The sequence below is a fragment of the Ailuropoda melanoleuca genome, chromosome 1, assembly GCF_002007445.2.
Source record: "Ailuropoda melanoleuca isolate Jingjing chromosome 1, ASM200744v2, whole genome shotgun sequence".
Classification (NCBI taxonomy): Eukaryota; Metazoa; Chordata; class Mammalia; order Carnivora; family Ursidae; genus Ailuropoda; species Ailuropoda melanoleuca.
The window spans coordinates 158,203,317-158,268,422 of NC_048218.1; the positions used below are offsets into that span (position 1 = coordinate 158,203,317).

At 36.6% G+C, this 65,106-nt stretch overlaps 1 protein-coding gene across 4 annotated transcripts; it reads right to left on the reverse strand.

Moving 5' to 3' along the window:
• Positions 1-5,171: 5,171 nt before the first annotated feature.
• Positions 5,172-55,651, reverse strand: TMEM196 (transmembrane protein 196). Of its 4 annotated transcripts, none has more exons than XM_019795450.2 (5): positions 54,967-55,651; positions 16,286-16,342; positions 12,130-12,384; positions 10,899-10,972; positions 5,172-8,126 (listed from the first exon to the last, which is right to left on the reverse strand). In XM_019795450.2, exons 1-5 carry the CDS (start codon positions 55,129-55,131, stop codon positions 8,120-8,122), a joined length of 558 nt encoding a protein of 185 aa, XP_019651009.1. In that variant the 5' UTR covers positions 55,132-55,651; the 3' UTR covers positions 5,172-8,119. The 4 variants fall into 4 exon arrangements, with proteins under 4 accessions (XP_019651009.1, XP_002915411.1, XP_019651011.1 ...); XM_019795451.2 differs by lacking the exon at positions 10,899-10,972 and adding an exon at positions 10,497-10,555 and having other exon boundaries at positions 8,067-8,126; XM_002915365.4 differs by lacking the exon at positions 10,899-10,972 and having other exon boundaries at positions 54,985-55,651.
• Positions 55,652-65,106: the final 9,455 nt, after the last annotated feature.

Here is a 65,106-nt window from a genome sequence, read left to right on the forward strand (position 1 = left end):
CCCCATTCTTCAATCCATGTCTATAATTTTTAAATACAATATTAGTAAAAAAAACTATTAAGTAAAAAAACTAGTTATATATAACATATATATGCGTTTATATATATATATATATATATATATATATATATATACACACACACACACACACACACACATGCATGCCCCATCTTCTTTATCTATTCATCTATTGATGGGACACTTGGGTTACTTCCATAATTTGAATATTGTAAGTAATACTGCTATAAACATAGGAGAGCATGTATCCCTTTGAATTAGTGTTTTTGTATTTTGGGGGTAAATATCCAGTAGCATAATTAGTGAAATAAGTCAGTCAGAGAAAGACAAATGCCATATGATTTCCCTCATATGTGGAATTTAAGAAACAAACAAATGAGCAAGGGAGAGAGAGAGAGAGAGAGGGAGAGAGAGAAAACAAGAAACAGACTCTTAACTATAGAGAACAGCCTGATGGTTACCAGGTGGGAGGTGGGTGGGGGATGGGGGAAATAGGTGATGGAGGTTAAGGAGTGCACTTGTGATAGTGAGCACTGGGTGATGTCTGTGATGTATGGAATTGTTGAATCACTATGTTGTATACCTGAAAATAATAATAACACTATGTTAACTGTACTGGAATTAAAATTTTTTAAAAGAAAGAAAAAATAGTAAAATTGTGTGTGTGTGTACATAGTCTTGAGAACTACTGTTGATTGGGAAGGAGTAAAGGAGGTATAAGATGGGGGTGGGGCTACTTTCTGAAGCTATGATGTCATCCTTATATAACTTACTGTCCTTTTATGAAAACTAGGGTTGGTATTTCTTCTAGACTCTTTTTTTTTTTTTTTTAAGATTTTACTTATTTGACACCTAGAGAGAGAGAGAGTGAGAGAGCACAAGCAAGAGGAGTTGCAGGCAGAGGGAGAAGCAGGCTCTCAGCTGAGCAAGGAGCCCAACATAGGGCTTGATCCCAGGACCCTGAGATCATGACCTGAGCCTAAGGCAGACGCTTAACCCCCTGAGCCACCCAGGCACTCCCCAACTAGACCTTACTGCAGCAAAGTTTCGACATCTTTTGAAAGGGTTTCAAATTCAAGGAATCGAGCCAGTAAAATTAACCATGGTGTTTGCAAGAATACCTATGGACATTCTCATTTACTTCCATCTGCCTTTAGTTCACTGCATAACAGAAATAGAAAACCATTTCCTTTTTTTTTTTCTTTGACTATTACCTTAAAGCTGTAATTAATAAACCATTTCCTTTTTTTTTCTTTGACTATTACCTTAAAGCTGTAATTAATAAACCATCTGTTGCAGAGTCCGTGTGGGTGTGAATTCACAGATCCTTGACACTAAATACATTCCAAATAATATGATATGGAAAGTTTGAGGGTGGAAAGTAGATAAAAATGAAATTTAGATACGATGCATTTTGATACACAATTTACTCTTAAGTCATTAATCAAAATGCATATTGATGCATCATATTCTAGACACCCTCTCATGGCCACAGGGGGCTCTTAATACCTCTGTGTTTTAGCAATTATTACAATAATGAATTCATCTTTATCCAGCGGCGAAGGGGACTTTCCCAGTTGTGAAAGAATGCAACCGCGAGCACAACTTTATAAGGGAAGATACTACATAAAAGCCACAATTTGTCAATAAAATAAAAATCTAGACCTCCCAAGATTCACACTTAAAGGAGTATTCCTAGTTGGGAAGGACTGATGACTAATGAAAGCATCCCTTGTGTCTCACTTTCCTTTGACGTTTCTTGTGATCCCTGCTGTCCTGCACATATCGGCTTTCGAGTGACGCGCCGTGTCAGCTCCCTTGAATAAAACCTCTTCCTCTGATGTTCTTGGCACAGATGAGTACGCAAAGCTAGAGATTTAAAAGGAATGAATAAGAAATGAACTTCTCTGATAAATAAAGGCAAAATTTTGTTCATGGCAAAATTAGTTTTCTCTATAGCTTACTGATCCAATCCCCTGATGAAACCCAGGGGATAAAATACTCTTGCCTCAATTTCTCACTTATAGCTCCCTGCCTGTCTCCAATAACCTCATAGATTTTCCAACCTCTTTACATCCAGGGTACGGAGAGCTCCAGTTATCTCTTTAGTTGTCTGGGATCCTTCTGCATTCCCGTCTCCAGGGCAAGCACATGCCTTTGCTGGTGACCAACATTTTTGTTGAAGCTGCTTTCGTCGCTCACTGCTGCCATCTTGGTGAGCAAGGCTGGATTTCACCAGCTGGTTCAGGGGCAGGCAGCCCTGCTAAACAAATTCAAGGGCCTAGAATGCGGTGACTAGCTGTAATGGTCAAAACTTGACAACTGCGGAGATAAAGTCTCAGGTTCAAATGCAGGAACCAGAAACCGAAAACAAAGCACTGCCACAGAACCAGAAATTTGGATCTGAAATCAAAAGAAGCATAACAAATAAAGGGTAGTGGTTCCTATAGGATGGAGTTGTGGTTTTATGGGCTTGAGGGTGTATCAGTTGCATGATTTGGTTGAATGGCTCTAAGACTCATGGGTACAGCAAGAAATGACCTTACCTTTCAGGTGAAATATTAATAATGTCTGACCTGTTATCCACATTTCATATTAAATAAGTTATATTAATATGATAGAGGAATACTCACATTTATAGACGATCACATTATAATAACACTTGATAAATGGTTGTCACCTGCTGCACTGCCATCCTTTTTGCTGATAGATAGCAACAGCTAATATTACCACTACTTACTCTATTGTGACTTGGAAACAAAATCCTTTCCAGCAATTTATTTTAGAAGACCTAGAGACTTTTTAAAGTTTTTTGTCAGAGGTTGATGTAAAAGTATTGATATAATTAGAAGATAGACAAGACACAGAAGTCCAGATCTCAAAAGGCCTTTTAGATATTAATGAGGGGAGTGCACATCTAGACAGCATAGGGCCCTTAGGAGTACATTTGTATGAGTAAGACTGAGTGTTACCCCTTTCCTTGGCTGATTTACTGTGAGGGACAGAGTGAGGGATGGTTGGGTCCCCCCTGAAAGGAATTCTGTAGCTTTTCTTTCCTGAGCAATGATCTTGGAGAGCACGAGGGATATCTTCTAGCACTCCATTAGGATGTTGTAAAATGACAGTGGAGGACCTCGGTCTTAGTGAGTAGGTGAGGACTAATATCCTAATTGATTAATAAGAAGAAGCAGTCTTGAGTTCTGATTCGTTAAGTTTAGTCAAACACTTGATGCAAATGTGACAAGATTTTAGGATTTTCTGTGAAGCTTCAGCCAAATTCTTGAGTCTCTCTGGCAATTTTCAGTAACACAATACATTTTGGCTTTTGGGGTGGGGCTTGCAATGCATTATGTGGCTAAGGGAGGGGAGCCTCTGGGTGTTAATGAGGAAAAAAACTTCAAAATCAGCAGTCCCTAGTTGATGTGAAGGAAAGTTTAAAGACGGAACCTAGTTCTTAAGGATTTCTAGTTAGATAAAGGCTATGTGCCTATAACTAGTTAATGTAGACAATACTGAACTATTAAAATATAGAAATCAATTTGTTTAGATTGAAAGTTTGACTTTTTACAATATATTTCTTGGGAAATACATTCCTAGTAAAAGATTCTTGTATTTAGTAAATATTTCTCCTGGCAAAAAGTATAAAAAAAAAAAAACTTTTGTATAATTTTACTAGGCATCCACATTTCAAGCAATTTCTGAATTGGTTTCCTCTGCTCTGAGGAACTCGCGACCTGTGATTTATGGTTTTGGAATAATTGAATTTCTTGGCTGTCACATACTTTGAGTAAGAAATATTACATATGTTTCCAGAAAAATGATTTAAGGAAGACAAGAATGAAGTGATGCCAAGTTCGGAAACTTTATTTGGAAACTGTGTTCTAACCAAATGGTACTTATGATGCTCTTATCTAACTTTCTGAAATGTATTTGCTAAATAATCTTTGGAAATGTAGCCTTGGACATACGGTTTCTAAACATGCCTCTTTGGAGCCTAAGTCCGTGAACAAAGTGGAGGGCCATGGATTGTTGTTCTCACCTTTCCAAACATAAGAAATGCAGAATTTTTCATTGACGCATGGTAATAGGCTGAATAAATTTCTTCAAAAATAGAAGTTACACAACATCTCATTTTACCTGTCAAACATAAAATATTTAGTTATTTAGTGGAATATTTCCATGCACAGAATTTTATTTTTAAAACATGAAAACTCTGGCAACTTTTAGACTTTACTATGGATTTGACCATAGTAAAAAACACAAAAAAACTGCATTTTTGCTAGTTTTTCTCAGTCCATGGATTTAACTGTTCCATCAACTTCAAATTCCCTGGAGAGTTTACCTATTTTTTTCACATTTATTATAACAATAACTGGTTGAGTGAGGGCTAAGGACAGTTGCCCTCTCTGTGGTTTTGACTAGCATTGTCCATTAAGACTTTCCGAGGTGCTGCTGTCCCTATGTGGCTCTTCAGCACTTGGATGTGGCTAGCTCAGTTCAACTGAGAAACTGAATATTTAATTTTGTTTTAATTTATATGTACATTTAATCACACGTGGTTAGGTTAGTGGCTACTGTATCAGATAATACAAGTCGTTTATGACCCCGAGCAATTCAAGTCTACACTTGCAAGTAGCATTAACATTGGCTGCTCTGGATTGTGGTCTAGGGTTTTCCTCAGTGGTTCTCAATTAGGAGGCAATACTTACCTGCCAAAGAGGTGAAATTTTGTTAGGACATTTTTGTTTGTAACACCTGGGGTATTCTCCTGACATTTAGTAGATGGGGGATCAGAGATGCTTAATGGCCAAAAATGCATAGGGCAGTCTGCACAAGGAATTACCATCCACCCCGAATGCCAGTAGCAGCAATTTGACAAGCACAACGTCAGCAGAGTGCTCTGAATATTGTGGTTCCATCTGTGAGATCCCCTGCAACCTCAGTCCTATCTATAGCTAAATCTGTCTCCTACAATGTGTATCTTGTCAACGTCCGCCTCCCCAGGACCTCACTTTCTCATGTTCATTTTGTCCTGCATCTTCAACCATTCCCTCTCTACATTTGAACACACTTTCATCTTTCCCATCTCAGAAAATACCCTGTCTGAATTCCATATCCACTAGCTGGGACTCTCTCTGCCTCGTCATTCACAGCACCCTGTCCCCTGCTAATGTCAGAACCTAGTGGGGGAAACTACTTTTTTCTATCATGATGAAAAGAGAGTTCACACCATATGCAGTTTTAAAGCACACCATTTTATTACATAGACATATCAATAGAGTCATCATACCATGTTCCACTTCTAAACAATTGTATATGTGTGTGTGTATAAACACACACACATGTTTAAAAATTTCTAAGCAGAGTCCACTTTTATTCTTTTATGCTTATAATAACTTCACCTTTTTGTAGCTAGTTTCTACAGCACACTACCACACTAGCGCCACATATTTGTTTCCTAATTTACTTTCCCCCAGGATAGGCTCACACACTAAAACTGTACTGTAGTCACTTAAAGTATTCTAGTTCATAGGTCAATTTATTGTGAAAATTAAATTTTCAAGTACTTGAACAATGTCTTCCTAACATCCCCTACTTATCTCAGAAAGAATCACTCTATATCCCAAATAAATCCCTCTACATAACTGAGCCCTGAAAATATTGGGTTAAAAGAACTACATTTAAAGGTATATCTCTATCTGGTTATATACACAGTAGACTATTTGGATAATTGTCATGATTGCATCTCTTCTTAATTCTATATCGAAGCAGTGATATGCCTACTTTTGTCCTTTGATGGGTGATTTCATAAATTATTTCAAAAGGCATTAAAACATCTTACTGATGTATTAGAACTCTGTATTATACAAATGTGTCTACAAAGAAATGCCACCTAAAATTAGAGTCAGTGGTTATCCCTTCAGTACAAAACTACATCCTTATGTAAATTCAGTAGAGCCATATATATATACAAAATATCTGCATCGTGGAGTTTAGATTTTCAGCGATAAAGACTGTGCCTGTTTGTGGCATCAAAAGAACAGTGATAATGGTGATGTGAGGCTGCATTTATGGGCAACTTCTGTAATCTATCAGATAATGAAGTTATTCATATGAGTTAGGAGGCTTCAAACACTGCACCAAACAACCATAGCCCAGCTATTTCTTTTGACTATATACAGCCAGAATTTTTTTATGAGTCGACTTAAATAGGGTAGGTGATGACCATGTTGCTCTTAAACTAGAAGACCCTCAGATTTCCATTAACTGGAGTTATTATTTTGTTATCAAAATTAAAACCCATATTTTGTTTCTAAATTATAACATGTTCTCATCCTGAATATTAAAGGTTGAATTTACCTGTGGTTCAATAAGTAACTCATAAAAATGGCCTGAAAATTGATTAGCTTTGGGGAAAAATAAAAGTATACAATACAGTGAGAACCACATATTTTAAGATATTAGATTTCTTTATCTGTTGCCAGAAGTTGTGTTCTCATAAATATTTTCAAAGACCATGCTATTTTCTTGCCTATTCATATTGTCATAGATGGCTATTTTAACATTTCATTATGGACGAGAAGGACTTACTCTAACTATATAAATGCAAGCCTATCTTTTTATTTCCTTCTACAAAGAACTCTTTCAGGTTCTTTGGATATATGTATTCTTAAAAATGATCTGTCTATATTATTTCACATAACTTATAAAATTTTAAAAGACCTAAGTTAAATTCTACCAAAGCAAATTGTAACTTTACCTTTTGGGCATACATCATCTGTCCTTTTATATAATTTAACTGGGCTGTAAATTGTTTGAAATGTAAGTATCGTTTATGGCCATACCACCCTGAATGCGCCCGATCTCATCTGAAATGTAAGTATCATGAATAATCACAAGTCATTATGTATATATTTATAAATGTGGAAGTATGTGATTTAAAGTTGTGTTTATAAATCAGTATTAATCATTGTTATTACATAAATACCATAATAATAAAATAGCCAAATAAGTAATCTATCTTTATATTACACTATTCAGATCACTCAACTCCATAAATATCAGTCACAATGATATTTACCCACAGCAGACATAATAAAAAGAAAAAAATGAACAAATTTAGTAGAAATCAAACGTGTGATTTTGTGGGCATAGAAAAGCCTTGAAAAATTGCTTTCCCATCTCTTTGGGAATAGAATCTTGATAATACCCCAACAGCATTACAATTTCGTTCTGATTACCTATTTACATTCATGAATGCTATAAATATATGCTGTATATATTTTCTATATTTACAGTATATATACACACACATACACACGCATACTTTATTTTATTCTTAGGCTCATTCATGAACATGCAGATCAATCTGCACGGTATAATCAAAACATATTTATTTTCCTTAAATGATATTCATTTATAACTTTTCACCCTTGTGTAAAAATGCAAAAATATCATACAGATTAGTATGGTCTCTCTCTAAAAAAAATTTCTTTTTTATGCTTTAGGGTTGGGGTTTTTTTGTCATTTACAAATAAATTATGAAATATAGTTCATTCACAAATTGGAAATAATTATAATGTTTTTATAACAAGGCATTACTGAGGTTTTGAATTGTGGTATTCTTGAAGCCATTGTCTTTCAAAACAAAGACATCAATAAGTTATTGTTATTTCTTGATATTTGCACTTTTGATTATTTATATGAAATATGTCATTATAAATCTAATACTCATGCTAGTCAAACAGTGTTTTTGTAGAATATGAATCTTTCTGTTTATTTCTCCTTTTTTTTTTTTTTTCCTGAAAAGTCTTTCGAACAATCTGGAAAGTCTGTTCAAATTACTGCCAGAATATTTCTGGAAAGTTCTCACCCAATTAAAAAAGCTGAAGAAATAAGTGAGGCAAAACCAAGGGAGAATGATTATACTGGGTGCTCATGGAAGATAACAGCAAATGCAAGAACTATTTTAATGTTATCGCCTAGTCCTTTGGTATTTTCTTTCCTCATGAAAATCCTAAAAAATGTTCAGTTCTTTAAAACATTGATTATACTCTTCCATTAAATATCAGTTGTGGTCCTCCATTGCTCATGTTGTCTGTCATTTCCTGTTAGGAAAATAAGATGAGTTAGTTAAAATTTACTTCCACAGTAAGATATTGATTTGGTTAATGGGTTTGCAAAACATAAATTTCAAGCCACTGAAAAACTTGCTGAGTTTGGGGGAAGGACAAGGATTGCTATTGTTGTTGCATTCGAGAAAATGAAATTTCATGGCTTCTTGGAGCACATGAAAATGCTGAAATGATAGTCTGTTAGACCAAAGTCGTCTACACACAAAAACAGTTCAATCTGTCCCCAGTCCCCTGAGTCTCTCCTTTTGTTTCTCAACTTTATTTTGGAAAGACCTCACCTAGAAAGAAGAAAATGGTTAAATGCCTACAATTTTCCCCCTTGCATTGGCTTCTCTGTCGAGCATGTCAACAAAGTGCCAACATATTCTAGGGGTTACCTCATTCTATAGAAAAGTGTGTGGCCTTTTTGCAAAGAACTGAAATAGGCCCACAAGGGGATCATTGCGTATATGTAATGGTGGATCACAAATAAATCACAGTGGGGAAGATTGGTTTCCATGACACTATCACTCATACAGGAAAAAAAAAAAAAAAAGCCCAACCAACAAATAGTAAAATCTCTTAATATGTTTCTTAAGGGATCAATTACGAGGATGTTAATAAGGAAAACTACATGGAAGGCAAATGAAAATTTAGATAGAAAGGATGAACTAACATAAGTTCCATTTGCAATTTGAGAAAATGTTAATTTAAGAAAAACTTAGATGTTTTGAATTCATATGTTTTATTGAACGTTAAACTCCTCCCTAAACATTAAAAGGTAATGAGATGTGAAACCCATTCACATTTATAATGGTTAGTCCGCCATATTATAAATAATATTTAGGCAAAAATATCTAAAAATCCTTTCATACCCGAACAAGCCTATTTGCAAAAGTGTAGTAAAGAAAGTTCAAATCCAAATTATTGCTCATTTATCTCAAGCCTATCAGTTTATATTTGATTTCTGTTTGGGAGAATTAGAAATGTTTGCTTTTGTAAGCTTTAGAAATTCTTGCCAAATATTTATTTGAAAAGTGAAAAGGTATACATGCCCTATTTTGAATCTCTTCTCTTAGAAAATTCAATAGAGGAGATGGAATAGAATAAAGATGCTTGCTTCTCGTTTTGGCTGGGTTGGAAAGATACTTAGGAAGAGGATCCATGGGGGACTAGAAGGTAGAAATTGGCCTGGTTTTTGAATTTTGCTTTTGAAAACTTTGTTGTCTTTTGAAAGATGTGGTAGAACTTCTTCCAAGAAAATTCGGAGAAAGGAGACAATAGGCACTGGAGATGTGTCCTGTTCTCACATCAAGATGTGTCTCTCCAGGCAAAGTTCCTGGTCCCTTCCAGGTCCTAAGGAGTTTTCTCATGCCTGGGTATCCATTATATCTCCCCAGTAAGGTGCCAAGGAAATACAAGAAAAAAGCCTAGAAACTCAAACTCCTTTAGGGTAAAGACTCTGACATAAAGTGGAAAAGGTCCTTTGGCACCAGCAGCCTGCTTCTGTGGCCTGGTGATGATTCAGTGACTGGCTCACTGCGTATGCACATGGTAAGAGCAGGTATGGAAACACAGTGGGGTTGTGGGGCTGAGGTTAAGTTCATAGGCAGGCAACATGACTTGAGGCTTCATTCAAGAACTCACTGTGGGTGGCAAGTTAAATAGAAACAATTCTTCAAAACGATCTTTAACAAAATTTACTCATACACCCTTTTCTATTTCTCATACTACTACAAAAACAATTTCCCAGTGAATTTATAGAAGTAAGATTCTTAGGTGCTTGTTCTCCTAAAATGAATTTGCATTCAAAATAGTAGCTTAAAAACCATAAAAACTAATCTAATGTACAATATTTTATTGCAGGATTAAGAAAAAAATCCAGTTTTTAAAAAAATCTTACAAAAAAAAGTGCTTTCCTCGCTAAATTCCCACTAATATGGACACAGTAAAATCAAGGGTAGAAAAAAAGAGCAGGGGNAATAAATAAAAAAAAAATCTAAAAAAAAAAAAAAAAAGAAAAAGAAAAAAAAAGAAAAAAGAGCAAAAATTAAGGTTTTAAATGCATTAGGATTTTTAGTTTATTTGCAAATAGGCATGTCCAATTTGGCAAGAAGAATATACTCTAAATTTGGGCAGGACGAAATATGACTATTTGCAAGTGGATACACTTTCTGCCATTGGCCATAGTATCAATGTGACTTTCTGCGTTTCCAATTATATTGCTTAACCAAAGCAAGAATGGCGACTGTATATTTTTAGCAACCCAAAGTATAGGAAATAAATGTGAAATGTAGCACATCAGAAAATTTTGTAAAAAGAAAGCCTCATACAGCATGTTTACTGTATTAGTGTCAAACTTACGTTATCCGCTCATGCAATTTTGGCATGAGGGAGATACAGTTTGTCTTCATCAGACGCACCTATTATTAAAAACAAAACTCTGGTCTGTGAATGATGGTTTTGAGTCAGAATCATGATGTAGCAGATAATAAAGGAGTCATGAATCATCCAAGCAGAAATGTGTTTGGATGCTTACGGGAGGCTGAATATTTTAAATACTCAACCAACTTTCAAGCTGCAAGACTCTGCCATGTAGGTTTTATGTTGGGTCCTCAAAGTAGTTCTCATGAAAGTGATACTTTGAGGAACAACAAACATCACAGCATCAGTCCAGACTGATCTGCTGACATCATGGCTTCCTAGGAGAGGCATTGCTTCCTGCGGTGACATTACGACATGGTAACTCCCTAGAAATCAGCGTACCTTGTAGGTAACTCTGGTGTCGGGGGCACCACCGGGCAGCTGGGCAAGTCGGTTATTTCAATAGCCCTCAATCTCTAATATAAATATAACAATCATATAATAAATATTGCACAAACATATACACAAGAAAATCTAAGTCACAGTAGAATAAAAACAGAGCACAAAGGAGCCACTATCCAAATACATAATGGTAATCTATTTTTAACAACCCATTTCTTTAAATTATCAGTCCTGCTAATTGTATCATAAATTTTTTTCAAAGAACATGTGTACATCTGTTTCAAATTGCTTTTTTCATGGAGCAATTTAAGAATATCTACTTTCTTTATTTGAATGTATTGATTGCATACAAAATGGAATCACTTAAACCTATAGAATATTTTTTCTTCAAAATTACAAGAAGAAAATGCAGTAGTAACTCTTGCTAATCTGTCTTCTAATCTGTGGTTGTGCTCTTTTATTTCCATGATATCAAGTGAAATATGAGTGGTCATTATCTTAGTCAGTTTATGTTACAGATGTTTTATCTTTTCCTTCATAGATCCAGTAACAGGAACTGAAATTAAGAAATATGTGCAAAATGTCATAGAAAGACAGCTCACTACATCATTTGTCCTTCAAGCAATAAATGTTACTTCCTGTTTGAATGAGTTTCATGAACCAATTATGCAAGAATATTATTTAAAATATAGGCAAAGCTATGCAAATATGCATAAAGTTTAGATGAGAATTTAATGAAGCTTTAGGCGGATTGTAATATCTGCACTGGTAGGCAGGGCTTTTTGTTGCCTTATTAAAAGGTCCTTTTATGCCTCAAAATCTAATTTACATAATCAAATGCATCTCCTTAGAAGCCCAAGAGGTGAGCTAGAAAGGGGAATTCATCAGATTTCTAAAACTGGCATTACTGAGTTGAGAGGGTATTTAGTTTATGTGTTTCTCCTCAGTACAATACATAAAAATCCATATTTATAAGGCATTCAATATTTTATGAAATGCTATTTTAGGAACTGTGTTTTGGTATAGAGAGCTATGAAATTGTAGAAAACAGGTGTACCCAAAATAGCAGAGAAAAAAGTAATAAAAAATTCCCATTCTTAGCCCAATGGGGCCAAAGTTTTAGAAAATCCAATTCCTCCAATTCTCATCTAAAGCTGCCAGTTGATTGGCCAAGATTCGGCTGCAGTCTCCGTCACATGCTAGCAGCGAGCCGAAGAGGCACAAAACTCACTTTCTCAGCCATTTCGTGAGAGTGGTGCAGCGAATGCTCCCTTTCCGAGAACATCCTCCTCTGTTCGTAGCTGGCCAGCCGGCAGGTGAGCCAGGAAGACAGCGTGCAGCCGCCGATCCCGATGCACGCAAGGGACATGGAGGCGAGATGCAGAGGATAGAGGGACGAGGTCTTCTTTGTCACTGCCCGAAGGAACTGAAAATTCAGGATGCCCCCAATGAGGCCGCAGATGCAGCAGGCAGAGAAAAGGATCATCTGATAAGAAAACGAAAGGGAGCGTCAAAGCTGAGGAAGCCGAGCTGAGCAGAGCACGGGGCGCTGTCCCACTGCACCAAAGGCAAGATGCTTTGCGCGCTTCTCAGAGGACAGAAGCCAACCTTTCACCAGGTTTCTGTGCAATCGGACTCAAGGGGAGGAACACAGTGTTTCAGAGTTAATAGCTGACTGTATAAAGGCCAGGGATACATCTTTTGAAAACGCTGAAATAAGCAAAATTTGTCTTCAAGGTAGATTCAGATTGGAATCATACTTACTTACTATCTATCCTGTGCTTTCTATGCTAGGAACTTGAACACATCCCCTCTCAATGAACCCACCCAGCAAACCTCTGAGAGAAATCGTCATACACATTTTGGACAGTGAACGGGGAGCAGGTAACCCTCAAGCTGAGGGACTGAATCCAGATTTTCTGACTCTAAATCCAGTTTCACTATGTTAACCCCCTTAAAATACCTAAATATCTTCTCATTGAGCTGTCGTGAGTTCCACCGAATTTCAGATCTTTATACTTCTCTAAGTGATCCTGGGGAATTTGGTTACTCCTCTTTTGCATTCCAAGGAGTTTTATTGTGTATCTATATCCCAAAGGATAATTTAGGGACTCCCTGTGAACTGGCCCTTTATATTACAAATCCTTTGTTACTCTGTGGCACTACAGTGAAGAATACAGAATAGACATCCCCAAAATACTGTCTGGTTGTTTTGGGGAAACACAGGATGTGGCTTTGCTTTTGATCCTATTATTGGTTTGATCTGCATCTCTATTAAGAGACCTCAGGGGTTTTATTCTACCTAAATATCATAAATTTAATTGAATACTCTAAAAGCTTTAATGATTTTATTTTGTATTTGCATTTAGTCTAAATTCCCCCATGGGCTTTCCTTATACTTTATAGTATGACACTAATTTAATTATCTACATTTATTTCCATTTTTCTCCAGAACACGGGCTCCACTCCAGTTCTCTCTTGCCAGTCCTACAGCTTGTTCATTCCCACCTCAATGATATTTTCCCTTTCCTGGAAATGACATTGCTTCTTTCTTAGACTCCTAGATGGAAGGCCCAAAGGCAGTCCTAACTTCTTCAGAAAGCCTTCCTGGATTTGCTGATCTCCTTTGGCATAATTCCATCAGGCAAGCCGCTATGTAACTTCATTTAGCATTTAATTTTACACTCTCAGGAATTATTTGCTGTTGACAGCTGAGTTTAGCAAGCATTTATTGAGCACCTAACATCTGTTAGGCTCCGAGTGAGGCAGCTGTTGGCATTACAAAAAAGAATAGCTCATAGTTATTGCCCTTGAGTACGCTGCAGTCTTGTGTGAGAGAAGATCCAACATTTCAACATGGCATGGCAAAAATTAAGAAAGAGGGATGAATTGGTTGCCCTTAGAATAGGGAGGAGGAGAATGTAGCCCAACCAGGTGTTTCAGACAAGGCTTCCCTGATAACATGTCATCTAAACTAAGTGCATGCAGTTCCCAGAAAAGGGTAAGGCCACAGATGTCTGAAATAGCATAATGAAATAGCATGGTGGGCAGAAAGAATCACAAGTAGTTTGTTTTGTTTCTCTAACTTATTTCGGCATCTTTATTGTGTCTGTCTCTCAGTATTTATCACCAAGACTGAAAATCCAATGATGGATGAGTATCTTTTTATGGTTGATTAAATATGATACTGAATATCAATGACCAAATAATTGAATCATCCCAAATGGGAACCTGTTGCTTCCAGTTTCACATAGAATCAATATACTACCTTTGAAATATGTTCAGATAGCATGCAGTTTCTTGGGAAATATTTTGGTGTTGACTCATTCTCAGAAAATATGGGAAGATGTTACATTCTGGGCTTCAAACAATGAATACTATTAGTTAAGAAAGTAAATGACAAATTATTTGACTATTATAAGAAAACATGTTAGTCTCATTGTTCTTGAAAGGCATGACACTTCATTAACATGCGCAAACAGAAAATTCTCATCTAGGAATTAAAATGTTAACATCTATACCCACATTTATAACCATATATGATTTTCAGATCTCACCAGACTAGAGAATTTAGACTCCAGAGATATTTGGAGTGGAGAAATTATCACGCAATTTGATTGAAGGGTAAAGAATCCTTGATAGCTAAATGGCATCTATGGGAATATCAGAGGGTAAAAGAGGTTAAAGTAAACGGTAGTTTATAATAAGTTCAGCTCTTATGATTTTTTAAATAACTCTTAAGAGAATTAGACAGAAAAAAGACACTAGTGCCTTTTTAAAAATTCCTTCTCTTCCCTTCTCCTATGAACTGAATATTTGTGTACCTCTAAGTACAAATGTTGAAGTCGAATCCCCAATAATTAGGTCAGGAAGGTGGAGTCTTCATAAATAGGGTTGGTGTCTTTATAAAAGAGATTCTAGGGCGTTCCCTTTACCCTTTTGCCACATGAGGACACGGTCAAACATTTGCAACCTGGAAAAGAACCATACCAGAATCTAGCTACACAAAGTGGGTCCCTAGTCTGGGCCCAGCCTCCAGCACTATCAGAAATAAATTTCTGTTGTTTATAAGCCACCCAGTCTATGGTACTTTGTTGTAACAGCCCAAATAGATGAAGACATCTCCCCTCCCTTTCCTTCCCACGTTCCCTTTCTCCTCTGCCTCTCCCTATTTTCCTCTCCCTCCCTCATTCTTTCTGTCTTTGCCTGCTCATTCTTTCTTTTTTTCTTTCTCTCTCTTTCTCTTTTTCTCTTTCTTTGTTCTAAGTTTCAGAAATTGTTATTATATAGCCATAAAGACTCCAGTAAAATAAAAGTAGAGACAGAACGAAGGCCATGACTAAAAAGTGATGGAAGATTCATAGATGCAAATTACAAGCCTCCAAAAATTTGTATCTAATGCTTTCCCTTTTTAGAATTTTAAAAAATTCCATCTCACATGTCTAAAGCAATGGGTGCTTCATTTTTTAGTCACAAGAGATAGCCTTGCAAAAAAAAGATGTGATTAGAAAAACTAGTTAAACAAAAATAACGAATACTCCCATCCCTGCCCTCCTCAGATAACTGGCCTACCCCTGGAAAACTCTTTTTAGGATCAAAGACCGCTTTCTAGGGTCCAAGTGTAGTATAAATTTTGCCAACTTATAAAGGTCTATGATCTTTCCTATTGAACACAAAAAAATAAACAAGGCTTTCTCCCTCTTTTGAACTCTCAAAAAAACATCATGGAGGGAAGTGGGGAATCCACCCTTCAGCATACAGAAGTTCTCCTCCAGCCATTATCAGAGTTAACTGGGAGCATGTTCCATACCCCGGAAACCCATGACAGTACTGTAAAACATCTGAAAACACTTACATTTGCATTCACAGTAATAAAATAAAATTAAATAAAAAATTCGTTGGGAATTAACTGTAACTATAACAACACAGCTGTTTTGCTGCATCACAAAATTGACTTCACAGTCAAAGCCAGTAATCTGTAGGCCCAGTTCCACATTTAAATAGTTAAATTTCCCATGAACTCAAGCCATGTCTTTTTTAGCTTACTGAAGGATTCATGTGAGTGTCTGGGAGTCTATAAACTGGGAAAGTGGAGATTGTCAACCACAACAGTCATTATGGGTTGCGTATACATGCATTTAAAGAGTATATCAAAGCTTTTCTTTCTTTTTCTTTTGTCATAGTCTCTAATAATCTTGATGGTTTGGTTTTGTTTTTGTTTTTTGTTTTTTTTTGAAAATGAAAAAGCCAGGATTTATTTGTCAGTCCTCTTTTCATCCTAAATGAGTAACATTCACTATGTGAAAGTTGGCTTGTCATCATTTCCACTGTCGGATTCCTACATTTCAAATACCTCAATGCAAAATACAAGCAAGGCAGAAACTTACGACAAGTCCAGATTTTTTTTTGGCGCACAATATTCCACATATGCCACAAAGAAGAAACTGCAAGGGAAAAGAATAAAAATTATTCTATATTCAAAGATAGGAAACCTCTATTTTTTTAGATTATAGCTCACTCATGACACTTGCTCCAGGGAAGCTTGAAAATTTTACATTCCCATTAAAAGCTAGAAAGGAAAATACCTCATTCTAGAATAGTAAGAGATAAAAATGCTAACTTTAGTGAAAATGTATCCTTTTGCAAGGTTGATATAGGCAATCGTGGGACTTAAGCAAAACCTGAATCAGTTTTACACCAGGTAAAATTATGAAGTAAATAAATTTAGAGTTTGTTTCCTCCCATTTTCTTTCACTATCTTCTTATCCCTTTCTACTTTCTTAGGAAGAGAAGTGGTGTTATACATTCATTCATAATTGATTTCTAAGCAAGTAGAAATCAATGGGCTCTTACTACACGTAGTGAAACTCACACAAACAAAAAGATAAGGCATCAGAAAGGGAGATATTCTTCTTTAGAGACATTCTTTGTACCTCTCAAACTATGTCAGGTAAAATGCTGACCTCCTCATCCTACCAGAAATACAGTCCTTGTGGATATGTTGGAAGAACTCAAGGAGATGAAGCTTGATGGCATGTCATTTCTTGTAAATAAGCACTTGGTGACATAATCGCTTTACAAAGCAGATGCATCAAATAGTCTACCAATGACACACTATTAGGTAGTTTGGCTATTGGAAAATGGTAAGTCATTTAAGTTGGTTAGTAACATTTAGAGCCATTTGAATGCGCATTTTTACATACATCTGGCTGGAAGCAAACCATATAAATAAAATAATACAGACATTAATAAATAATAAGCCCACTAAGGGCTTTCAGACTAGCAAATAAAGCTTTGAATGCAGTTAAGTTTTTCCTTTTGATATTCTTTTAAATTGTGCTATCTCCAGTCAGAACTAATAATATAAACGGTCTTAAGTGAATTTCACATATGGGTAGACTTTTAAATATATACATAAAAATATTCTAAGAATTATCTGAAATAAATAAAATGCTTGTGAGAAACAACAACAAAATTTGATAAAGAAATAATGAGTTAAGCAAGTTTTCCTTTGCAGGGATCTTTCCATCTAAGGCAATGATGCGGCAAGACAGATCAGAAAACACAAGGTTATATAAGAATTTGTTTATAATATAGATGATCTTTCAAATTAATGGGAAAAAGATCAAGATCCAATGGAATTAAGGCAGTTTACAAACCTTCCCTAATATCATACACCAAAATGTCCATGAAACAGTTTGAATATTTAAGTGTATAAAAAATAAGTATAGTAACATTCAACAAAGTTAAATATTTATGTAATTTTAGAGGAATGGGAAGGATTTACTAGACATAACAGCAAAGTCACAGACCAAAATGGAAAATACTTACAAATATTAATACATAAAATGATATTTTTGAGAGTAAAAAATAACATACCTCTCAAAAGCAAAAAATAAGTTGGGATCATAATTAGAAATCCTATGACAGACAAGGGTTAACATACTATATAAATTGATCTAATAAAATAATTTAAATACCTTAAACCATGAGAAGATAAAAACTCAGAACTTTATAAACCTTGAATTCTTGCCTACTTTTCAGAAGTTTTAAAAAGCTACTTCTGAGTAACCCTTTGTCACCCCTCCTTTGTGTCCTGGGTCTCGATGAACTTGTCCTTGAGGACTCTGCCTTACCGATCCTGTCTCATGTCTATCAAGGCTGTGCACAAGCCGTTCCAGTTTGGACCAATTCTGTACCTCTCGGTGCTTCCCAGCTTCAGATCAAAGCCTCAGCATGTCCTTCTCCTTGCTTGCCTGACTAACCCATTATTCACCCTGAAAGTCCATTCACCCAGAACTCATTCCTGAAATAATTTGAAAGCAAAGTAGTATTGTGTTCCTTGGATCTCTTCTGAAATCTATAAACACTGCTATTACTTATTCACAGCCAAGCTCAAGGAGACCTCAGGAGTTTAAGCTGAGTTCTCCTTCCCACCCACTTTGTTAGAACATCGAGGTGGCAATAAAATTGCTTCCTTCTGTGGTCCACTAAGGAAAGGAAGTTCAGGGCTTGAGGCTGGGGGAAGGTAGAATACGAGGAGAATCAAACAATATATTTCTACTCCCAATCAGGCCTGGAGAGTAAATACTTCTCAATAGTTACTTCTGTGAGGGTATCCAAAATCCGCGTTCCCTGGAGGAAACTTGTAATCTGAGAAAAAATTTACCCATATAATGGGCAGTATATAAAATGACATTTATGAGGAGGTTTTAAGGGATGTTAGCTGAAATTTAGTCGTCACAGTTTATAGAGAAGTGTAAAAGAAGCAAAAAAGAGCAGTAAATGATCTTCTAATTTCACGGGCTCTCTGTACCCCAAGTCAGAGCACTGGAAGGGATCTTAAAAGATGATTTAATTCAGTCCTTGCGGTTTGCATGTGGGGAAGTTCAGGTCCAGACAGGCTTAGTGACTTACTCAAGGTCATTCATCAAGGTCACAGGTCACCCATGTAATCTACGTCTTTTTTAAGTGTCTTAGTTAATTTATTTCAAATAATGTCATGAAATGCTTTTCAAAAGCATTTTTCAGGACTAGTCCTGGGCATCATACTAGCAAATCCAACCAGAAGTGTTCAATGAACACCTGGTCATCTGTAATTGCTCTCTTTGCCCTTCCCATTGTTAGTTTTTGTTTTAATAAGAATGATTATAAAATCAATCAATTGTAGTACAGTCTACAATTAAGTGTACCTTAGTACATAGGGAATTTGTTTTGCTCAGTATAACTTTATCAAGGGTGCAAAGCACTCACACCACATTATGAAGCAAGTGAAAAACAAATCTCTATAAAGTAAAATTGATGGCTGGAGACATATATATCTGAATTAGATATACAATTTTACATGAGAAAATATAATTTTATTTCTAAGAAGACGGACTATTTAAACCCAGGGAGAGTTATTTGCTTTGCTTTTACTATGAAGTTATATAAATGAAGTGATCTAATAATAGGAAGAGCAACTATGTAATGAAAGTAATTAGCCCTCCAAGTGGAATTCATTTGATTCCAATTTAGATTAAATTCAATAGATAACTAAGGTTATGACTCATTATAAGGTGAAATGGAGCTATTATGGAAATAGCATTCTGTATTTTGAGTAGATTTTCTTCATGAAAGGTCCACGGAGCCTTCTGCTTTTGCTTAAGATGTAGAAAGAACAAAGATGTCATTCCCGCTTATACAATAAGAAAAAGCAGAAAAGCTAAGAGATTGATAACTTTGAGAGCCCATCAGAATGCTGAGGTCCAAGGCAATGGAATAACTGCAGTTCAAAGAGGAATAAGGCCCTCAAAGGAAATTCAGGACACATAAACTATGTCACTTGTTGCAGAGACAGGAGGAGGGGACATGGGTTGTCACATAAGTCGGAGTGTGGGGAGGGAGGGGAGGTGATGCAAAGCTCTGCTCTGTCCTTTAGGCTTCCTTTCTTATGAAGCAAATGCTTTAAGCCCCAGGAAAGGGGTGACAAAGCTTATCATTTCCAGGACGTATGCAAACATGGATTGCAACTCTAACTAGAGGAAATGTAGGAAAAGATATCTGCACCAAAGATAATCACTGTAACAGCACAATCAGTTCCTCACTAGAATGACTCTGCCTTTTGCGCTAACGGCCTAAATGAATATATCAAGATAAAATACTTAAGAGATTCTGGAAAAAAAAAAAAGTACATTCGAACTTTCGACATCTAGTCAAATTCTCATGCACACAAGAGATTACAAAAAAGACCGGATCATTTGGGCAAAAGCACTGTGATGGTCTGAATTATAGCTCTCCAAAGAGATGTATGTCCTAATCCCCAGACTCCACAAATGTTACCTTATTTGGTGGTGGTGGGGGGGAGTCTTTGCAAATGTGATTAAGAATCTCCCGTTGAGATTATTGTGGATTGTCCAGGTAGACCCTAAATATAATCACGAGAGTCCTTAAGAGGAAGAGAAGGTCAAAAGAGACAGAAGGTTCCAAGACGACACAGAGAGATACAGAGAGAGGGAGAGAGATGTGAAGAGTCCATGCTGCTGGCTGTGAAGGGGAGGAGAGCTGTAAGTCCCAGGATGTAGGCAGCCTCTGTGGGCTGGAAATGGATTCTCCCCGTGGCCTCCAGAAGGATTCTAGGCACACAGACCTATTTTAGATTTCTGGCTCCCAGAACTGCAAGAGAATAAATTTCTGTTGTTGTAAACCACTAAGTTTGTAGCAATTTGTTCCAGCAGCAATAGGAAACTAATACAGGCGCCCAAATATTTTACATGACACACTCTACAAGAATTACTAGAAGCTGTTCAGGAAAATAAACAGGGAAAGCCCTGAGATAAGAAAGAAATGTAGGAGAAAAAGCACAAAATCAAACAAAACAGTAAATCTTTTATATTAAAAAAAATTGACTGGAAAAATGAATATCTGTTTAGAATGAATATTCCCAGGCAATTTTGGCATGGGAGATGGTGAGGTGGGGGTAAAGAAGATGTAAGTAGTGTTCTAGAACTCCTATCATTTAGCAGAATAACAGAAAAGCTAACTAGTTCTAGATATTGACAGAAAAGTACCACTTTAAATTTGTGCATTTAAATATGGAGACTGAGAAAATAAAGAGAAAAATACAATTTTACAGTAAAGCTTGAACCAACAGATGTCAGGGAAATTTAAAAAAATGAAAGGAAATAAAGTGAAACTATAAAATAAATTGGGGGGCGCCTGGGTGGCACAGCGGTTAAGCATCTGCCTTTGGCTCAGGGTGTGATCCCGGAGTTCTGGGATCGAGCCCCACATCAGGCTCCTCCACTATGAGCCTGCTTCTTCCTCTCCCACTCCTCCTGCTTGTGTTGCCTCTCTCGCTGGCTGTCTCTATCTCTGTCAAATAAATAAATAAAATCTTTGAAAAAGAAAAAATAAATAAAATAAAATAAATTGGAATAAATAATTCAATAGTGTAAACAATCAGACTAAATGTGAATGTTTTCAATTTTCCTCATAAGAGGGAAGATAGAAAAGGGAAAAAACAGTTTACTAGGTGAAGGAGGAAAGGCGTTTGTTAAAAGATCCCTAAAATGAATAAATGAATAAACACCTCTTCTTTCCTTCTGCTTTTCTCTCTTTCTGTCTGCCTCTCTGTTTCTGTCTCTCTGTTTCGTTTCTGTTTTTCTCTCAGGATGACCTAGATGCTTGTTAATGAATTCTTTATTAGTATTTCTTTCTGTCCAAGAAAGTTTATTCTGGGAAAAGACTAAGAGTAAAAAAAAAAAAAAAAGGCTATTGTAGAATTTCTCAATTTTAAATTATGTAATGGAAAATGTTGAAACCATGGTTGTAATGGAAGCAGATAAAAACAGTGGCCAGAAAAACAAGCAAGTGTTGGGTGAAGGGGATTATGAAAGATGGTGGGCCAATCTTGTTTTAAGAGAGCTCATTAAAATTTTTGCCACATGACATTTAACCACCTCAGATGAAACAATTTTCACTGAAATTCACTAGCCATTACACAAGATGTACATACTAGAAAGTAGAAACGATGCTATTTCCCCCCCTCAAGATATTGAGCTTGAACCACAAATTGAACTTAATACTTTGATAAATTTTAATGAGTTACACAATTTCGTCAAAATTAATCTTCCTTTAAAATATATAGAAAAATTATCAAACAAACCCCACAAATATTAAATGTTGGGAGACTGATTGGAAAGAAACCTGTTTCTGGTTAAACAGTGTATTTCTCCTTGTACATAGATTAAAAGTTTGATGGTTTACTTTGCTACCACCAGTTCTTGGATATTTTTATCCTACTTCAATCATCTGTTCAAGAATGATAGCTGGAGTCTCTTAAAGGATTATTTTGTATTTTAGCACGCAAAGCGCTACTGTGCTAACGTGGTTCATATCTTCCCTGATACTGTGCTGATACCACAGTGATTTTCTGGCTGTCCTCATCAGATGAGTAGTTTTATTCTCAATTAAATATAATGAATCATAAACCACGACATATTAAAGTAGATGTAGCTTCCATGACCACCACATTTCATTTTGACTTAGAAAGGTTTTTTTTTTAGTTCGACACATTCATAATAGTGGCTGAAATAAAGCTTTTCTGTTCCGAAGCATTTTGATAGTCTCTTAATTCTCTAGAAAAAAAGGGGGTTGAAAAAGGGAATTTTCTTTCACGATGGCAAGTGAATGAAGAAAAGAAATTATGGAGCAAAGAAACCGTTTTGAGCCTCATGCTACATAAAAGTAAAATTGAGTGTGTTATTTCATTTGCTGTTATTGGTACTGTTAGGATGAGAGATCATCTATTTTTATATCCAACTTTGCCATAGCTCCTCAGACAAAGCTGTGCTGTTGAAGTTTCTAGATGACATGGTGGAATTTCAAACTGAATGAATGAATTAGTAGATGCGTGGATGAATGTAGCACATTATACATGGGGAGGAGCAGAAATTAATCAGATTTAGCCAATTCCAGACACATAACTGGGTGCAATCAGTCTTTTCACTGAATCAAATCCCATTAACTTCTTTTTTGTTTTTCTGAAACACTCATGATTGGTCAGATTAGGTTAATTCTCTTCTCAATGGTGGCATTTGAAAATAATGTGGATGGTATTGACCTTTTAAATGTCACAATCCTAGCTTTGTGGGTTTCAAAAGTCTCCTTCTCAAACCTCAGAGGTCCTTGAGATGTCAGCATGAGTAGACCTTTCTATTAAAAAAAAAAAAATCACTGAAAAAGATATTACCTCGACACTAAATGATAACTTCCAGAAGATCCTTTTTAAATGTGAGAAGTGACTTCCCAAACTAGAAAAGGTCATATTCTTTTCAATTTTTTTATTGATGTACAATTGACATGTAACATTAGAATAGTTTGTGTTCTTAATTATGTGAGACAAAAAATGGCTTGGGAAAGGGCCTTATGAGCATATATCCCAACTGTTGATTTATTTTCTCTCAATAGACACAGTATAGGTTTTTCCCCTTGGTAAAACTAGAAATTGGGCAGTGTCTCAACATTTTTAACTGAATGCTATTACTTACTATCACCTAGTCTGTTCTGTAAACTGCTCTGAGTGATTATAATTCAATCTCCCCTTTAAATACCCTTTAATGCAGACACTGTCATTCAACACACACACTATCCCATCACATTCAGACATTTGCTCCTGGAAGAAATCAGATACTTTTCCCTTCGTCAAGATCAAATAATGTAAAAAACAGTTAATAGGTATCACAAAAAGCTTCAGGACATTAAAAAATCAGAATATACTTTTTTAAAATGTAAGATCAATTGGTTACTTTGAGAGCCTTTCAAATACTTGGGTACTATGGCTGGCAAGCCTTTCTGTCCGAGAGCAGAGATTCTCAAGGAAGGAGAGGAGTTCTTCATTTTATGATTATAAGCAATGACCTGTCCTGGATGGACCATGATTAAAAGTAGATAACTACCATCTGTATGTCTTCCCTCCAGAGAAAAAGAGAATACAGTGGTAGGCAGAGTAGGGTCCCTAAAAACTACTTGATCAAACTTTAGAGCTTGTCACAATTATAACAATCTTGACCACATGAATCCTCCTTGAAATCCTTTGTAAGATCTCAAAGTGAAGGGATCTCTTCCCATTTTGAGGGTATTTGTCTCATACGATAATCCTATCTGAATACATATCTATCCAGTTTCGAGTACCAAGATTTCCCCCAACACTTGTGAGGTTTAGGCAGGGTATACAAGCTGCCCATGCTACCTCCCTTTTTGTTGTACCAGGATAATCTTTGAGAATACGCTGTTGGCTGCCTTAATGATTAGACTCAATTTGTATTATATGACCTCAGTTATGAAGCCTTGACAAGATTTTTCAAATAATGGCATCTGTAAACCATTTTTATCAGAATGACATGGGAATATTTGTTATAAATGCAGAGTCACGGGCCCCCATTGAATCAGCTTTTGGTGGGATGGGGTCCAAGAATCTGCATCTTAGATAAATTCGGGGTAACTGTTATGCTCCTTATAGTAGGAGAACCTTAGGTATAGAATTATAGGACTGATTTAATTCTTTACCAGGAGCTGGCCAGATGTGGGACCTACCATGGCAGTAGTAGGCCTGAAGGAGCAGCAATGGATGGATGTCTAATACCAGACTCTGGAGACTCCCTAGGCTTATGTGATGAGCGAAGCTTCTTTTCTTTCCTGAAGGATTTAATGGAGAGTATTTGTCTCTTCATTCCCAGGTATAAAGACAGTTATCAGAAGCACCTCAGCAGAAGTAAGGGTGTTTTGTTCGTACATATCTCCATCAACCATGGTGGGTGGGGTAGGGAAGGAAATTGACGTTGCTTTCTCTGGCTCCTACTGTAGACATTTTATGCCTTTGCATGGCAAGTTTTAAGTGGCTTATCTTTGACAGATTCATTTCCCCCATCAAAGAATAGTGGCTTTTAAGGTCTTTACTCCCCTCTCCCCCACCATTTCCTCTGATGATAAATCACTTCTGGTGATCAGAACACCTTGACTGAAGCAAAGGTGGGGCTATCAGTGCTCCACAGAGAGCCTCTAAGGAGTAAGAGAACTATCCCTTTAAAGGACATTAACAAAAGGCACGTTTTCTTGCCCAACTTTTTCTCTTCATTGTTTTCAGTCTCCCACTCCCTTTTAAGAGAGAGTCTGGAGCAGTTGATTACAGAAGAATTTTACTCCCACTCTGTGGTTCAGCATTATAGTTTATATTATTTAGCCAAGTTTCTATGTCTGCTACAGTTCTCATAATGAATATTTTGGATCAGGTAGGAAATAATAGTTTTCTTCCTGAATGTATTTATGCCAGAGCCTGTCAGTATACATAATTGGACTGTGAAAACCATTAGGCTGGAAAAAGTAAACTAGAATAAGATGTTTCCAAACTCCATGGGCAATCAGAGTTGCAGAGCACTATTTATAACGTACCTGAAATTTACTAGGGGTGGAAGTGTCCTTTCTCTCCACTTAACCTATTTAGTTAACTTCAAACTGATTTTAAATGATGGCAAACTTGCATTGCATCTTCCCAGTAACCTGGTTCAATTTGATTGCCAGAGAGCCCTCAAACAAGGTAAACAGGGAAACTTGTAAATCAATCCTCAAAAGAGGTCCCTGGAGAATTTCTAAAATTGAGGACTGATTAAAAATTCCTCATTGCCTTAAAAGATCTAAAATAATATCTTTTAAGAACACAAATTAGGCTGTTAAAACTAACAGATTTTGGGAACTGACTCTGGAGAGCGAGGTTTTTGAGGACTAAATTTTGGAAGGAATTATTTAATTGAAGTGCAATAATGATGGAGAAGATTTATAAACTTAAGCTAATAAAGGACCCAGGGAAGATGCTGAGTTTCTGAATTGTTTCAGAATAGCTCTAGATGGTGGTTTCTGAGCCTCGATGATTTATGTTATTGATGTGATGGCTTTCAGCTTTCTCTGGATAAAGAGGACCATCATAAAATAATTTTGAGCCCGCCTTCCAATCTCCCACTGATTCATTTCTTCATTATTCGACAACTATATTATCCCAGTGAAGGTGCATAGACACTAATCTGTGTAGTATTATAAGGTGATACTACAGTGAATAAAAAATAAGTTACACACTCAGTAGAGCCAGACAGGAGGTGCTGGCTTTTAAAGAGGCAAAAAGATTAAGCCTGACAGATTTTCTATTTCCTGGAGTTAAGGTGTGCTTTTACTGAAAAACCCACAAAGATTGCAGGAAGAAATAGTAATGCAGCAAAAGTAAATAATTTTGGAGCATTAAAATACACACTTGGGTAATGGGCTCTGGAAAAAATATTAAACGCTGCACTCTCCATCAATATCCTTCAGCACAAAGATTATTTGCCTTACTGGAAGAAAGTTTACAAGATATTTAAGCAGATGGACCTTTACCCTCATCTTCCAGTCCTTTTAGTTTGGTTCCTGTTAAAGGACCCCAAATGGAAACACTTTCTCAAGTATTATGTTGGGATAAATTCTCAAATTTCCAAAGTTTACTTTTTCAAAAGTTCACAACACTTACTATTTGGGTTCTCTCTCCCAGTATTTCTGGGAAGGCTAAAAAAACCACTCTTTACTATTTCCACTTTGTGGGTAGAGGAATTAAGAAGCCAAAAAAGTCGTACAGTAAGTCAGTGGCAGAAGTTCAACGAGAGCAGAATATGGGGGTTCCCAAATTATTGTTTATTGTGCATTATACCCCATTTTATGTTAGCTCTAAGTAAATTAGAAACACCTTGTCAAAAAATACTCTTTTTAATAGACAAGCCATAAAGCATTCCTAATGAAAAGCTTGTGAGAGAATCTCTGGCAGGAAGGATGGCTACACAAGAATGACTATCACCTTGGTTTTAAACTTCCTCTGGAATTTGTGTTCTCTTTTTCCTCACAGTTACTATCATTCTTGGCCTCAGCTTCCAACCTGTATCTCTAGCCCAGTTGTGGGTAAAATCTAAAGTAAGATAAATCCCTGTCTAATCCCCTCACCACAACTAAAATAAGCTGATATTTTCAAGAGAAATTGATTAAAAACCAAAGGGGGTACGAGAGCAAAATTAAGGATGGAATTGTAAGGTTCACGGCAGTGGTCCCCTTCCTGATGCATATGTCTCCTGCTCTGCAGGCACTGTGCCATCCTATATCCCAGCTGAAGGACCCAGGACTGAGGATTCTAAGAGGACACCAAACCTCAGGAGACGAAGTGTTAGGGGCCACTTCTGGGATCATCTCCTCCCAATTAAAATTATTCTTTTGAGGATTCTGTGAGTTGATTTGGTGATTCTTTTGCATTTCATTCTGATTTCTATCCGGATTTTATGAACAACTCAGAGCACCTTTATTTTTATTCATTTTGAAGTGCCGAGGCCAAAAAAATGCCAATCTATGAGATGACCTGACTGCCGAAAGGGGAATCATGAAGAACAGGTCCAGGTGGTGCTGCGGGACGTGCATAGTCATAGCTTGAAACTAGGAACTACCAAAAATTCTGTTCATTGGTGCGTCTGGGAAATGGGGGTAGTTTAAAATGTAAATTAAATTATTTCAGGATTTAAATGTTGTAATCAAGAATAATGGGTAGGAGTTATACGGAGGGAGATTTCCACTCTTTACCAGGAACATTTTTCTAATGAACAGACATATCCACAAAGTAGCCTGGGCTTCCTCATAACATGAAGGAGGTCCCTTTTGGAATGTTTGGAGAGTGACTGAATGACCACCTCTTAGGGTGCAGAGAACAGATTGGTACAATTCTGACAAGGGATTGAAGTAGGATTCTATGAACTATACTGACATTCTGATTGAGATTAATTTACTACGTGGCTACACGATCCATTTTCAAAGATTGGAGTTCGGTGACAAAAGTGGCACTGTGCAATCTATCTCTGATGAAACAGAAGACATTTCAGGCTTCTCAGCATCTTGGGCTATTTATTGTTGTGACCATAAATTAGCCAAGACAATGTATAAATGTCTGGTTAATTGACACTACCGAATATAGAATGCCAGGTAACCGTTTACTGTAACTGCAGAAACGGCCATGCTATTTTTACCTTTCTTTTTATTTAAGGTTAATAATAGATGACTCTTATGGTTCCTAGTGTATAAAATTATAACTGGCATCCACATACAAATTTTATAGTTTAGGCCACTTGCCAACACATTAAGTTAATTTATATTCTTTATAGCACTGTGGGAGTTAGGGGACTTTATTACTTGCCTAGAACCTCAGCAGGAAGGAATTACAGCCAGATCTAGATTTAGAACTTAGAGTGACGTGATCAAGACGGTGGCATAGGTTGTTCCTGACTTCGCTCCCCCTCACGAGAAGAACTAACAGCTATTCAAGAAGACACCACTGAAAGAACCCTGGAACATGGGGGTGAGACTGAAGGACCCCCTGGCACCACAGAGACCAAGGCTACATTTGTAGGGTATGAGAAGCAGCTACATGTTGACCACATTGCCCCTCCCCCAGACCAGTGCATCACCATGCAGCAAATTCTTGCATGAGCCTCTGGTTCCTCCAGTGAGAAAAGAGAACCCAGGAGGGACAACCAACACCACCAGCATTGTGGGTCATTTTGCAGGAGCCCCTACTCTGACCTCATACCATGGGGGTTCCAGGGGAATCTATGGGACTTAACCACTGGGAATGTGACTGTGATAAGAAGTAGGGGAGAGGCTTGCAGACACCTGCACGTGGATCTCAGTAGATTGAGTTCGTACCTGAGTTGGTGCCTCCCGATAGTAACCCCAAACAGCAGCTCCGTCCATCTGTAGAACCAAGTTAGGGGTACACACTAGCCAGGGAACTCAGCAGGGTGCAGATGCCTGATTCAGATACTCAGTCAAGGAGTTCTGCTGGCTCTCGAGCCCAGTTTGCCCATGCCCAGGCCAAGAGCTGAATCACAGCCCTACGTGCTGTGGGGAGTGTTTTACTGGGCCCATCTGACCAGAAGGGCTGGCAACAACCCTGAAGCACTCAAGCAGAGAGTGGGAAGGCAGAGCTGAGCGCCCCCGGAGCAAAGCCAGTACCCGATGTGGAGCCTGAAGGCAGCAGGAGAAAGGATATAATAGAGATCAGAGCAGAAATAAATGCAGTAGAGAATGGAAAAGCAATAGAAAAGATGAACCAAACTAAGAATTGGTTCTTTGAAAAGACAAACAAAATAGGCAAACCCTTAGCTAGACTAACCAAGGAAAAAAGAGAAAGGGCCCAAATCAATAAATTATAAATGAAAAAAAAAAACCCACAAAACAAGCCATTACAACTGATACCTAAAAAGACTCCAAATAGCCAAACAAATCCTGAGAAAAAAAGAACAAAGCAGAAGGCATCACACTTCCTGAATTCAAGCTGTACTATAAAGCTATAGTCGTCAAAACAGTATGGTACTGGCATTAACACAGACAAATAGAACCACGGAATAGACTCAAGAGCCCAGAAATAAACTGAAGCATATACGCTCAGCTAATGTTTGACAAGGGAACAAAGAACGCTCAGTGGAGAAAAGATAGTCTTTTCAATAAATGGTGCTGAGATAATTGGATATTCACATGTAAAAGAATGAAACTGGACCACTCTCTTACATCACTCACAAAAATTAACTCAAAATGGATTAACTTCAATGCTAAACCTGAAACCATGAAACTCCTAGAAGGAAGCATAGGAGTAAAGTTGCTTAACATGGATCTTGATAATGATTTTTGAGTATGACACCTAAAGCACCAACAACAATATAAGAAATCAACACATGGGACTAGATCAAACTAAAAAGCTTCTGCACAGCAAAAGAAACCACCCACAAAGTGAAGAGACAACCTACAGAATGGGAAAAAGGTATTTGCAATCATATAGCTGATAAGGGATTAATATCCAGAATATATAAATATATATCCAAAGTATATTAAAAACACATACAATTCGATATATAAAAAAGTCAAAAAACAACCCAATTAAAAACAGGCAAAGGACCTGAACAGACATTTCTACAAAGAAGATATACAAACGGACAACATGTACAGAAGTGTGCTCAACATCACTAGTCATTAGGGAAATGCAAATTAAAACCGTAATGAGATATTACCTCATGCTTGTTAGAATGGCCATTATCAAAAAGATAAGAGATAACATTTATTGAGCATTTGCTAGATACCAGGCTCTGGGTTAAACATTTTATATACATCATCTAATTTAATTCACATATTCGGTTGAGAAAACTATTCCTCAGACAACTTTTTCACACCATACGGCCGGCATTTGTCAGAAGCGGTGTTCAAACACTGGCCTTTCTAACTCTAGCGGCTGAACCAATTTAGGATTTCCCAATCATAACTTTACCCCGACTCTCTGTTCCGGTAATGATGCAATCAATGGGAAGGGATGAAGTAAGTTCAGGTCCACAGGTAAATTACTAAATTGTGGTAAGGGAGCTTTTTGCCCTAAAGAGACTGGATTCTAGTTTCGAAGGAAGTATTTTCCTACCACTTGGTGGCAGTAGTTACCAATTAATTCACAGGGCTGTTTTTCAATTTAACTAAAGTCGTGATCTTTATTTCTATTTGGGAGCAGTTCTTAAAAAAGATTTCTGCTTTCAATTAATTAACCTTTTCATGTAATACATTTATTTCCAATAAATAAATTTATTATTATTATTATTATTAATTATTGTCTTGGACATCATTCAGTTCCGTGGATTTCCCTTTAGAATAAAGGCCATAGATAAAGACAATAGAAAAGTCTCCGCTTTCCTCCATTCAACCTTATAGCTTCAGAGGTGTTTGCTGTGTGGCTGACCAAAATAGGGTAATGACAGAGCTTGGAAAGAACAGACAGGATGGCTTATCAAACCATAAATAGAAGGGAACTTATAATCAATGAGCATTAACTTAGTATGTATTTACAATAATCAAGAAACTTCAAGCGTGTTTTCTCAATCCACACATGCAGTCCATTTCACAGAAGAATAAGCTAAGGTCCAGAGAAGTCTAAGTGATCTTATCCAAGAGACCCTTGACTGGAGTATACAGCTAATACACAGCAGAAGCAGAATTCAAATCCAGATCACTCTGGTTCCAAAGTGTCTGCACTCTCCCCATCTCATCCTGCCTTTCTGACAATGGTATTATTATTCTAAGGAAGAAAGCAGTCACAAAAGACTTCTGATCTTCAGGCTCAAACAGGAATATCAAAATTCTAAGGATGTTCAACTCTCCAATATAGAGACAAGAAGAAGAAATGAGTTTACGGTGATAAAGGATATATTTTGTTTAGCTTTCAAGTCAGGTAGAAAGTTAGAGTAGTCTACCAAAATGAGCTAAGCCAAATCTTCTTGGGGAGGTGCAGATAACATTAGTCTTAAATAAGTGTGTAGAACTATCTGAAAGCAGAAGACTGGACTAAAGTATTAAAATGTAGGACTTAAAATCATGGGTTTTTGTTTCTATTTTTGTTTTTGTTTTAGAATATGTTAGGCCAGGATGAAATGCTTATAATATTATTTTAACAAAACAGCAGACTACAAAACTATCCACATTTAGTTCTTATATTGCAAAAATTATTATTTTCATACACTCAAAGTTAAGGCAATAACATCACGATGTAAATAGTGCCTTTCTCTGAGTGGTGGGATCACTGGCCATTTTAATGTCATTTTGGCTCTTTTGTATTTTCCCAATTCTCTAAGGTAAACTTTTATAAAATAATTGGTTGTTTCATTTAATCTTTCCAGAACTTTGTTCTGATCATATCAAGTCATATCGATCTATTGCTTTAGCATTTAGAGGAGTTAATGAACATAACAAGATGGAAAAAAAGCCAGCAGAGGCAACTTTCTCAAAAGTGAGGAAGGACCTTCTCAAAAAGTATGCTTTGGAAAGAGCTCAACAAAATATTTTCCTGGTTGGTTTCTAAGTTCCCATCATGTGAATGATTTATTTGAATTAAGTCACAGAATCCCCAAAGGGCACCCATTTAAAACCCATCCTATAACTTGGGTGGGTTTTACACAAAAAAAATTAGTATCCATGTAGGACAAACACCATTTTCTTGCTTTATGTGTGTGTGAGAACTCTCCATAATAATCCAGATCAATGCTAAATGTCCTGGAGAATCCTGGTTTCAGTGAAAGGGAAGGTCAAGGCTTTTTGTGAGTTAGCCCTGTGGTCATTAACAGCTCCTCCAAATTCCTCTCTTCCATTAATCCTCTTTCTTACAAATAAACAACTTTCACAAACAATTCTGTTTACTGAGGCTAAGCTCCATCTGTTGCAGTGGAAACTAGAATGCTAGTGAACCATAAGGTGCCCAATATCAATATATCATTTGCATTTCTGACTTGACAAAAGTCTTTACAGTTTAGGATCAATCTCTTCCATTAAGAGAGGCAGGATTTTTCACCCTTAAATCATTCTGAAAGTCAGAAAGTTCTTTCTTTCATTAAGCCTGAAGCCTTTATGCCTGTGATATCCACCCATTGCCCCCCAACTTATGACAAATACACCATTTTTAACCTTGTGTTTTCTTTAGGGCAAACATACCCAGGTTTCTCAGCCATCGTCACAATCAATCTCTCTTAAATGTTCTGTTGTCTTTCTCTCTGTCTCTCTCTCTCTTTTTATTTTTAAAAGTAGATTCCACTCCCAGCATGGAACCCAGTGCTGAGCTTGAACTCACGACACTGAGATCAAAACGTGAGCTGCAATCAAGAGTCCAGCGCTTAACTGACTGAGACACCCAGGCTCCCCACTCTCTGTCTCTTTAAGAAAAAAAATGCCAATCATGGAATTGCCTGGTAAGCAAATCTATAAATTGGCAGGCCTTCTTCTTTTAGTCAGGTTTCTTTCTAGCAAATTTCCAGCTCATTGATGTTCCTAATCTTTATTACGTCTGGCCCATAACACTTGCCCTCCCTACAGGTATCTCATGAGAATTAACATAGATCAGTCTTGACCTACGGAGATTGGCTGTCTCGTGGGAGATACTTTTAAGCATTGGCCCTCTGGTGTTCTTTATCAAATGCAGTCCATTTATTACTCTCAGAAAGTACAACAGAGATTAAAATATATTGGGTCAACCATGTTTAGAAGTCTATAAACAGACACCATCCATTATCCAATTCCTTTCCTTTACGAGTAGTTCTATAATTTACAGAACCCAATAGAAATGACATTGTTCCTTTAGAAATAAAGTGAGGCTTGCACAATTTGCAACCAAAATACAGCTTCAGAATCTGTGAAGGAGGAACAATCATGTACTATGTCTTTTTAAATATTTGTTTTAAAGATTACGATTTCCTAATGCGTGTTTCCGTGAATAGTGTTTTGTTTCCAAAGGTGTCTGTGAAGAGTAACTACAGCGGTTGAACAAGCTTAGAGAAATGGTTAAAATGTAATGTGATTTTAAGATTTACTCTGATTTCAGGGGAAAACGGTAAGGAGAACATCTGATTAGATAAAAAGGATATTATGGTTATTTTGGGTTTTAGTGCAGAACTAGGAAGAAGTGGGTGAGCATGATTTTTCTGCTAAATGGCATGAAGAGGAAACACATGTATTGGGAGAGAAAATAATCCCTTTGCCCTGACAAGATAGATAGCATGATGGTTATGCATCAGCTGGCAGAACGAGATTACAAATAAGAAAAAGGTATTTGTGATGGCTTTTCGTATTGAACTGCTGGGTATTCTGAAGCATTAGAGGAGTCATATGTAGGCTCCGGGACATTTCTCAATCTGGGAAAAGGTTAGTTGGTGGGTGCTGTCTATTAGGGTCTGGGATTTAGAATCAGCATTGTTCTATATGGGCAGAGCTTAAAAGAAACGGATGGAGTATAGCATAATGGTTGGGAGTACAGACTTTGGAGTAAGGAAAACATGGGCTTTAAATTGGGCTATGCCACACAAATTAGTGGGACTTGTAGCATCTGCTTAAACTCTCTGAATCTCAACTTTCCCATCTGTAAAATAGGCATTTTACAAGGTAAGTGCTTGCAGTGCTATTAAAAGGATTAATGGGATAATGTTTATGATGTATTTGGTATAATTTCTACTACCCAATAAATCATAAATAAGTGAAGTTATAAAATTATTAAAATTATATAATATTTGTTAAGTATCTGATGACTATAGGCCAGTGTCTGAATTCCTGACAAGAATTATAAAAAAATATTTTAGATTTCCATTCTTTGCTTTTTTTCTCATTCATAGAAACTTGCCATAGGCCAAAACTGTGTGTATGTTTGCTCATGTTCCCTACTTCATGGAGGTGGGTTGTGCCGTATCAAATCAGTACGTACTCACTAATGTATGTAGTATTATTTTCTCCAATTTCTAGCCGTGATATGCTGAGCAGCAATTAACAAGACTTTAAGGCTCATAAGTGGACTACCTTTTAGAAAGCAATTATCAAAAGTATTAATTTCTATTTGATGCAAAGGAAGTCTTCCAAGTGTTCCCAATAATACTGGCCACTGAACGTGATATTTCAAAGCAAAGTGTCATGTCTAAAGTGGGTCCATGTTCCAAGAGACCGGAGAATAACACAGGATTTTGGTCATCATGAAAGCTTTGTCTATTTTTAGCTCGGCCTACAATCATTCTACAGTTCAGTGTGCTCACAGCCAGATGCATGGGAGTCAACAATAGAGATCCAGCAGGGCTACTATACTCACAAAATATGAGTGTCAGATCTGCTTCGCCTCATCCCTCTCTTATTTCTATCCCTCTTACCACTGTTTTCTCAAAACTCAGAGGCAGTTTGGATTCCCCCCCGCCTTTCCATATCATTTCTACCAACCCAGTTACTGTGTGCTATGAATTCCACATCCACAGTGAACCTCTTATTTCATTCAGGCCCTCACCAGCCCTCCCCTGGATTATCTAAGAGCTTTCTAGAGAGCCTGTCTGCCTTCTGTTTCTCTAACGTCATTTGAAGTCCATTTGAAGCATGATTTTTAGTATCTCACTCCTTCATACAATTTTTTTTAATGACTCAACAAAGTCTTGGCTTGTCATCAAAGTCTAGATGGATAGTTCCAATCCAGTTTGCAAACTGGTCTCCTGCTGATATCCTATAGCCAAAGTGGACTTAATAATCTTTGTACATACTCAGTTTATCATCTTTGCTTATATCCACTTTTCCACTTGCAAAATTGTGTTCCTATTCTTACCTATTCTCCAGGGCTCATCTCAAGTTTTCTAACCAGAGGTGATTCCATCTTTTTTTCTGATTTCTCATTGTACCTTATGTGCATCTTTTTTGGAGCTTGTTACATTTTGACTCAGTTGTCTTCATGTTTATTACCTGTATCACTAGACATTGAGCTCCTTAAGGAAGAGACCTTTTTCATATTTATAACTACCACCAATACCTTACTCCCAAAAAGAATACTTAGAATGGTCCCTGGTGTATAGTACACACTTATGAAATTGCTGGAGTGGAAGAGGGAAGGTCTGTGGTCATGGTACTTATCAAGCAGTAGGTTCACAATAATTGTTTATTGAATAAAGTAATACATATAATTTTCATTCTTACACTTCAGTAAAATTGCTCATTACAAGATTATCAATGACACTCTACTGACTATTCTTTTATTTTTGAAATAGTCTTCTCACAAGATTCCATTCCACTCTTCTGATTGCCCTCTTTCTTTTCTGTCCTTCACTCCCCAATCCCTACTGTTGGGTTCATTTTTCCTACCCTTACTGTCTGCTGGTATTCCTGAAGTGTCAGTTCTCACCCCATGCTCTTTGCAGTTTTCAGTATTACTTCTCTGCCAAAAACTTCTCACATCCATACATTGAGTACCGGCCTCTACCTGAACTCAGAGTTTCAACTGCATCTTTCACAAAGATGTCCTCCCCAAATTTCAAACTACACATTTTTATCTCTCTTTATTCATTTCTACAGTATCAGTTATTATATTTGGTGATAGAAGGACATTATTTTGGTCTTCAGAATTTATTTACCCATTTTTCTGGCAATCCTACCTCGTTTTTCAGCTGAGGAAGTCATCTATTCCTCACTCTCAGGCAAGTGTTTCCCACCCTCCACAGCCCTGTGAACCAACTAACAAATTAGGATGTTCTGTCCTCCCTGTCACAGTGATTGCTTCAGAGATGACCACGAGATACAAGTAAGGCCAATCAGAGGGAATGAGAATAAATTCTAGAAATTTTATTTCATCATTCACGGAGGCAGACTATCTTTTCCACTGGCCTGGATATGGTGATGATGTGACCCAAGAACTGCTAGTCAACCAGAAAAATCAGGCACTGAGGTGCCTCACAAAAATACTTTGTACTCAGAATGTTCTAATCATTCCCTGAAGATACTGAGAAAATATTTTTCTGAAAATACTGTTGCCATCCCACTGAAGATATTATCCTTCTCCAAAACTTCTCACTTCTGGAAATAGCACAGCCATCCACTGAGTTCTCATTCTTGACATCTGGGACTCCTTACTGACACCTCATTCAAACTCTCATGTATGTCAGTAAACTACACAGTATTCTTTTTGTCTCCAGAATATAGCTGAATATATCTGCTTCTGTTCACTCCCATTGCTTCCACTCTATTCCAAACCACTACCATCTCTCATCACTGTTACAGCAAAAGCTTCCAAATTTGTTCTTTCCATCCTTGCCTTCATCAAGCCCACTCTTCTCTGAACTTGTTACTTCCACGTTTCAAATCTTTCAATTTTATCCCATTGCCTTTAAGAAAAAACACAAAATCTTTACACGGTCTATGAAGTGTTTTGTAATCTGCCTTCTTCTATAGCCTCAGCCTTCACTGATTTCTCTCTTAACTTCCTGGAACTCATCAAATTCCTTTTCTCTCAAAAACTTGACATCGGATGTTTCCATAGCCTGAAATAGTACTATTTGTCTCTTACTGACTGTTATTCCTAATTTAAATATTACCTAAGTATTACTTCTTCATAGAAGATCCCCTGCTAACTTTCTGGACTGAGTTCCCATTTTAAGCTCTCCACTGCCCCCCCCCCCCTTTTTAAGCTCTAATAGCATCCTGGCTTTTTCCCTTTGTAGCATTATAATTAAATGCTTGCTTGTATATTTATTTGTTTAATGTTTGTATCCCTACCACAGATTGTGTCTTGAAGGCAGGAACATTATCTTCTTGTTCTTTATAGTATCCCCAGAATATAACACAAAGTCTATTATAAATTGATGGATGATAATTTCATGAATAAATGAATCAAAGAGGCACAACTTGTCTAAACTTAATTTGTTTTCTTGCCCTACAAACCTGTCTGTGTTTTTGTTTTTCTGAGCACAGTATACTCTCATTCTCTTTAACCAGCGCAGAAAGTCAGACTTAATTTCCAATCTCTTCCAGTCTCATTTTTCATAGCCTGTTTCCCACCAAGTCTTGTTGAATCTACCTGCATATTTTCTCACATATGCCCTTTTTATTTCCATTCCCACTAAAGGGAGCTTCCTTCTGATTCTAAATTTTAACATGAAAGATGTACATAATCCCCCTGGCTCTAATTCTTTACACTGCTGCCTAGGTGATTATTCCTAAAATACATGTTGACTCATGTTACTCCCATCCTCAGAACCTTTAAAACATTCTTAGAACCATCCATTTCTTAAAAAGTATGCAGTTCATATTCCATAGTATACTCCTCAAGTGCCTCACAGTTAGGTCAAGCCTACGTCTTTATACTCTCTTTTTTCTGCATGCTGTGTGTTCTGAAACCAATGGCTCTTTACCATTCTCAAGCTCTCCATGCATCATGTCTCCACCAACCTGGCATGCCTTTCTTTCCTCCCTTCCCAATAAGCCCTCACTACTTTACTTTTTCAGACTTGCCGCCAAAGGCACGTCCTCCATGAAGTCTTCCGTCCCCTCTTTGCTTTGTGTACCCACAGGATGTTCATACACTGCATCCTGGATTTAACTATATTTATTTGGATTTAGTAGGAGACAATATAGTTTAGTGATAAGAATGGCTTCTCTACAGTCAAATGGGCTGAGTTTGAATCATGGTTTCATCATTTTCAATCTGTGTGACTTTGAGGAAGATACTTAAATTATTTGCCATAGTCTTGTCTTTAATTGAATGCATAAGAGAACATACTTCATAGAACTGCTATAAATAATTAGATAAAATAATTGGGGCAAACACTTCGGAAAATTCAAGTGCTCAATATCTGTTTTTGTTTGCATACATTTGTACTACCAGCTATAAAGCCCTTAGATCCAGAGTACAGATAATGATCTATCTCCAAATTCTCAACAGAGTCCTTCATTTAAAGTAAGACTAGTAATTGTTTGTCAAATTGATTAATTGGGAAGTTCTAGGGTCCTGTATATCTTGTGGCTTTGTAGTACCACAACTGCCTCAAGAAGGTCCTGTTAAAGGAACAACTATTTAGGAAAGCAAGGAAAAGCAAGGGAAAATTATTCAATTTTTAAAAAGGGAAATGATGTGAGACCATTATCAATACTATTGTAATTGCAGCTCTAAACAGGAGAATACACAAAGGAATCTTATATAAACAAGCTGAAGACTCACAGCAAATGATAGTAGGGCTTGATAAATGTTGTTACCAAAGTGCAGCTTTTGATGGAATTTTTTTTGTGGTCCCTGGCTAGGAGGCTATGACCCTGCACTGTTGAGAAAAATCTGTACTTTAGAACAGAACCCCTAGGCTCCCATTCAGTCTTCCTTTGTCATTTAACTGCATTAGGCAAATCAACTGAATTCCCTTGGGCTTAATCTTTAAAGGGAGGGAGTTGGATTGGATGCAATTGATTCCTGAGTTCCTCCCTGCTCTGACACTCTCTGATCACTAATCTAAGTGGCCCTTTTTTCTCCCCCACTCATTTTTACCAGACATTCTCCAGTATTTATGAGGTATTTATTGAGTATCTACCATGACACTATCACAGCTCTCTGACACTGAATATGTCATTTGTAATGAAATGATATTCCCCATTCCCTTTATAGAAATGAGGAGACTAATACTAGTATCACATGATTATGGGATTAAAAGAAACAATCCATGTGAAAGTGATCTGTCTTGCTACGGTATGTGGTGGGCGCTGATAAATGTTTATATTCTCCCTCTGATTGGAAATTTTTTTCTTAAACATCAAGATCTTGTAAAAATATTAAGTTTATTTGTGAAACTTTTTCAACCCCTCCATGTACTCCTAGTCAGAACCTAACAGAATATATTGTATTCAAGTCTATTGTAACACTATGCACTGATCATATTCTATGGTAATTTTTCACTACATACCTGTCATTCCAAAAGGTTCTGAACTCCTAGTCAGATGTTATATAATTGTAATCTTTAAAACTTTAGCACGAACACAGGACCTCACACAAAAAGTTTGATGAATACTTGATGAATGGATAAATGAATGATTGAATTTTCAGTTAGTAGGAGAAATGGGAAAAAGCCTCTCTTCTCTCAAAACACTTCTGGTACTTGGCAAATGATACCTGACATTCTCTTAATGAAAAGTTGTCCACAGACTTGGTTTTCACCATTTAAACAAGAAAGATTGAAAGGCTTATGTAATGGGGGCAGGTAACTTGGGTGTCCTTTTTGGGAAATGCCACTGGAACACTTAGCAGTTTCTGCTGTTTCTACCAGCCAACTAAGCCAATTTAGCCTTCCAGTTCACTAATAACTCAAATTGTCTTAAAGGCTTTCCTCATCCATCTTAGGTAAACAACGCATGAAGATTTTCCTGAGCAACTAATTACTTCTTTTCATAAGAAAAATGTATCTACATGAGAGAAATTAGAAAGCTAACATAAGCCAAAGATTCGAGTCACATATACATCTTTGAGTTTTCTAGTAGTTACATTAAAAAAGAAAAAGGTGAAAAATTTAATAATATATTTTATTCAACTCAATATAGTCAAGTTATTATCATTTCTCCATGAAATCAACATTTAAAAATTGAAATATTTCACAGTTCTTTTTTCCATATTCAGTCCTTGAAATCCAAGTGTGTATTTTATACTTACAGCACATCTCAACTTAGATCAGCTACATTTTAAGTGCTCAAGAGATATGTGTGGCTAATGGCTACTCTATTTGGGCAAATCTAGATGATACCTAATTCTAGTTATGGGCACAAGCCAAAGGAAAAAAGTTTCTGCTCCAAATATCTTTTTTTTTTTCTTAAGAGAGAGAGAGTATATGAGCAGAGGGGTGGGGCAGAGGGAGAGAGAGAAACTTCAGGCAAACTCCTCACGCACTGAGCACAGAGGCCTACATGGGGTTCCATCCCAGGACCCCGAAAAAATGACCTGAGCCAAAATCAAGAGTCTGAGGCTTAATCAACTGAGCCACTCAGCACCCCTCCCTTCCAAATATCCTATCACCCAGGAGATAGGATGCCTTCCTAAATTAGTTCATTTCAGTTTTGTGTGAGCTCCAGAGACAACTTACTTTCTATTGTTCCAGCTTTCCTGATAACCCACTGGGTGATGTCTGCCAAACTTCTATCTTTCAACTCATCCAATATTTTTACCTTGGTATTTCCTAAACTCCTCATATATCCCTCTAAGACTATTTTGAAGGTCCGAGGGCCTAAGATGTTCAGTGATACCCCTTAGCTACAGCTGAAAAAACATTAGCAAAGTCATGAATTAAAGTTATACTTCTTTCTCAAAAACACTGTCCCTTTGAGAAAATAGTTTACTTTATAAGTGATTGGGGTATAAAGGTGGTGAGTACTGATTGTCTTTCATAATGATATTTTAATTTCTTAATGTCACAATAGAAAACTCAGCTTACCCTATCACTAGTAAATACACTCTGCTATAACTATAGTCATGGATACATTTACAGAAAAGTGCACCTTTTTTAATATGATCTTTTTAAAGTCATCTAATTATAAAATATTTTGACAGTTTTTAAAACAGTATTGGATGAAGGCATGTTATATACATATATTTGTTCCTACTCACTTCAGGCAAATTGTGTACTAAATCTGATTGTTAATTTTAATTTCTATATGTATGAATTAAAAAGAAAACCCTCAGACAAAAAATATTCAGAACTACAGGACCTTGACATTCCCTGTCCAAGCTCTTCAAATGTGTATAGTTTGGTAAATGAGCTTTGGAATCTCTTTTTTAAAGGCTTCTTGAGAGCAATTTGCTTATTCACCTAAATTGATCATTAGCTCTCATGGGTTTAGAAATATTAGCTAACCTCTAAAAATTTGCTTCAATTTCCGTGTTGCTTTGGAAAAGCACCATGGAGAACATGCCACAGTTTCTGTAGCTTTCAAGCTGTTTCCTTGAAACTCCCAACTGGGGGGAGACCCTTAAAATTTGTTAAAATCCTTATATCCTCATGATAGTTTAGCAGTGCCAATAATTTGAGATCATTCCTGTTAAATGTGACGTAGTAACCAAATAACTGCATTTTCCTTTTGGTTGAGCATTTATCTTAAGGATTACTTAATATTTTGAGGAATCTGTGAGAACTATGCTAGACTAAGAATTAGATGACTTGCTCTATTGTCCTGGTTCTATACTTAGCCAGCAGTGCTAACTCTCTGAGCTTTAGTTTACTTATCGGTAAAAGGATGAATTTGGAATAAATTATTTCTATGTTTCCATCCAGTTTATACTGTGTGACTTAATTATAATTCTCAACTGACAGGGAGAGGAAACACTTTCATGTGTTCTCTTCTTTATCCTGAGCTTTATGGTAGACCTCAGATTAGACAGAAAACACAAAAGCCATCAGAGACTCCTCTCACCATTTGCTATTAAGCGTGAGAAACTGCATCTTCGGTCATACTCATCTTGCTTTCTTTTTTTAATATACAAAAATAAAATTTATCAACACAAAACCGGCACTTCCTCTCTAAATTCAATCACCCTTCATCTACTCAGACTTTCTCTTCCCTTTCTACTCCATTATTCACCTCAGCAAGGAAAAACGTTCCAAAATCTCCCTTAAAGATAAAAACCTTCCTTGACTCCAAATCCTTTTATGTCAATTGATCCGTCTACACAGACCCTTCACCACCACTACGCTTACTATTTCCATATTCTTACTTCTCATTCTTTAGCAGACTTCACACTGGAGTATATGCCCATTACTTCAACCACTTTTGCTAAGGTCAGCAACGACTTCCATGTTATAGTCCTCATCTTACACGGAAGCTCTCTCCTTTGGACTTCTCTGACACCATACTCTCCTGGTGACATTTCTCTGATCACAACTTCTCAGTCTCTCTTTTCTACCTCCTCACCAATATCCAGCTTCTGAGTATTATAGTAATAAAAGGCTTTGTTTTGAGTGGTTTCAACCAGTCACATGGCTTTAAAAATACCTTTAAATGTGCTTAATGTATTTACAGACTATGTCTAGATTTCTAGCACAGTGCTGTGCTAGATTGTAGACCCATCTCATTGTCCACAGCATGTCTCCAATCTTACAGGTAACTCTGACTTAACAGGTCACAAATAAATTCTTGATCTCTCCCCACCAACACACACACACACAGAGTTTTACCTTTCCTAATCATCTAATTCTCAAAATACATGGGATCCTATCAGTCCCCGAATCTGAGATTCATTCTTAATACTTTATTCAACAATGGCGACTAATCAGACACCAAATCTTGTCAACTCTGTATCTCAAATATCTGTGCTTCTTCTATGTTTATTTTATTCTCTCACTGTCATCCATGTAACCATAATACCATACGTACCAGTAGCCTCCTAACTAGACTTGTGGCTTCTTGTCTGATTCCAATATATTTTATAAACTGCAGCCCCAAGTAAGCGTCTTTAAATGCCGATTACTCTTGTCACTTTTCTGCTTAAAACCTATTACTTTTAATAGGCTCCTGTTATAACTAAGGGGAAATCAAAACACTATAATTTGTATATAAAGCATTAATTGATTCCCCCCTTCACCCTTCCCCCCCCCCCCCCCTGTTTGCCTCTCCACCTCACTGAGGGCCTTCTCTCTCCTCCAGCTTATTTGTCATAATCCAGTCACTCTGGCCTTCTTTCAGATTTTCAAATACATCAAACCTTTCTTCTTTGAGGGGTCTTTGCTATTCCCTCCAGTTTGAACAGTACTTTTCCCCTGCTTCGTATGGGTAATGCCTCAATACCCTTCAGAAAATATTGTTTTCTTAGCAATGTTTTTGCTGATTCTCCCATTATTATTAAGTTATATTCTTTATAAGCCTACATTTCTCCTGTTTAATACATCACAACCTATAATTGTTAATCTGTGCATTATTTGTTTATTGTCTATATTTTTTTTAAATTAAGCTTTGGAAGATCAGGGATCATGATTATTTTATTCATATCTAAATCCTCAAAACCTAACTCAGAGTGTAAAATGTTGTAGCTGTAGAATCAATATTTGTTGACTAAATCTTATAGGAAAGAAAACTAAGGAGAATGAGCATCTGGCTCATTAGAATTGGAATAGGAACCTGACTTTTCTGATTTACTTTAGTGCTTTCTTCACACTACATTGTCATTCCTCTTCTTGACTCATCCCAGCCCAGCTTGGACCATGTTGCTCAGGCCCATTAAGTGTCTTTACCATTGATCTCAACATTGATTTGGCCCCATCTCCATAAGCCTAACCCTTAGGGGTCCCAGGCCCTGAGCTGTGCTATCCCACAACCCAGCTCCCCGGGATTTCTCTGCCTTTATTATATTTACTCAATGGCCTCTGCTTTCCCCTTTCCCAATTCTTCTGCATTTTTAGCACAGTGTTCATCTTTAAAAGAAGTCACTTTTCCACTTTCCTATTTATATTTCTTTCTTTTCTTAGTCCATGGAAAACCCTGCTAATTATGCAGTGTTATTTTTTTCCCTTAAGCTAGAACTAATTTCTTATTTTCCACCCCAAAACAGAGCACTGAAAAAAGCAAGGCACATAGATCCATATACCATATTTCTTTCACTCCAGAAAATGTTGAAATTTTCAGCATTTCAAAATCAACTGGAAAAGGGTAAATGTACAATTTTATCAATAGAGCCATGACCTCTCATAAATATGATTACCTTCACAATGACAAAAAAAAAAAATACCAAGAGGATAAGATGTACAACAGATGTGCTGTTGTGATAAGCATCAGGCCACCTTGGTGTCTTAGCAGATAGCATGGGATAAGAGTCAACCACAGTGAATAAAGAAATCAAACCAAAAGACTCAAGGGAGAGATGGAAAGAAAAAACTCACAGTGGTAAATGGGGATGCACAGCAGGTAGTGAAAGAAACCGTTTTCAGAGACGGTAAAGCAACTGAATGAAACCAACAATCCCAAGAATGAATTTCAGAAGAAATCATCAAACATAGCATGTAGCTGACTGGCATGTCAAACTCTTGTAAGTGAATCCAAGTCCAAAACTCTCAGAAACTTCCCACTGCCCCAGTACCCAAGTCCTTCAGAGTATAGAAAAAAATCAGCATTCTCAGAACGCCATTCCCTCATATCTCCCTTTCAGTGTTCATGGAATGCAATCTTTCTTGTATTTAATGCATTATGCATTGTGTTCTATTCCAAAACTGCTTTGTGATAGTTTTCCTTTTTAAAGAATAATCTGTTGACTATTTTGAGTATGCTGAGTAAATAAGGCTTTTTAATGTTAGAGCTGTTTCTGCTCCAAAAATAGCAAGGGAAATTATAACTAAATTTGTGAATTTTGGGTAAGAGGGACTTTGAATGCAGCATATTTGTCAACTGTCCAAATATTTTTTTAAAACATTATTAATTTATTTATTTGACAGAGATAGCGACAGCTAGCGAGAGAGGGAACACAAGCAGGGGGAGTGGGAGAGGAAGAAGCAGGCTCATAGTGGAAGAGCCTGACGTGGGGCTCGATCCCATAACACCGGGATCACGCTCTGAGCCGAAGGCAGACGCTTAACCGCTGTGCCACCCAGGCGCCCCCTGTCCAAATATTTTTCATGTATAGTCATTTATTCTTTAAAATGAGACAAAATAAAACTATATCATAGATTGCAGTAACAAAATCAGAAGAATTTGTCTCCTGAGCCCAAATTTTTGTTATTTTAGCCAAATACAATAAATAAATGAATTTCAAAATTCAAACTAATACAAAAATTTGAGATAATGATTATTTCTGGAGGGAAGTAAAAAAGGATGTAATCAATACTGAACACCCAACTATGGAAATATTGTCAATAACATTCTGTTTATTAAGGCAACTATATATATATATATATATATATATAAAATTATACAGGACCTCTATATCATCTACTTCATGATAATAATTTAATAAGTATTTGTATTTGCTTAAGGTAATGTTACATTAATGTGGGTTATCCCAATTTACATTATTTTTGTTTACATTTATATGTTTGAGATTTCTTCTTGTCTCTTTTGAGTAAAATTAATGTGGATGCTGTAATGTATTTGGATAACACTCAAATATAACACCCATAACTTGATACTTGGGGAAAATACAACAAAGTTTATAATGTAGAAGATTGATTGGGTGAGGATGAAACAAAAAAAAAATATTCCCTTGGGTACATTCCAGCTTTTAGTCTATGATTTGTGACCTGTTCTCACAGAATTGAAAACAGCCAGGGACTCAGGGGACTAGAGAGTAGAAGTTATACTCTTCCCAAGAATTGTCAACACCATAGAAGAATGTCCATCCAACATGTCTGGCAGTTTCTGAAAGCCAGCCAGTAATGGAAATAAGTTGCAGCTCATAGAGGATCACAACATTGTGAACTTGCACCCAAATCAGGGTACTAGCAGCCTAAGTGCTGCATACATTGTGTATCAGTGACAATTATTAACTTCCTTGTATGAATTTCTTATCTCGTCATCTCCCCTGCATATGCATGTGAGCACATGGCATGTGCACATGCACACACATACACACATGTACACATTCTTTCCTCAGGTGATTTAGATCACTAAATCCTAAATTCTTTAGGTCTCATCCCTTAAGTGAAAAAACTCATCTGCTGAGATGAATGGTACAACAAAGCAGTTGGAATTCTTAGGCGATGTAGTATATTGTAAATATAAGCTGCCATTGTTACTATTATTGTCATTAATATCATTATTATCTTAATTCCTCAGAGTAAATGATATACAAAAATAGCTGGTGGCAAACAAGTAGAAAGAACTAGGAATTCCAACAGCCCAGCCAAAATATAATGGTAAAATCAAATACACATCTTCATTTGGTAGAACAAACAAAAATTGTACCTCTTTATCCCAATATCGACCTAGAGAATATTCCTAGGACCCTGAGACATGCACAGTAAATCACAACTATTAATGCTCAAAATTGGTTATGAAAAGTACATGTTTTCTAAGAGAGAGTATATAACTTAACTGTTACCAAGCCTTGAGTCCAAGATCAATTTCATCAGTGGCCTTACAAGAAGCTCCCCCTCAGAACACATAAAAATAAATCATCTATTAATACACAAATAGAAGCCACATACAGAAAATTGATTTTCCAGAAATACGGCACTAGCATGCAGTCATTGCTGTGGGCATAGTTATTAAACACTTAATATGTATTAAACCCTTTATATAAGTATTACTTTTAATATTTTGAACTCCATGAGATAGATAGTAGTATTGCTATTTTACAGTTAAGTTAGCTGATTGCTTAGAGAGATAATGTAATTCACTCAAGCCTTAAACAACTATCAAATACTAGAGCTAGAATTTGAACCCAAGTCTTACTACCTTCAAAATCTATTTTCATTTCCTAATGTCATGCTGATATCTCCAATTAAATAAATGAACTTGTTTTTATATGTCAGGCAGCTGTAAGAATAATTCAACACAAGGGAATTATGATCTTACTAATGCACCGTCATCAGGAAAGTCACTTGAAATGGAGTTAGGTTTCTGATGATAGATTTATACTTCCCTCAAGTCCCAAGATTTCCCTCAAGTCTTTCTTTTGAAACAGGACACACAACTTAGAATCAAGGGCTGGTGTTTTGCCTTGAAACCGAGCAGTAATGCCTAGCCCAGCTGCCCTGGCCTCATGATTATCAAGTTCTACCCAGCAGAGTTCACCAAGCTTAGTTAGGAATCAAGGGCAGACTAGTCTTATTCTTTTAGGACCTTTTAAGCTGGTCCCATTGTACTTTGATGAATTAGATCTTTACTTGCCAGTTATTATGTGAACATATCTTTGCTTTAACAAGTCTAGTCTCCTCAATACTCCACAAATTCTCCATTTTACCGTTCCTTTCATGACTTTACACATGTTAATAGCTCTGCTTAGCACATCTTCTCTCCTCTGCCCACTGGAAAGCTGCCCAACCTCCAAGGCCTGGATAAAGATCTTCCTCCCCATGGGAGTCAACCCTGACCCTTCACTGATAACTCTCATTATGAACTATGTTTAAATATGTTGTTTTATGTCTTCCTGACTTGCTCTCATAATATTTAATGATCATTTGAGATGCATAATTTTGTTTTACTTTTTAATGCTAAAGCCTAAGCTCTAAAGGTAGGAACAATTTAGTCTAGTATTTCACACTCTTCTGGGAATGTGAAGGTTGTGCTTGTTGATCTGTTGACTACGCCAGTCTCTTCTGGGAAATAGATATAAACAGTGATGGGGATTGATCTTCATGCCATTTTGCCTGACTCATATATTCAGGGTGGAAGCAAATAATGAGGTCAGACCTCAGTGAATGACTTTTTCATGACAATTTCCCATGTTCCACACAATGCAATAGAAACAGTACAGATTTTAAAATAAGACTGTCAGCTTTAAATACTAACTCAGGTGATTAAATAACAGTGGGTTCTAGGTAAGTCTTTTTCCCTACATAAATTTTATAAAATACTACATTCTTCATAGAATTGTTAAGACTGGAAATACTAATGTATATAAAGGCATCTGGAGCACAGTTAACTAATAATAAATCACGTCTTGTATTATTTTTACAGGGCAAATAGCTCAAGGCACCCTGTCTTCCAAGGCGATCTTCTTAACCACTAATATTTTCTTTTTTGTCTTGACCACATAATTTTGTCCAGTATCTAATAGATCATGAACTAATGGAACTTAGAATTTTTTCTCAGGAGTCTTGATACTGATGCTAAAAACCATGAGCACTAATTAATGTTACAAGAATCGCTGTTGAAATCTAGATAGTTCATTGATGTATCTATTAATATTACAGCATAATAAACATTGCTTCAAAAGTACATGGGTCGTTCAAGCAAAACTATACAAGTCTCCAAGATATTAAGTATCTTTATTAGAAATACTAATTTGTACTTTTATTTTGACTAATGACAAGAGCTCATATAGTTTAAATGTTTTTAAGGACTTTGTTTAGTAGCATAAATATTGGCTCCTATATCCACACTGTTTGACTTGCCTAACTTAGATAATTGTGTAATTTGTCTGATTATTGAATTTTTTTATGTATCTTATGCCAGCAGTTGTTCCCCATTCAGTTTTAAGCTGAATATTTTACATGACCTCTCTAATGTAGACGTTTTGATACATTTTTGTAGTTGTTAATATATACACATGAATTAAATCAAAAGCTAATGACTCATATTATAAAGAAAAAACGATGAGTTAAATTAAAGTTGATTATGTTCAGTTAGCCACTGTGTAAGACCTCTTTTGCCTAATTCTAGGCTATAAAGATTTTTTCCTGCGGCTTCATCTCAAAGTTTTATAATTTTAAGTTCTACATTAAGAATTATGATTCATTTTGAGTTTATTTCTTTTAATAAAGTGTGAGGTTTCAGTTGAAAAAAAAATAAATTAGAGTTTTTTGAGGGTGTTGGGGAGATGTTGAGAACGAGTGCAGTACTAGTGTGTTCTAGGTCCCAGGCAGTCATAGGACAGCACGAGGGCAGTAAAGGAAAGAAGCAACGAATGCTCACTGAACACTCTGTGCCAGGCTTGGTACTGACAGTAACCCATGAACCGGTCCTGGTGTTTCTCTCCTTGACTTCATGAAGAAACACAAGTGATCCAGCAGCACAGTTATATGGAGTGAGATATAGGGATCCAATTTGTCATTCAATTTGAATTAAGTATAGATAGATTAGATCTGCATTCATGAGAAGAACTGCATGATTTCCTATATCACAGAGAAAAGCAGTCATACAATTTCTTCTCTCTGTCTCCTAGAAATATGCTGAATGAGAGTCTTTCTATACTACCATCCATTTATACTGGAATTGTCCACTTGGAACATTAAAATAAACAATCATCTGCACAGTGACCACCTGGTAACTTTACTAAATTACTAGGACAGTAAAGTCAAATATTTTTGAAGACTCTGAGCTTAATTATTCATATATATAAATGCCATTTAAATGAATAAGATTATATATAGATATTTATAGTGCAGTAGTAAAACAAAATTTTGTTTACTTTACAAGTAAATGACCCAACAGCATTTGGACATAAAATTGTTGGGGTTTTCCCCCCTTCAGTGGGTGTGTACACACACATTCACCAAAATCTATTCTAGTTTTTATAGAATTTTTGAAGACAAGCATTTCAGTTTGGATGGCTGGGCTATGCTTCCCATCTACCAACAGAATTAAATATTATCTGAGGGCTAGGTGAATATACAAAACGTTAAATTCTTGGCCATATTTGAAGCATATATTGGATGATCTGATTAATAATCATGTCAATACTTAAAGCCAACTTGAGTGTTTTAAGCAAAATCATCCAAATAAAAGGATTTTACTTTATTCAGATGTTTCTGTCAAGCAAATTGTCAACAACTGGGTGACCAAGACAATTATTATCAATTATTCCCTAATATTTCCATGCCAAAATCTTCAAGATCAATTATACCCTTGAATAAGGACCAAAATCCTGAGACGGAATTTGTCATAGGCTCTAGGTAGAAATTCAAACACATGTTACTTACATGTGGATGAAATACAGACTAAAACAAAATATCTCATCAGGTAATGGCAAAAGTGATCATTTTTCTTCTATCATAGCATTACCAATCAACACCAGAAATAGACATTTTATTTGTGTTTCTTTGGCACACAATATGGTTCCTTGAATAATAACTACACTTCCTAGTAGTTTGGCTTGTCTGATTTAATTGCCAAGTATCTAATAGTCCTAACCCCAGTAGATAAAAGTGGCACTTAAGAATAACAGCGTGAATCAGATAAGGAAGAGATTCTTTATCTGGGCTTTATAGAGTCCAAAAATGGGCTTTATTATATCCAAAAACTTAAAATTGATCCATATGTTCAAATGATACTATTTATACATTGGGAAATATCTGTGAGATTACACACTAAATTTATAATGGTGGCTAATTTTGATGAGGTGGTAGAGAACTTCAGTTTTGATTTTTTTTAACCCTTGGAAATGAGAATTTATGCATGAATTACTTATATGATTGAAACTAATTCTAAAATTGGTTATAAATGTATATTTGTAATTTTTTATGAGAATGGGGCAATAATTTCATCTCACGCTAGGAAATATGAATCCTTCATGTTATATATTTTGAATCTGGAAAAAAGAGATATATCATCTGATTAGAGACATACTAGCTTCAAATTTTTTAGATTTGAAGTAACTTCAAATATTTGAGAGGTTTCTTTGACCTTGTTTTGTTATTCCTTAAATGAATTGGACTAGATTTTATTATTAAAAATAATGCTTTGAGGCAGCTCTCATTTATATATAGCACCTCTTATATTGCCATAGTATGGGTCAGAATGTACAGATGAATTTCAACACAAACCTACAATTGGCTGGGTTGTTGCCATGGTGAATCAGGAGTCCACATAACAGGTAGCCTTGATTATGCTATAAATTTCAGTCACCTAAAGTACCAGATTTATTAAGTGGAGAAAGTTATAATATACAAAGCAACTATTATCTAGAAAATAAGCAATAAAAATCAATCAAACTTTCTATGATTTAAAGGTTTTTTTTTTTTAATATTTAACAAGACTATGTTTACATGTAGGGTGAACAAGGTTTAGAAAAGTTCCTTTTAGGGGCAACTGGGTGGCTCAGTCGGTTAAGCGTCTGCCTTCAGCTCAGGTCATGATCCCAGAGTTCTGGGATCGAGTCCTGTACTGGACTCTTTGCTCATCGGGGAGCCTGTTTCTCCCTCTGCCTGACACTCCCCCTGCTTATGCTCTCTCTCTCTCTCACTCTCTGACAAATAAATAAATAAAATCTAAAAAAAAGAAAATTTCCTTTTAATACCTTTAATTTATAGAATAATTATCAGCTATGGATGGATGGAATTTGGCATGGTATATATCAAACACAACTTAGCACCAGATGTTGTCCTGGACACAACCATCTGAATCTCTATATTTCTAAATGCCAATCTAGAACAACAACAACATAAATCCTCTTGGAACCATGAATCTGTGTGCTACTAAATACAATCTATTTCCATTAGAGATGATGCAATGGAGACTGAGAAAAGTGACTATCACACAGCAACTTGGAAACATAGCCCTGTCTATTTAACTCTGTCAAAAAATCTTACACATCAATTATATTTCACATGACTGTCTTTTCCAAAGCAGTTTACCCAATGCTTCCCTCATTGTTATCTAGCAGTAATGTCTTCTTTTATGCTTTCAGCAGGTGACTATATCAGCTATCACAAATGAATAAGAAGAAGCAAAAATCCAATAAGGCATTTATAGCTTTCTTTCTCTATGAAATTATAGTGAAATAATTTTTTTTCCTGCTGTTTGCCCACACTTTGAAACTGATAACAGGAAGCACCCTTGCCTGATTATGAAATAGTGACTAGAAATATAAGCATCCATCCCATGGATTTTTGAGCCCTTTATTTTATTTTACTATTTCATTTTTAAGCCACATTTAAAAAAAATGTGTATATTTGGGTTCAAAGATCAAAATAGTTGCCTGAATTCTTAGTGCACTTGACCTAGATAAAAAACTTACAATGTCAGAATCCATACATAAAAGGTAATCCCTTCATAGTACAGTTTTATTTGACTTCTAAAATTTAATTCAAAGATCTTATAATAATAACAAAAATGTATTGAAAAAAACTTCATGGCACCAATCAAAACACACTCTGATTATAGAGTCTGGTTATTGTGACAGGTTAATTATTATAAAATCCCATCTGGTATTCAAAAATAATACAGATTTTTAAACTCATAAAATCCCAAAGAGATTAATAATTTTTTATCTAGTTTTCCTCTGCATCTCCTTGAATCTCTTTGGGAAGTAAGAATTGGTATTATTATTATTATCATTATTATTATTAAAAATATGAGAAAATAAATCTATTGCCTTCAACTGGCACACAGCCTCCCATAGTCTGGCCCCAACCACTCTTTCCATCCTTATCTTCCCCTCACACATGAACCTCAGAAAAATAGAAGAGCCTATTCCACCTGGAACATAACCCATACCATCCCAGTTTGTGCCTTTATCCAGGCTGCCTGAAAGTCTCTCCTTTCTCATCCCCTTCACTTCCAGTCTATGCACCCAGTATTAATGGCTTGCATTTATTCAATGCTTACTGCACACCATGCATTTACTAAGAGCATTATTTCGTTTGTGCCTTTTAACAATCCTATTTTACAGAATATGAGAAACTTTGGTAGTCATCCAGGTAGTAAATGACAGATCTGGAATCTGCACCCAGGTAGACTTCAGATTTCACTCTGTGATGCATTACTTAACATTGTGATACATAAATTACAAGTCCCAGTAAACCGTCAAGATCCAGAGAAAACAATTGTTCTCTCACAGATATTTCATTGACTTCCCCAACTTCTCTCCCCTTTATCTGCTCCTGTATCTCTCTGAGGTAAAACTTTAATTTCTCACCACTGATAAAGTTAGTGATGTACTCCTCTCGTTTCCTCTGCTAGGAATTCTGATTCATCTTAATAGTCTTTGTGTTACATAGTAACATGCACATGGTAAGCCCTCTATTGATATTGGTTAAGTGAATTCATCATTGACAGATATGAGATAATTCAGACTATACTACAAATGGCCCCGGAAAAGCAACTTAAAAAACCAATTTAGCAAGTCTATAATGTAATAAGTAATGATCAAAACTGAGTATTTCTTCACAAATTTGATTTTTTAACTTGAGTTTATAAAAGTGATCAAAAAAGTGACTTGTTTGGGCATCCTAGTTTCAAATCCATTCATTCAATTTTTAAAAATTGAATTTAAAAAATTTTTAAATTTTTTTATTGAATCAGACAACAGTATTCGAGACTATTGTTCAAGGCTACTGGGTGAATTTTGGTTACTCTAAAGAACCAGTTGAAAAGGAACTAATTCTTTATGATAATGACTATATATATTATTTTTTTATTTGTTTGTTATTAATCTGATTCAAAAATTTATTTTTTTTGTACAAATACATATGTTGACCCATTTAGATAATGGTAAATAGTCTGGGAAGAAAAAAAATAATTATTTTTCTCATGTGATGCCAAGCAAATGTAACCATTTTTTTTAATTCTTGAAGATAAAATGGATACGTTAATACTATTTATAGACAACCTATGTTTATTCACCCAATTTCTCACATTCAAGAGGGGAAGTGATTTGAAGAGTATTTGAAGCTTCTCCCTTGTAAGCCATCAAAAGGTCACTTTTTCTCCCCTTTGTTTTAAATGTTGGTAGTATATTTCATTTTGACAATTGTCTGATAGAAGTTTTAAAGTCTATTTCTGTTTAAATAATAATAACACATAGGATATAAAATAACCAAATTTAAGGTTTGCCTTTTAGCTTTTCATATTTAAATTTAAAGTGTATATTGATAAACATTATGTAATAAAGAAAAAGGTAATTATTTGCAGGTTTATAGTAACTTATTGAATTCAGAGCAAGGATTCTTAGGAAAAATTCAGCGTTAGAACTGAGTACAATTTTTACTTTTTCTTTTAACTTCTCCCATTTAAAAACATTTTCCTCATGTTGAAAAATTAAAATATAAAAACTATTTTTTCAAAGCACAAGTGTACCAGTTTTTAAAATGCTAGAACTTCCCTCAAAAATGAATTACTTTGAAATGATTTTTCTTAAACTCATAGTCATTTTTTTCCTCAGTGACTCAAAGCACAAATAACCAAACCATAATTGTTAATTACATCTATTGATCATCAGTGACAGAATAGCATCCTATTAAATTATCTTGGCAACTGGAATCAAGCTAGAAACCAAGAAGGATATAGCAACTATATAACTTAAAGGAGAAGAAAAAATTATTTTCACAATTAGGCCCACACTAGGAATAGTGCAGTTATTTTATTGATCGTTGGTGGAAGGAGTGGGTCTCTGAGGCTTTCCTGGAGATCCACCCAAAGCAAACAAGAAGGTCATTGGGTCTGAATCTGACCTAGAGGAAATTTTATTTTCTCTGAGCATTAGGTACTGAGTTATTCTCCCATCAGAATGTTGTTGCATATCATACCATTTATTGTTTAACTTATTGTCTACAACTTACAAAAGAGTGTTTAGATGTGAAGTATCAGAAAGCTAGCAAAGAAAGACTAAGAGCAATGTTTTCTGGGATAAAATACTCCTTTTACACTCACACATTTCTTTTTGTTCTATCAGTGTTGCTTTTAGTGTACCTTGGACACTGTTGCGGAGAAATAAATGCATAAATCTACCCTTGCTTGTTCCTGATACAAGAAAATAATGTAACACTTTCATTTTGATTTTCCTTGTAAAAGAAACAGGCTAAGTGAGTCTGCCCTTGACAGGTGTGACTCCCTAATCAGCGCCACTAGCCAGCCTTATACAGCTTCAGCCAGTGGAAACTCCCCTCCCCCACCCCAACTTTAAACAAAGCCATTTAATTTGGTCTTAAGCCAAGGTAAGAGGGGGGAAAAACAATTAGTAAATAAAAGGACAACATAAAGAGGCAGAGTCTGCCAACAAGAACCTACATGCAAGCCAGAGGAGATTTATGATTTTCTTCCCCAGGGAGGGAGTGACTAACGCACGCACACTGACCATCACCGTAAAGAGGTAAAGAGAGAGTGAAATGGCTCAACGTACACACACCCCGCTCCATACCGGGGACGAGTCTCCGAGCTGCGGCTTGTGCTCTCGGAGGGCCAGGCTGAAGCTGACCGCCCCCACGGCCACGCTGGACACCCCCAGCCCTATCTCCAGCACAGAGAGCACCAAGAGGCTCCCAATAATCTGGCCGCTGGTGCACATCCTTCCTCGGTCATCATTCCTTCCAGATCAGAGAGGGAAACCAACCATCCACCTTCTTCCTTCCACTATCCTCCTTACCCCTTCCGCCCCCTACCAGACCCCAAAACTTTTCTTTCTTCACCAGCGAAGCATTATCCACAAGGACTAGATTTCCAGAACCGGAGACCCTCTTCCCGGATCGGGCCAGAGGCAAAAGAGTCGCTCCACCCCCTGACACGTTCAGACAGGAATCGTAGGATTTTCCTGGGTTCGGTGGTCGGAGTCCAGGAGAGGAGAGTGCACGGGTAGAAGGGCTTTCAAGAAGGAGCCAGAAACCTGGAGGAGCCAGGAGCAAGGAGCCCCGCTCTCGAGGCGCTGTCCAGAGTTCTGCCGCGTCCCAAGTCTCCGCAGGAAATCCGCTCCCTTCTAACCTCCCAGACCCTTCAGGCTCCCTTTCTTTCTTGCGGAGGAGATGAACCTTGCTTCCCGGAGATCCAAAGCGGAACTGCTCAGAGCTTCTCTCTCTCTCTCTCTCTCTCTCTCTCTCTCCCCCCCCCCCCCCCCCGTCTCCTCTCCTTTGTTTTCGTGGTAACACAAAGTGCCTCTGCGAGTCCTTCGGTCCCCAGCCTGAGCGGGCGGATATATTCAGTACCACGCTCCTCGCAGTTGCTGTGTCGCCAGAAAAAGCGACCTTGTCTGATGGCCTTTTTCCGTCTGGGTTTCTTCTCCCTCGTCGTCGTCCTCTTCCTCCCCCTCTCTCTTGGTCTGATTCTCCTTCATTTCAGTGACCTCATTGGGATTTGAGAGGTTGTTGGAGGAAGGAAAAGCCTGATATATTTGCGGGTCTAGAACCAATACTCTTGGCTGGCTCCTGATCAGCCCCGCCTCGGGACCCTGACCACAGTGATCCAAAGGATCCCTACCTCCGCATCTCCCCTACTTGTTCCCTTCTGGGCTTTTATCCAGATGGAAGGGGAGGGATGCCTACGTCAACGTCGGGCTCATTGTGTGTAAAACTTTCTTCTGCGTGTACACGGGGTAGTGTGGGGGCGCAGTGGGCAAAGATAGGCAGAAAGAGCAGAGGGGTGGAGAAAGGCCACACTCCTAAATTCACTAGGACTCTCAAGGACTCTCACCCAGGAACATAGCTTTCTAAAGAGCTAGACTCAAGCCTGTTTGTAAGGAGGGTCAACTCTCCACTGTCACGACCTGTCCCTTGCCTGTTGGTGGTGTGGAGACGCAATTGGCCGCGACACTCTTCTGTGAGGATATTGGTGGCGATTCCTCTCCAGCCAGCAGACGCTTGCTCTTACCCCGCAGTAATGCTACACTTTTGAGATACATCGCCAGACTGAGCACGACTGGGAGCGTGTGTTCTCATTCAAATTCAAGAGATGTATACATTTAAGTATTGTAAAGGGCATTATTAAAAACGAAAATCCGGCTCACTGAACAACTGACAGTCATTCAGAATCATTAGGGCAGGAGCCAACCCTAGCTTGAGTGTTATTGTGTTGTAGTCTGATGCACACGGGGTTCTAGAAGTCTAGGAATTGCTGTGTCTGGACCCCATTTTCATGTCCCTGATTTTACCTCATGAAAAATCACAAGGTAGTTAGTTCATCAGGAAGACTCAGGAAGCTAGGAGATGAGAAGGTGTTTTGGGGTATAACCCATTTTTCTCAAAAACTGGGTTTCACAGTTGGAGATAGATTGAAGGAAAATAGAAGAAAGGACAATTGAGTTTGGAAACATAACACAAAATCAGGACATCTTGACCTCTGAATACATGCAGACTAGTGCAGTGCAGGCATCTCTCTGATTAGACGTTTCTCTTTTTAAGCCGCCAATGCTGAGATCACTAAAGCTGAATGATACACAATCTATAGCATAAATGCCGATTTCAGTTTTCTTAAATTTGGTTCAGGGTTTGTTTAATAGTTTAAATTCAATTCTACACTACAATTTACTTTCTTTTTGATATATTTATACTCTACATTTTAAAAAACTTGAGTTCTCTTCCCTTAAAAATATAAAAGCAAGAAGAATTATAACTTATTAGGCCTTAGACAGTCCTCAGTTATTGTGATATTTGGGGCACAACTCAAACATTTATGTTGACTAATTAGTGAATTCATTTTCCACATCTTGAAAACTCAGTCTGCCAAACAGCCAATTGTTAGAATCCTTCAAATATTTTTTGGTTTTAATGAAGCACAGTTTATTTTATTTAAATCTTGTAGAAGCCATCTAAATGATCCAATTTATATGTAGAAATAATGAAGTATCTAGGTTGCCTAACTTTGGTTTGTGTTTAGTCACTGCTTTTCCTTTTTTTTTTTTTTTAACTCTTCTCCATTTGAAAGAGAATAACAAGCTACAGTAATTGTTAAAATAGGTTGGTTAATGCAGACATTTGGAAGGAGTGTAACTTACAGGAAGGGAAATTAATTTTATAGAAGACATACAGGTAGTGTTAACAATAGATGGATTTCAAAGACAGAAAGAAATGAGTAAGTCATATATTATCTTTGAATTATCCCTGAATGTGATGACTAGAAATATGTTTACTTATATACCCCAAAGCCTAATATGCCTGAATATAACCAATCTTGAATGATCCTGGATCATTGGTGCAAAGCCCAAACCTTTTGAAAATCAATAGTATATAGAGGAAACTATATCCGTCTTCACATATCAATGATGACCAGTGAATCACATTTAAACAGAAACATTTATAGGAATAAATAAAAACAATAATTATCCACAGGAAATTATGTTTTGTGTTTAAAAACATGGGGATCAATGCTGTTAGAACTTTCAAAAGAATATTTACCTGTTCTGGGAACAAAGTAGATTTTGCATGCCCTTTTAAATGATATAAAGTTCTTCCCAAAGTAAACAAAAGGACCACTAAAATTTACTCATAGTCATGGAAACCATAACAAAAATGGATTCAAATTGGCATTCTATATCTCTCAAAACTATTTGTTAGAGAAAGAATTATAGGGTAAAGTAGAAAATCAAATTAAAACTAAATAAATACATGCATAATTAGAGTATATTGCTATCCAAATACCAATGGCTCTACAATTAGAGGGTTTAATTTTTCTTATGTCATGTTACACCAAAAAAGCTACATGAGATCCAGCAATAGATGGCTCAATACTTGTACATCTTCAGTAAGAGCCATGGTATAAAAAAAATCTCAAGTTTGCCACCTGCTGGCTTGTATATGATACAGTGAATATGAACATGTAGGTAACTTAAAATAATTCTTATTAAATTTATTAGCTAATCAGAAAAAAATCCTTCATAATTGCCACTTTAAGGACTTAAGTTCTGCCAATAAGTATTTGAAAGTTCTGAGAAACCCATGCCTTCATCTTCCCAAATAAGATTTATAGAAATTTTAATATATGGATAAAGGAAAATCCAAGAGTTGGTACACAAATACCACCTGTCTTAATTTAATGAAGTTGATGAAATAAACAACTCAATCGCTAATACAGATTTAGTCATTGAAAAGGTCAAAATTTTAAACTGATTAATTTTGGGATCTGATTTAAACTGTTCAAGCTTTTATAAACTAAATTTGTATGGTGACCTTAGGCACTGGACTGAATGACCAATGAAGTATAAAGATTAAGGAAAAGAAAAATCACAGAATCATTACAAACCATTTAGCAGTTTTTAACTGTTACAAGTCTATTTTATATCTTAATATTCTTGTAAATGTGGTTAGAAATGATTGTACCTAAAGACTTAGGATTTGATAAAGTGACTCTGCTAAAAAGGGGAAAGAGAGGGGTGCCTGGGTGGCACAGCGGTTAAGCGTCTGCCTTCGGCTCAGGGCGTGATCCCGGCGTTATGGGATCAAGCCCCACATCAGGCTACTCTGCTGTGAGCCTGCTTCTTCCTCTCCCACTCCCCCTGCCTGTGTTCCCTCTCTCGCTGGCTGTCTCCTTCTCTGTCGAATAAATAAATAAAACCTTTAAAAAAAAAAAAAGGAAAAAGAAAACAATATTTTGAAGATATTTTTTCTTATTTAAATATCAAGAAGCAGAGATAATTAAAATTGAAATTTTTTTTCTCTTCTAGCGATAGTGGATCTTAGAAATCATTATCTAATAGTATTGTCAGTGCTTAAGAAAATTTGAGAAAGTATAGGAGTACTTAGTACTGTATTTATCACAATTTGCCATTTTTGTCTGAAATATCCTTTGATTACTAACAACTTTTAAACATGAAAAAAAAACCTGACAAATGATGAATTTTATAGCACTTTCTACTCTTTATAAAGTGGGGGTATTTCTACTCCTGGCCATTATGGAAAAAATGGGACTGGACTTACTTTCCTACTATATACAGTGCATTCAAATAAACTGTTCAGATACTGTATGACAAGCAGTGCAGCACTGTAATCTCTGGAGAGGAGAAATAAGCAAGGTTTTCTGTCCTGCTCTTTCTACAAGAAACAGAGTACCAAGCAGAACATGGTGGTCTTACTGAGCTTCTGGGGCAAATAGCAAAGTTTCTGGAGGCTATTTTCAGGACAAAGTACTAGAGGGGAGGGTATTTCATGGAGAAAGAGATCTCCACAGGGATCCCTTGAGTCTGCTGTTCAATTCTCAGCCACAACCAGGGAGTACAACTCCATAAGACTAGAGGCAGAATGACTAGAGAACTAAAATCTGAAGCTTACAAGATGTCATGGAATGTTAAGGTTCATAGCAGCCAACAAGGGTCTTTGTTGAACACTCAGCCTTCAGTGGAACTCAGGTGGGGCACTCATAGGTAATAGGGCTAACCTACGCCTGCAGTAAAGGCAACTCTGTTTCTGACCCGAAAATACATCACAGCAGGCCTCTAAAGTATCGGTCTACTCTGTAAGTAACTTAACAAAGTTTAATACATCTTAAGGAAAATGACAAACATCACTCAACAGTGTAAAAGTCACAGTATACACTACCCAATTATCTGAAATATGGAAAAAGCTGAAAAATGTGACCTTAACTGAGATATCAGAGATGATGAAATTAGATAACACTTCAAAATCTCTATTATAAATATTGGAAATATGTTCAAAGATGAAGAGGAAACCATTAATGTGATACTATATAAATTGAAGATATAACAAACAACAAAGTACAATTTCTACAGATGAAGAATTGTATATCTGAAATCAAAAACCGTACATTTGAAAGTAATAGCAGATTAGACACTAAAGAAGAAAAGATTGATGAACATTAAGATACAACAATAGAAATAAGAATTACAGCAAAAAAAATCCCAAAACACCAAAAAATGCAAAACCCGCAATACAAATTAAATCACTGAAAAGCCAAAAGTGAAAGACTGAGAGAGAGAGAGAGAGAGACTCATTGACCTGTATGAGGCACAGATATAATATAAATTCTAGAAGAAGAGGCAAGTAAAAATACTTGAAGTAATAATGGCTTATTATTTTCCAAATGTGGTGAAAACTACAAACCCACATATCCAAGAAGCTCAATAAACCACAAGTACGATAAACACAACAAGGCATATCACAATCAAATTGCTGGAAACCAGTGATAAGGATTAAACATTAAAAGCAGCCAGAAGAAAAAGGACACATTATGTGCAGGGGAAAAGAGGCAGGAATTCCAGACTTCTCATCTAAAATTATTCAATAAAGAGGACAAATGAATGACATTTTAAAGTACTGAAATTTAAAAAGAAACAAAAAAACCTCTATTAACCTAGAATTGTATACACAGAAAAATGCCTTAAAAAATGAAAGGAAAACAGGTTCATTCAGACTAAACACCAAGAGAATTTACTTAGTAAATTTATTTAGTAAAGACATAAGATCTTCACCATAAGAAATATTAAAAGAAATATTATTCAAGCAGAATTAAAATATGTCAGAAGGAAGTTGGGTCTATACAAAGGAATACCGAGCATGATAGTGGTAGATATATTGGTAATCAGAAACAATGTTTTTGCATTGTTTCTGCAATTGAGACCAGAGATATCTTGCAACATACAGAGTTTCCAATTCCAGCACAACCAAGAAAATTAATAGCTAAAACAAAGGAGAAGGCCCAAATTCTTGCAGCTGGAAATGACACTTTTTTATTTTTATTTTGTTAAGTTTTTATTTAAATTCCAGTTAGTTACCATATAGTGTAATATTAGTTTTAGGTGTATAATATAGTGATTCATCACTTCCATACAACACCCGGTGCTCATCACAAGTGCCCTCTTTAATCTTCATCACCTGTTTCACCCATCTCCCCACCCACCTCCCCTCTGGTAACCATCAGTTTGTTCTCTACAGTTAAGAATCTGTTTCTTGGTTTGTTTCTCTATTTTCCCTTTGCTCATTTGTTTTGTTTCTTAAATTCCACATAGAGTGAAATGATATGATATTTGTCTTTCTCTGACTGACTTATTTCACTTAGCATGGTACTCTCTAGCTCCATTCATGTCATTGCAAATGGTAAAATTTCATTCTTTTTTATTGGCTGAGTAATATTCCACTGTATATACACACACCACTTCTTCTTTATCCATTCATCTATTGACGGACACTTGGGCTGTTTCCATAATGTGGCTACTGTTGCTAATGCTGCTATAAACATTGGGTTGCCTGTATCCCTTTGAATTAGTATTTTTGTATTCTTTGGGTAAATACCTATAAGTACAATTGCTAGATTGTAGGAGTTCTATTATTTACTCTTTGAGGGAATGCCATACTGCTTTCCAGAGTGGCTGCACCAGTTGGCTACCAACCGTGCAAGAGGTTTCACCTTTCTCTACATCCTCATCAATACCTATTGTTTCCTGTGTTGTTAATTTTAGCCATTCTGACAGGTATGAAGTGACATCTCATGTAGTTTTGATTTGTATTTCCCTGAAGATGAGTGATGTTGAGCATCTCTTCATGTGTCTATTGGCCACCTGGATGTCTTCTTTGGAGAAATGTCTGTTCATGTCCTTTGCCCATCCTTTAATTGGATTATTTGTTTTGGGGGTATTGAGTTTTATTAGTTCTTTAAAAATAAACAACCTAACTTTACACCTAAAGGAGCCAGAAAAAGAACAGTCGAAACCTAAAACCAGCAGAAGGAAGGAAACAATAAAGATTACAGCAGAATTAAATGATACAGAAACTAAAAACAATAGGGGCGCCTGGGTGGCGCAGTCGTTAAGCGTCTGCCTTCGGCTCAGGGCGTGATCCCGGCGTTGTGGGATCAAGCCCCACGTCAGGCTCCTCTGCTGTGAGCCTGCTTCTTCCTCTCCCATTCCCCCTGCTTGTGTTCCCTCTCTCGCTGGCTGTCTCTGTCTCTGTCAAAAAAATAAAATAAAATCTTTAAAAAAAAAAAAAGAAACTAAAACAGTAGAACAGATCAATGAAACCAGAAGCTGGTTTTTTGAAAAAAATTAATAAAATTGATAAACCTCTATTCAGACTTATTGGAAAGGAGAAAGGACCCAAATAAATAAAACCACAAACAAGAGAGGAGAAATCATAACTCACACCATAGAAATACAAACAATTATAAGAGGATATTATGAAAAACTATATGTCAGCAAATTGGAAAACCTGGAAGAAATGGATAAATTCCTAGAAACATATAAACTACCAAAACTGAAACAGGAAGAAATAGAAAACTCGAACAGACTGATAACCAGTAAAGAAATTGAATCAGTACTCAAAAAACTCACAGCAAACAAAAGTTCAGGGCCAGATGGCTTCACAGGAGAATTCTACCAAACATTCAGAAAGAGTTAATACCTATTCTTCTCAATCTACACCCATTTCTAATTTCTGATACCCTTACACTTAAAAAATGAGTGCTAAGATATAATACTTTTGTTATGTATTTCTCAACTGAGTGACCATTTACATAATTACTTCAGGGGCAAAGAAATTGATAAGAACAAGCTGTTAGGTTGCATTAATAAACACAAAAAGTCGATTAGCCCTGGTAGAATTGATAGAACCATAAGAAACCCTCTTGTTTGATTTCATCCTATATTTAGATCCTTTCTACCACATTCCTGACCTCTTCTTCAACTCTTCCAGTCACCAAGAACAGACTACATTTTAAAAAGTCTGCATATTAAACCAACATTTATGTTTTTGTGAATTCCATCCACTGCACTCAATTCTATTTTCTGGAATAACAAAAAACAAGTAAATACTATTTTTATTGCCATAATCATGCAAATATCTTGCAATTTTCATGACTGTGCCACATCCAATGTTTACAGGGGAAATTTCCAAGTCCCTTCAAGGTCATAAAAAATGGTCCAGGTCACTGATGATAGGGAGTCTTAACCTGTCCCTGTTTCTCTAAAGTAAAAATATGTATAACTGTTTAAAGTACAACACGTGTGTTCCAATAAGAACCAAGTACTAGAGGATAATTAGGTCTGTAATTCTATGTTTTCGTAAATGTGACCTATAATGACTGTAGCTATTTTGGCCACACTTTGAAGCACTGATTCAGGCCAAGTTTTCAACCAATGAAAACCCCAGAGTATTTTTCTTGTGGACTGTCCTATTTCCCCATTCTTGTACTCAGTTGATTTTTTTTTTTTTAACCTAAGGGTACGTTCATTTATTTATCACTACATAGTTTCACCCTGTTGGCTTTGCCCCTTAATTCTTTCCTGCTGAGGTCTTTTTGAATGCTCTTTCTGTCATCCCATGCATTAGCTATTCCTTCCAGAATTATATGTCATATGCCCCCAAGCAGTGGGCCTACTCTGGCCTCATTCTTCTTGTTCTGAACATTTCCAAAAATGTCATTTTTATTATCTTTGGCATTTTTAACAAGCTTCTGCTCATTGCTTTTGCTTTACTGTCTCTGTATTTCCAGATTCCTGCTTCTCTAGGGTTTATCATGATGTATATGGCCCAACTTTCAGCTTTTCATATTTCCCTCAAATATATGCTTATCTGAATAGTTCTTCGACAGGTATAAGATTTATTGATTTTTACCCTTTTACTTTCCCTTAAATGGGGGAATTTGTAGTTATAATCAAAATTTGGGTTTTAAGAGATTCCTGTTCAGTTAAGCTATCCTACAGCTAAAGTATCTGGCTAGGGGCTCTTCTTACAAATTGTAGAGAAACTATGTCAATGTTTGTTTCCCCTATCTTGAGTCGACACTAACTTATAAACTCACTGAATAAATACTTAACAAATATCTGTTGAACAAATATATGAAAAATAAAAATTAAAAAAGAATTGATGAAAACAGAAAGATGTTATTTTTCCAGGACTTCATCCACAACTTCTTCAACTGCTTATATTTAATTACAAAAAATCAAATCAGCATGGCAATTCCTCTCCTTGCTTCCTTCACTGAATCATTTAAAAATAAAATGAAAAAGGTGAATAATAACCTGGAAAAAATGAGAAACAATTATGACAGTTTTATTCTTCACATATAAATAGTTATTTCAAGCCAAAAAGAAAACAACTTGATTGAAAAGGTCACAATGTATGATCAAGCAATATTCATACCCAAACAAATATAACAAATGGCTAGTTATTTTAAAATGATAATTAGCGTGGTTGGGGTGAAGTTAAATAGTTATTTTCATAAATACTGTGGAAATCTAAATGGATACAATATGTTTAAAAGATATTTAGTGGGTTCGGGAGGTTAAGATGGCGGAGGAGTAGGGGACACCTTTTTCAGCCGGTCCCCTGAGTTGAGCTGGATAGGTACCAGACGCAGGAATATCCACGGAATCAGCCTGAGACGCAGGAAGATACATCTGGATCTCTACAAATGAACATCTCCAGCGCTGAGTATCGAGGTACGAAGCGGGGAGCCGTGAAACCGCGCACAGATATCGGAAGCTAAACAGAAGGGGGAGGGAGCCGCCGTGTCAGGGCGCCGGGAAGCGGTAGCCACCTGCAAGGGGGAGTGGACAGACCGCGGACCCGCACGCTTGAGACAGCAGGCTGAGAAGGGAGCTCCGGGAGCG

What these genes read in the sequence shown, in the direction of transcription:
- TMEM196 (XM_019795450.2), bottom strand. Translation starts at nt 55,131, where the DNA reads ATGTGCACCAGCGGCCAGATTATTGGGAGCCTCTTGGTGCTCTCTGTG. An exon ending in CGGTATGGAGCGGGGTGTGT is followed by an intron (nt 16,343 to 54,966) that starts GTACGTTGAGCC and finishes TTTCCCTTGCAG; the next exon opens with TTTCTTCTTTGTGGCATATG. An exon ending in CTCACGAAATGGCTGAGAAA is followed by an intron (nt 10,973 to 12,129) that starts GTGAGTTTTGTG and finishes TATTTATATTAG; the next exon opens with AGATTGAGGGCTATTGAAAT.